Here is a 61762-nt window from a genome sequence, read left to right as displayed (position 1 = left end):
AGCCGGGCCAGGTCCTGTTCCCTGCAACAGCGCACCTTGTCCAGGCCCAGTGCTCCATCAGAGTGCCATCCAGGCAGGCCGTACCCTCCAAAGTTGTGCCACTCAGCCAGGCGCTGCTCTCCGTAGCCACGCCTCTGCGGCAGGCCCTGTCCTCCGCAGCCATGCTACCCAGCAAAGATCGGCTCTTTGCAGCACCCCTTCTCCTTCTGGGCGGGTTGGCCAGAGTCCTCCTCCTCCCCCTGGGTTGGCCTTACAGAGGCTTATCTTCCAGAGCAACTCAAGCTCGCCTGATTCTGAGGTCCTACGCTTTGCCACACAGCCTGATCTTGCTGTCCAGGTGAGTTCCTCCTCACCTTCCTCTCTTGAGGGGTTCTATTCTCTTTTCCCTGAACAACATAGTGTGAGGTGCTCCTCCTCCTCCTCACCACCTGGGTCTCCTGGCCTGAACCCCTACTCCTCCCCCGGTGGATGTTCTGTCCAGAGCTCCTTTCCCCCCTCCCACCGGCCTGGGGGCCTGGGTTCCACCTCCACCCCTAGGCCTGCTAGCGTTAGGTGCCCTTTGCTGTGGGATCTTGGTACCCTGAGCCCTATCTCTTCAGGAAGCATGCCTTCCTCCCCTGCACCTCCTGAGCTGTGACCCTCCATAAGCATCCTCATGAGGCCTGCAAAAGGAATCAACTTCTACCCACTGTGCTGAATGGGCTGCCTGCCCTACAGTTACCTGTGACGTTTCCAAGTGTTCTGTGAGCCACCAGCCAACATCATGAGTTTTGAGGCCACCTCTCCCCAAGACTCCACCACCCAGCACTTACCTGCTGTTAGCCCTTGATTCCAGGCCCTCTTTTCCTTCAAGAGGACCTGCCTTTACCCCTGAGTTTAGACTCCCCTCTTCAAGGTTGCCTCTTATACAGAGGATTTTTGATGAATAAAATTAAAATGTTGGCGTTATTTCTTTTGCTGTGGTTTTTGATTGTGGTAGAATTTTCCTGTGAATTCTTTGGTACACTTGGAAGAAGGGAATCAGTATAGTAGTTGGCTCTTTGGGAGGGAAATTGAGGAAAATCCTCTCCTATCAATCATTATTGCCTCTGTTTGACATGGCATTCTGTCCTGAAAATTCCCACCTAGGCAGTATATACCATCATAGCATATGTGATTTTTTTAATGCGACAAGAAAAGAGGTCACTGTTTAACCCAAGTGGCTGGAGAAAAGGACTGGTGGTGGATATATCCAAGGGCAGGAAAAAGGCAGTGCATGAGCAAGTATGTGGGGAGGAAGATAACCCAGATGGGAGGAAGGAGTGTTGGAAGGCAGACCCATATCAGGAAGAGGGGGGAATAGTAGGAGTCAGGAGCCTAAGGAAGGCAGGTCTTCCCTTCTAGAGAAATTCTGAAGATCATCTACATCTTTCACCTAGAAAATAAACAGCAGGAGTAGGGGCCTCTAGGAATACAGACAAAGACCATTCAAGCACAGTTAGGAGGATGAGTAGGCAGGATCAGAAGAGGCTCCTCTCAGAGGAAGTGATTATGAAGCAGATACTATTATCTTCAATTTTCGGACAAAGAGGCTGAGATTCAGAGAGGTTATCCAATGTGCTCATGGTCACACAGCAAGGCAGAGATCAGGCCAATTTTCAACCCCACGTTTAGCCAGTGAAGTTTGCATACTCTGAGCTCCCTCTTATGGCAATGTTAACTGTTTTTATTCCCAGCTGAAGTTTTCAGGGCTCTGCTTGCTGGAATATTTTTTCAAAAATCTGTAAATACAGTATTCAGACTGGCTACATAAGTTGTGGGTCCTAGTACAAAATGAAGATGTGAGAGCCCATGTTCAAAAATCATTAAGAATTTTAAGACGTTGGCAGCTCATCGTTAAAATAAGCAGGGGCCTTAGCAACTACATAGGTCACAGGCCAGGAAACCAGCCTCGTACGTCGTAGCTGTCGATCCACAGGCAACTTCCAGAGAAAGACTATGGAACGTCTTTCTGGTACTTCCTGTTTTCTCACTACAATAGAAAGTCTGGGGTTATGCTCTGCCCATCTGTGAATGATGCGAGAAAGAGTTTGTGTATTGGGAACAGGGGGTCCTGAAGTGGGAGGTAGGAGGGGGCTGATGGGGTAATTAAAAGTTAATGATTAAAAAAAACAGAACACACACACACACACACACAAACAAAGTTAATGATTGACATGGGAAATGGTCAGATATTGAGTAAAAAATTATGTTAATGGATAATTTCATTATAAAAATAATTGCAAGAAGGTAGTTTGTGAGCAGGTATATGAACTTCATGAGTCTGTGTGTGTGTAGACATACTTGAAGAGAACTGGATGAACATACACCATCTTGTGAACAGGGTATATATTATATATCTCTCCTTGGAGTAACTGATTTTATGGTCTTATTTCTATACTGCACAGTTACTACCTAGGCCATATTACTACTTTTGAGATGGGACTCAGTTGAGCTGCTTTCAAAATGTTAAGTTGTGGAAACATGGGAGGAGATCACATTAAAGTGAATGGAGTAAAAATATATTTATATAAGCCAAATCAGTAAAAGAAACTCCCTCTCCTGCCTTTCCTGTAGTTCTCACAAGACCTTTGCCAGAAGGTCAGTTTTTTGGTCATGTTTTTCCCCTACACATTTCACTTCATAAGCGATCCTTTGTAGTCTCCTGACTTCAAATATTTTCAGCCGATGAATCCCAGATGTACACCTGTCATGTATATCCAGGTAAGTATCAGCTTCACCACTTGAGGTGTCTAATAGGCATCTCAAACTTCAGCAATATGGAGTACTTTCCAGTAAAAATAAAATGCTAGCCACACGTGTAATTTATATGTTTTATTCATTTAGAAATGCATGGAAAGAAAAAAACCTGGGATTACCATTATTGACCATGTCGAATGACAAAACTAAAACAATTTAGTGATGAGTTTGATGTCCTTTATTCAAGGGAAAACAATCATGGATTGAGGGAGCATAGTGCTTCCCAAGCAGTGGAGCACCCTTCCTGATGGGTTTTGGGCAAGAACGAGTTTTATAGAGCATTAGAAGAGGCAAAGTTGGGGGGTGGGTAGGTATAGCTCAGTGGTAGAGTGCATGCTTAGCCTGCATGAGATCCTGGGTTCAATCCCCAGTACCTGTATAAATAAATTAATACATTATTTAATAAAAGGAGAGGGAAAGTGGAAACAGCATGAATGGCTAGGAGGTGGGGGGATTTCCATATAAGGCAAGCAGGTCCTATTTTCTAGGGTAAGGTTAGCTAACTAAGCTGAGTTGAAGGATTGTGATTGGTGTTTGTTAAGTGCAGGTTTGGGTTTAGATATGTGACGTGACCCAGGCCACTAGGGGGAGTCTTTATTTTGTGGGTCCCAACATACAAATAAACTTCATCAACTGCAAGATGCCTTTATGTGTGACATGGCATGCAGATACGATAATGTAAAAAAATTATGGTTTGCTTATATGTATTAAGTACTGTTTTTATGGTTTAGACATACTAAGGTTCTGCAGATTAAATACGTAAGCAGGTGGTCATTTTGTGCCTGTTTAGAGATGAAATTGTGTAAAAGAGGATACATAAAATATAATTAGAAGGAAAACCACATGGAGTTGTGGACTCTTCCACAGTCCTTTGCAGGGTTATGGACCTTTTTACAAAGTAAAACTGCATGATATGCCCCTGCAAAGAGTATTACTGTTCTGCCAAGTGTAAAGGTGATGGTTTGGGCACATTCATCTGCTGTTTCTTATGAGTAAAGGCGTTGTTTTTGTACTGTATAAAACTGCTCTAACCATTCAAACTTTGTATGGAAGATGAAAATTCCAGCTCAACAATATTAACTTAAGGGGACATGTGAAAATGATCCTAGCAAGAGATTGCAACTGATAGTGCAGGAAAGGTTATTCTTCACAGAAAAAGGAGCAGTGTATTTAGAAGGTGACAGCAACATTACAGAGCTCTTCTTGGAAATTTCTGCACCCTCTCTAGTGTGATGGAGAGATATAGCCTCCTTCTATGTCCCTGTGTCCAGGAAGTGTCCAATCCCCAGAAACAGCTATGAACTGGGAAAGGGGAGGACAAAGACCTGTCTCAGAATCTCGTATCATTCTTGCATTTATTCTAAATGATTTTAGAATTTATCCTGCACTATCAGTTGCAATCTCTTGCTAGGATCATTTTCACATGTCCCCTTAAGTTAATATTGTTGAGCTGGAATTTTCATCTTCCATACAAAGTTTGAATGGTTAGAGCAGTTTTATACAGTACAAAAACAACGCCTTTACTCATAAGAAACAGCAGATGAATGTGCCCAAACCATCACCTTTACACTTGGCAGAACAGTAATACTCTTTGCAGGGGCATATCATGCAGTTTTACTTTGTAAAAAGGTCCATAACCCTGCAAAGGACTGTGGAAGAGTCCACAACTCCATGTGGTTTTCCTTCTAATTATATTTTATGTATCCTCTTTTACACAATTTCATCTCTAAACAGGCACAAAATGACCACCTGCTTACGTATTTAATCTGCAGAACCTTAGTATGTCTAAACCATAAAAACAGTACTTAATACATATAAGCAAACCATAATTTTTTTACATTATCGTATCTGCATGCCATGTCACACATAAAGGCATCTTGCAGTTGATGAAGTTTATTTGTATGTTGGGACCCACAAAATAAAGACTCCCCCTAGTGGCCTGGGTCACGTCACATATCTAAACCCAAACCTGCACTTAACAAACACCAATCACAATCCTTCAACTCAGCTTAGTTAGCTAACCTTACCCTAGAAAATAGGACCTGCTTGCCTTATATGGAAATCCCCCCACCTCCTAGCCATTCATGCTGTTTCCACTTTCCCTCTCCTTTTATTAAATAATGTATTAATTTATTTATACAGGTACTGGGGATTGAACCCAGGATCTCATGCAGGCTAAGCATGCACTCTACCACTGAGCTATACCTACCCACCCCCCAACTTTGCCTCTTCTAATGCTCTATAAAACTCGTTCTTGCCCAAAACCCATCAGGAAGGGTGCTCCACTGCTTGGGAAGCACTATGCTCCCTCAATCCATGATTGTTTTCCCTTGAATAAAGGACATCAAACTCATCACTAAATTGTTTTAGTTTTGTCATTCGACATGGTCAATAATGGTAATCCCAGGTTTTTTTCTTTCCATGCATTTCTAAATGAATAAAACATATAAATTACACGTGTGGCTAGCATTTTATTTTTACTGGAAAGTACTCCATATTGCTGAAGTTTGAGATGCCTATTAGACACCTCAAGTGGTGAAGCTGATACTTACCTGGATATACATGACAGGTGTACATCTGGGATTCATCGGCTGAAAATATTTGAAGTCAGGAGACTACAAAGGATCGCTTATGAAGTGAAATGTGTAGGGGAAAAACATGACCAAAAAACTGACCTTCTGGCAAAGGTCTTGTGAGAACTACAGGAAAGGCAGGAGAGGGAGTTTCTTTTACTGATTTGGCTTATATAAATATATTTTTACTCCATTCACTTTAATGTGATCTCCTCCCATGTTTCCACAACTTAACATTTTGAAAGCAGCTCAACTGAGTCCCATCTCAAAAGTAGTAATATGGCCTAGGTAGTAACTGTGCAGTATAGAAATAAGACCATAAAATCAGTTACTCCAAGGAGAGATATATAATATATACCCTGTTCACAAGATGGTGTATGTTCATCCAGTTCTCTTCAAGTATGTCTACACACACACAGACTCATGAAGTTCATATACCTGCTCACAAACTACCTTCTTGCAATTATTTTTATAATGAAATTATCCATTAACATAATTTTTTACTCAATATCTGACCATTTCCCATGTCAATCATTAACTTTGTTTGTGTGTGTGTGTGTGTGTGTTCTGTTTTTTTTAATCATTAACTTTTAATTACCCCATCAGCCCCCTCCTACCTCCCACTTCAGGACCCCCTGTTCCCAATACACAAACTCTTTCTCGCATCATTCACAGATGGGCAGAGCATAACCCCAGACTTTCTATTGTAGTGAGAAAACAGGAAGTACCAGAAAGACGTTCCATAGTCTTTCTCTGGAAGTTGCCTGTGGATCGACAGCTACGACGTACGAGGCTGGTTTCCTGGCCTGTGACCTATGTAGTTGCTAAGGCCCCTGCTTATTTTAACGATGAGCTGCCAACGTCTTAAAATTCTTAATGATTTTTGAACATGGGCTCTCACATCTTCATTTTGTACTAGGACCCACAACTTATGTAGCCAGTCTGAATACTGTATTTACAGATTTTTGAAAAAATATTCCAGCAAGCAGAGCCCTGAAAACTTCAGCTGGGAATAAAAACAGTTAACATTGCCATAAGAGGGAGCTCAGAGTATGCAAACTTCACTGGCTAAACGTGGGGTTGAAAATTGGCCTGATCTCTGCCTTGCTGTGTGACCATGAGCACATTGGATAACCTCTCTGAATCTCAGCCTCTTTGTCCGAAAATTGAAGATAATAGTATCTGCTTCATAATCACTTCCTCTGAGAGGAGCCTCTTCTGATCCTGCCTACTCATCCTCCTAACTGTGCTTGAATGGTCTTTGTCTGTATTCCTAGAGGCCCCTACTCCTGCTGTTTATTTTCTAGGTGAAAGATGTAGATGATCTTCAGAATTTCTCTAGAAGGGAAGACCTGCCTTCCTTAGGCTCCTGACTCCTACTATTCCCCCCTCTTCCTGATATGGGTCTGCCTTCCAACACTCCTTCCTCCCATCTGGGTTATCTTCCTCCCCACATACTTGCTCATGCACTGCCTTTTTCCTGCCCTTGGATATATCCACCACCAGTCCTTTTCTCCAGCCACTTGGGTTAAACAGTGACCTCTTTTCTTGTCGCATTAAAAAAATCACATATGCTATGATGGTATATACTGCCTAGGTGGGAATTTTCAGGACAGAATGCCATGTCAAACAGAGGCAATAATGATTGATAGGAGAGGATTTTCCTCAATTTCCCTCCCAAAGAGCCAACTACTATACTGATTCCCTTCTTCCAAGTGTACCAAAGAATTCACAGGAAAATTCTACCACAATCAAAAACCACAGCAAAAGAAATAACGCCAACATTTTAATTTTATTCATCAAAAATCCTCTGTATAAGAGGCAACCTTGAAGAGGGGAGTCTAAACTCAGGGGTAAAGGCAGGTCCTCTTGAAGGAAAAGAGGGCCTGGAATCAAGGGCTAACAGCAGGTAAGTGCTGGGTGGTGGAGTCTTGGGGAGAGGTGGCCTCAAAACTCATGATGTTGGCTGGTGGCTCACAGAACACTTGGAAACGTCACAGGTAACTGTAGGGCAGGCAGCCCATTCAGCACAGTGGGTAGAAGTTGATTCCTTTTGCAGGCCTCATGAGGATGCTTATGGAGGGTCACAGCTCAGGAGGTGCAGGGGAGGAAGGCATGCTTCCTGAAGAGATAGGGCTCAGGGTACCAAGATCCCACAGCAAAGGGCACCTAACGCTAGCAGGCCTAGGGGTGGAGGTGGAACCCAGGCCCCCAGGCCGGTGGGAGGGGGGAAAGGAGCTCTGGACAGAACATCCACCGGGGGAGGAGTAGGGGTTCAGGCCAGGAGACCCAGGTGGTGAGGAGGAGGAGGAGCACCTCACACTATGTTGTTCAGGGAAAAGAGAATAGAACCCCTCAAGAGAGGAAGGTGAGGAGGAACTCACCTGGACAGCAAGATCAGGCTGTGTGGCAAAGCGTAGGACCTCAGAATCAGGCGAGCTTGAGTTGCTCTGGAAGATAAGCCTCTGTAAGGCCAACCCAGGGGGAGGAGGAGGACTCTGGCCAACCCGCCCAGAAGGAGAAGGGGTGCTGCAAAGAGCCGATCTTTGCTGGGTAGCATGGCTGCGGAGGACAGGGCCTGCCGCAGAGGCGTGGCTACGGAGAGCAGCGCCTGGCTGAGTGGCACAACTTTGGAGGGTACGGCCTGCCTGGATGGCACTCTGATGGAGCACTGGGCCTGGACAAGGTGCGCTGTTGCAGGGAACAGGACCTGGCCCGGCTGCAGGGCACCAGAAGGCAGGGCCTGGAATGGTTGTTTGACTGCAAAGAGTGGGGCTTGACGCAGGTGCACGGCGGCTGCGGAGAGAATAGCCTGACTCAGATGAAGGGCTGTTAAGAGTAGTGCCTGAGCCGGATGTGTGGCTACAGCGAGCAGGGCCTGGTCTGGCTGTTTGGCTGCGGAGAGTAGGGCCTGGTGCTTTGGCCTGGCTTTGGAGGGCAGGACCCGGCATGGCTGTTTGACGGCGAAGAACTAGAGCTGGTGGTGTGGTGCCGCCACAGAGGACAGGGCCTGGCACAGGTGCAGGGCAGCTGCGGTAGCAAGAAGGGCCTGGCTCAGATGCATAGCAACGAAAAACATCATCCGACCTGGATGCGTGGATACAGAGAACAGGGCCTGATGGAGTGATGCTGCCTTCGGGGACAGGACCTGGCCTGGCTGCTTGATTGCCGAGAGCAGGGCCTGGTGCTTGGGTTTGGCTTCGGAGAGCAGGACTTGGCAGGCTGGCACGGTCGTTGTGGGCAGGGCCTGGAGCGGAAGCACGGCGGCGGCCCTGAGCAGGGCCCGGACTGGAAGCACGGCGGCGGCGGCCTTGAGCACGGCCGGGAATGGAAGCACGGCGGCGGCTGTCCTGAGCAGGGCCCGGACTGGAAGCACGGCGGCGGCTGCCTTGAGCAGGGCCGGGAATGGAAGCACGGCGGCGGCGGCCTTGAGCAGGGCCGGGAATGGAAGCACGGCGGCCGCGGCCCTGAGCAGGGCCCGGACTGGAAGCACGGCGGCGGCTGCCTTGAGCAGGGCCGGGACTGGAAGCACGGCAGCGGCGGCCTTGAGCAGGGCCCGGACTGGAAGCACGGCGGCGGCTGCCCTGAGCAGGGCCCGGACTGGAAGCACGGCGGCGGCTGCCCTGAGCAGGGCCCGGACTGGAAGCACGGCGGCGGCTGCCCTGAGCAGGGCCCGGACTGGAAGCACGGCGGCCGCGGCCCTGAGCAGGGCCGGGACTGGAAGCACGGCGGCGGCCTTGAGCAGGGCCCGGACTGGAAGCACGGCAGCGGCGGCCTTGAGCAGGGCCGGGAATGGAAGCACGGCGGCGGCGGCGGCCCTGAGCAGGGCCCGGACTGGAAGCACGGCGGCGGCGGCGGCCCTGAGCAGGGCCCGGACTGGAAGCACGGCGGCGGCCTTGAGCAGGGCCTGGCCAGGGTGCACGGCCGCTGTGGCGAGCCCGGCTCTGATCAGCTGGATGGCTGTGAATAGTAGCGGTGGACTCGGATGCGTGGCTACGGAGACCTGGGCCTTGTGAGGTGGCGCGGCGGAGGGCAGGGCCTGGCCTGGCTGCTTGACTGCGGAGCGTGGGACCCGACGGGGCGGTGCAGCTGCGGAGGGCAGGGCCTGGCTCCAGTGCACGGCGGCGGCTTTGAGCAGGGCCTGGTGCTGATGCGTGACGCCTGCGAGCAGGACCCGGCCTGCGTGCACGGTGGCGGTCAGGGCCTGGCTCAGATGCACGGCTGCGGCGACGAGCAGAGCCCTGCTCAGCTGGACGGCCATGAATAGCAGCGCCGGACGCGGATGCGTGGCTACGGAGACCTGGGCCTGGCGGGGTTGCGCGGCGGAGGGCAGGGCCTGGCCTGGCTGCTTGACTGTGGAGCGCGGGACCCGATGGGGCGGTGCAGCTGCGGAGGGCAGGGCCTGGCTGGGGTGCGTGGCTGCGGCTTTGAGAAGAGCCTGGCGCAGATGCATGGCGCCTGCCAGCACGGCCCGGCCTGGGTTCACGGTGGCGATCAGGGCCTGGCTCGGGTGCACGGCCGCGGCGGCGAGCAGGGCCCGGCTCAGCTGGATGGCCACGAATGGCAGCGCCGGACGCGGATGCGTGGCTACGGAGACCTGGGCCTGGCGGAGTGGCGCGGCTGTGGGCAGGGCCTTGCACCGATGCACGAGTGCGGAAAGCAGGGCCCGGCGAGCTGGCACGGCGGCGGAGGGGAGGGCCTGCTGCTTCGGCCTGGCTTCGGGGGGCAGGACCCGGCGGGGTTGCCTGGCTCCACCGAGAAGCCTGAGAATGGCCGCGGCTGTGGGGCTCGGGCCTCGGAGAAGATGGCAGCGAAGGCAGCGACCCCTGGGGCGCAGCAGCCCCGGGAAACATACTGCGCTGCGGAGGCTTCCAAGCCCGGGCCTCCTCCTCACGTCGGGGCTGCTTCCTCCCACCGCCCTTCCCTGGGCTCGCGGCCTGGGCGGGACGCTGGCCAGCGCCCCCTGGAGCTCGCCCGACGGCGGCGGCCCCACGGCCCACAGGCGCCCTCCGGGCGCCTCCGCCCCGCTCAGGAACCACACCTCTCAGCTCCGCGCGGGGACCCCCGCTTCCCTGGAGGTCGGGGCGCCCCCTCTCCTCCACACAGTCCACGGAGGGCAGCCCCGGGTCCTCCCCAGGGAGTGAAAAGGCGCCGGCGGCAGCCACGTTGCAGGAGGAGGAACCTGCTGGGCCACCTCGTAGGGCGCCACCACCTGACAGAGCCGGGTCGCTCGAGACTGTGGAGACTGAGGCGCCGGGATCAGGGTTGCGGGTCCCACGGGCGTCGCCAGGGACAGAGGCGACCTCGTTCTTCGGCCCTGCGGGCACCTCACCCTGCTGTGGCTTCTGCTTCTCCTCACAGGACGACTGGGTGGCCATCGCGACAGGTTCTCACTCACAGACTGAAGAGCGCGGCTGCAGGCGCTGCCTCAGTGGAGCTTTCATCGCGAGGAGTGAGGTGGAAGGGCGGGAACGCTGGGGTCTTCACTTCTGATTGGTGGGCTGGGTGTCATGTGACCCTCATCTCGTGGGGCTCGGGCCACCCTGGCTCCATCTAGCGCACAGCAGGAGGGTGTGCTCCACACCTCTGGGCCCCGCCCAGCTCGGCGTGGCCCCGTCAATGCTGTGAATTCCGCATCCTTACCCGGGCCCCTACAAGTGTGTGTGTGTTACAAAAGAGGGAGTGGGGGCGGGGAGGCTGTTTTATAATCAATTTGAATCACCACAAAATCAGCTTAGCCTGTCAGCACCACTCTGGGGGCTCGACCCCTACTAGCCAGTGGTCCCTCCTGAAATATGGTCCGGACAGAGTCCGTCTGTGACACCGAAGAGGACAGTCCCGGAATACCCCCTGGGCATCTGGATGAGTCCACTTGGGGGTCTGGTTGGGGAGTGGCTTGAATCAAGGCAAGCAAAGGGATGGAGCCAACATGGGGGTCTTGGCTCCGGATGATGTCATGCGCCAGGAGGGAATTTAGAATTTTCCAGTAAGATGCTTCCCCCTGCCTTGCCCCCTGAACACAGAATGTGGTTGCCTGGGATTGAGGGTGATGCTTAAATATGCATCAACATTTGTATAGGCAGCATAGTAATCCACTGATGAATGTGCATTAATTTGTTTGACCTACCTAGTTTCTGTTAATATAAATTTATGCTGTGATGCAGAGGCTTGAAGTTCAATATTTGGACACATTATTAGGAATGGGCTGCATGTTCAGTACCCAAAAATAGAAAAGCAAATGTAAGAAAGTTAGCACTGGGAATCTTTACTCGTATTTTAGTGGAAGAGCCATTCATATATATTTCACAGTTTATTTTATTTTCTGAAATGGAATCACTTATCCACAGATATTGTTTGGTAACCTGCTTTTTGGGTCTAGAAAACACTCTTTTCCATGTCAATAAATAAACTTCAACAGGGCCATTTTTGAATACCAGATATTCCATTTACAGAAGCAGCTTAAATTTTTAAATGTTCCAATATTGACCAACATTCACATTGTTTCCAACTTTTCACTCTCTAGAACACATCACTGTGAGGCACATACTTCTTAGTAGAACTTTTTCATATTCTCAGTCTTGTCCTTCTTATGGAAAAATTTCCACAAGAGGAAATTCTTGGTATAGGCCATGCACATTTGTAATTCTTAGATTAAAATATTAGCAAGATGTTCTCCTGACAGTCATTTTGGCTGAATGGGATGGGATGTTTACTGGACCGAATGAGCATTTGGAGTGAAACACAATGCAAAATAGAACAGAATGGTATTTGGAGTGTTAAATAATATGGAATGGAAAATGGATTTGAAATAGAATACAGAATGGGATGAAATGGAGACTGACTGCAGTGGAACCTGGAATGAAATGGGGAATGGAATACAGACGTGAACAGGATATGGAATGGAAAACTGAATGGGATGGAAACATAATGGGAAAATGGATGGAAAGGGGAATGGAAATAAATATCTAATGGGATGTGGAATAAAATATATATTTATACACACACACACACACACACACACACATATATATGTATATATATATATGTGTGTGTGTGTGTGTAATGTTATATGATAAAAGGAATAAAATGGAACATACAGTGAAATAAAATATTAAAGAAAATGGGAGGGAATCAAAATTAAATAGAAAGGAGTCATAGAATGGAACAGAACATGCAATGTCATAAAATCAGTGGATTATGGAACTTGCACTATAGATTTAAAAGTACCAGAATGGAATAGAAACAAGTAGAATGAAATTTGGAATGAAATATAGAATACAAGGTTATGAAGGATGAAATAGACAATGAATAAAAATGAAATGTAATGGAATATGGAAAATAAAATACTGATGAAATAGAAGATGTACTTAAAGGAAGAACAAATGAATACAGAGCATTTTGGTCATCCGTCACTCCACAACTTAACTGTCACGGAGCAATGATTATCTGATCATGCTCAGACATTCTGGAAAGGTAGAATTCAGAGAAGGCAGAATGGAGATGGCTTGTCTCCTCTCTGAGGCCTCAGCTGGGAAAACTTGAATGGCTGTGAGGTCATGAAGGAAGGACAACAAACAGTGATGACCCTTAGATTTTGGCCATCGTATCTGGGTGGGTGGTGGGGCCACTTCCTGGTTTAGAGAAGACTTGCAGACTGGGGACACAGTGGGAATGGGCGATTCTCACGGGAAAAAAATTCTGGAAGAATAAGTTTTCTTTGCCTCATACTTTATATTCAGAATGTTTATGATGAACATAGATTACTCTTACATTCAGAAAAACACAGCTATTTGCATTTTGGAAAGCAACTAATTTGTGATGTTTAATTATGATTTAAGCTGTTGTCAGAAACCAGGTTCTCTCATAGGCTACCAGATGGGCTTATACATTCATATCACCCTGTCAGATGGAAATTTGACAAGACATATAAAAAGTCTTGGGCATATATCTGGAGGGAACTCTAATTCAACACACTTCTGATAAAAAATTCTTACCAAAGTGGGTATAGAGGGAACATATTTAAACATAATAAAAGCTATTTATGACAACCCATGGCCAACATAATATTCAAAGGTGAAAAGTTGAAAGGCTTCTTGCTAACATCCGGAAGAAGACAAGGATGCCCACTCTCACCACTTCTATTCAACATGGTATTGGAAGTCCTAGCCGTAGAAATCAGACAAGAAAAAGAAATGAAAAGGATCCAAGTTGGAAGAGAAGAGTTAAAATTGTCACTATATGCAGATGACACGATACTACATGTAGAAAACCCAAAAGGCCCCACACAAAAACTGCTAGAGCTGATAAAAGAATTTGGCAATGTAGGATACAAGATTAACGTACAGAAATCAGTGGCATTTCTTTACACTGACAATGAAATATCAGAAGAAGAAAGTAAAGAAACAGTCTCTTTTAAAATTGTATCCAAAAAAGATAAAATTCTTAGGAATAAATCTGACCAAGGAGGTGAAAGACTTATACACAGAGAACTACGAAACGTTGATTAAGGAACTTAAAGATGATTTAAAGAAATGGAAAGATATCCCCTGCTCTTGGATTAGAATTAATATTGTTAAAATGGCCATACTGCCCAAAGCAACCTACAGATTTAATGCGGTCCCTATCAAATTATCCAGGACATTTTTCACAGAACTAGAATAAATAATCCTAAAATTTACATGGACTCACAAAATACCCAGATTGCCAAAGCAATGCTGAAGAAAAAGAATGAAGCTGGAGGAATAACCCACCCACTTCAGACAATACTACAGAGCCACGGTAATCAGCATGCACGCACGAGGTGCCGGGTTCAATCCCCACTACCTCTATAGTAAATAAATAAATAAACCTAATTGCCTCCCCCTCCAAAAAAAAAAAAAAAAGTTAAAAAAAGAAAAATGCAAATAAAAACTACAACGAGGTATCGCCTCATATGAGTGAGAATGGCCATCATTCAAAAGCCCACAAACGATAAATGCTAGAGAGGCTGTGAAGAAAAGGGAACCCTTCTTACGCTGTCGGTGGGAATGTAGTCTGGTACAACCATTATGGAAACCAGTATTGAGGTTCCTCAAAAACCTAAAATTAGACTTACCGTACGATCCAGCAATCCCACTCCTGGGCATGTATCCGGAGGGAACTCTAATTCAAAAAGATACCTGCACCCTAATGTTCACAGCTGCGCTATTTTTTAGTGGTCAAGACATAGAAACGACCTAAGTGTCTATCAACCGATGATGACTGGATAAAGAAGCTGTGGTATATTTATACAATGGAATACCACTCAGCCATAAAAAAGACTAAAATAATGTCATTTGCAGCAACATGGATGGATCTGGAGATGGTTATTCAGAGTGAAGTAAGCAAGAAAGAGAAAGAAAAATACCATATGATATCACTCATATGTGGAATCTAAAACAAAGAAAAAGGACACTATGAATTCATCTACAAAACAGAAACAGACTCACAGACATTGAAAAACAAACTTATGGTTACCAGGGGGGAAAGAGGGTAGGAAGGGATAAATAGGGATTTCTATATTTGCAGATAGTAACAGCTATATATAAGACAGATAACAAGTTTCTTCTGTATAGCACAGGGAACTATATTCTGTATCTTGTAGTGACCTATAATGTGATAATTTCGAATCTTATAATCACCAGGAGTATATGTGTGAAGTAAATTACTTCATTTTAAGAGTTAATTCTTCCTCCACAATCAACAAATGGTTTTCAAATACTAAACATATTACCCTTTGCTTGAGAAGTGATATACCTTAAGAGTTGTAATTTCAGCTCATTCATATCCCCTGGAGGGATATTCCACCAGTATCAACCCATCATCATCTATCTCCTGATTTTCACCTTTCTGATCAAAGATTTCATTTCCAGGTATTTACATATTTGGGTAAAATTAAGAAAACTGTGGCCCATCACACAATGTATCTGATTATACAGAGTATGGTCGACTAACCAGGTCGTTGCAATCTCCTTACCCTTCCAGTGACTGGTTTACTAATGGGCATTCCCTACCTTAGTTGTAGTCGATGAGCTATGCGTGCCAGTCTGCTTGGAGTTTTGGGGAAAGTCTTCTCTGCTCTTAAATAAATAAAAGAGGGACAACAGATTGTTTACATTAAAATCTAAAACAATGTGTATATCTGATACTATAATTCATAAGTAAGTTTAGGATGCTTGCTAGATATAAGGTCAATATTACAAAATTCAATTGGATTTGCATATACTAGCATTACAATTATAGAGAGAAACAATTTAAATGCCATTTATTATAGCATCAGAAAACAGTAAACACCTAGGAGCAAATCTAATGAAGGAGCCCCAAGACTTCTGCCCATGCATAACATGACATTTCTGAGAGAAGCTAAAGAAGATCCATGTGAATCAGAGATATAGCATGTTTATGTATTAGGAGACAATAATTAAAAAGTGACTTGAAGAGAAATTTCTTGTGAAGATGATCTACGGATTCACTGCAATTCCAATCAAATTCATAGCAGTTTTTTTTTTCTTTTGAAAATGGAAATTGCTTCTAAATTGTATATGGACAACAGAGATCCAGGAACAGCCAAGGCTTTCTAAAGATAGTGTGGTAGGAGCACAAGAAAAGACAAATAGACCAGTGGAACAAAGGGAAGGGTCCACGAACTGATTCACACAAGCATGGTCACCTCATTTACAACAAATGTGCTACTGCAGTGCTCGGGGAGGTGGGGGGGGGGGGAGGACAGCCTTTTAAATAAGTGGATCTGGACTAATTAGATATCTAACAATATGGGGAAAATTAACTTTGGCCCCTACTTACGAAGTACACAAAAATTAATTCTAGAAGTTAAAGCTTATAGAAACGAACAAATGAGCATATCTTTATGATCTTTTGGTAGGCAAAGACACTGAAAATAGGACACTTAAAGCTCTCACAATTAAGAAAAACATCAATAATTTGGTTGTTATCAAAACAGGGACTTGGGTTCATCAAAAGACACGTTTAGAGGATAAACCTCAGAATGGGAAAAAATACTGGCGGCATGTATATCCCACCATTGTTTTATGTACAGGATATAATGCCTCCTAAAATCAAGAAAAAAAGACAATGCAATGAAAAATCAGTTATATATCTATATATGTCTATGTCTTTATCTATATCTGTGTCTCTATCTATCTAATATATATACACATATATATATATAGATAAAAGATCTATCTATCTATCTATAGAACAGGACGTTCACAAAGTAAGACATCCAACTAACTGACCAATGAACAACAACAACAACAACAACAACAACAAAGCTGCTCAACCTCACTCTCTAGGGATAAGCACTTTAAAATCCAGGTGAGATATCACAAAGCATCTACTAGAAAAACCAAGAAAACTAACAATATCAAGTATTGGTGAGGATATGGAGGAACTGTCTAATGCTGGTGAGAGTATAAATTGGTCCCACCACTTTGGAATACTGTTTGGCATGATCTATTAAAGCTGAACATGTGCATTCTCTATAACCCAGCAATTCTCTCTGTATTAGTTGTCTGTATTTATTTATTTGGTGGGGGAGGTAATTAGGTGTACTTATTTATTTATTCTTAGAGGAAGTCCTGGGGATTGAACCCAGGATCTCATGCATGCTACTCATGTGCTCCACCACTTGAGCTATACCCTCCCACCGTATTGACTGTCTATTCATGTATAACAAACTACCAAAAATCTAGCAGCTTAAAAACAATGTGCATTTATTAGCTCACAGTTCTGTAGGACAGAAGTCCAAGGCTTTGTTCTCTGCTCACTGTATCACAGGGTGAAATCAGGTGTTGGCCAGCCTACGATTCTTCGTGGAGGCTTTAAGGAGGAATCCCACTTCCACAATCATTCAGATTACTTGCAGAATTCAGTTCCAGTCTCAGCTCTTAGAGGCTGCCCACAGCTCTTTGACCCATGGAACCCTCCATACAACCTCCTACACTTGAGTTTCTCAGGAGGGGCCTAGGTCATTTTAAGGACTCACTTGATATAGACCTGCCCCACCCAAGATAGCCTCCTTATTTGGAAAGGAAACAGTCACCCGAGCCCTGGGAGCTCAGAGAGTACCACACCGAATCAACCCAAAGAGGAACACACCAAGGCACATAGTCATCAAATTGACAACAATTAAGGGTAAGGAGACAATATTAAGATTAGCAAGAGAAAAGGAACGAATAGCAAACAAGGGAACTCCCACAAGGTTATGAGCTGATTTTTCAGCAAAAACTCTACAGGCCAGAAGGGAGTGGCACGATGTATTTACAGTGATGCAAGGGGGAAACTTACAACCAAGAATACTCTATCCAGCAAGGCTCTCGTTCAGACTTGATGGAGAAATCAAAAGCTTCACAGATAAACAAAAGCTAAAAGATTTCAGCGTCACCAAACCAGCTTTACAACTAATGTTAAAGACCTTCTCTAGTAGTCAAACCATAAGAAAAGACAACAGAAAGAAGACAGAGAAAAAAAGAGAGACCTACAAAAGATTTCTTTGGCTGTTCGGGGTCTTTTGTGGTTCCTTATAAATTCTGAGAGTGTTTGTTCCAGTTCTGTGAGGAATGTCACGAGTATTTTGATAGGGGTTGAGTTGGATCTGTGGATTGCTTTGGGTAGTGTGGCCATTTTGATAGCGTTGATTCTTCCAATCCAAGAGCACAAGAAATCTTTCCATTTCTTTGTGTCATTTCGGTTTTCAGAGTATAAAGGTTACCTCTTTGGTTAACTTTATTTCTAGGTATTTTGTTGTTTTTGATGTAATGGAAATGTCTCTGCCAGTTTTAAAATTCTGGGTTTTGAAGTGGAAAAAAAAGTGAATGAAGGGCCCACAAATGGCAAAATATCCTTCTTTTTTATGGGTGAGTTGTAATCCATTGCATATATGTATGCTGCATCTTCATTATCTATTCAACTGTTGATGTGCACTTGGGATGCTTCCATGTCTTGGCAATTATAAATAATGTTGCTGTTAATAGCAGGGTGTATGTGTCTTTTTGAGTTAATTCTTATTTTGTGGTTGCCTTTATTCTTTTGATATCTATGTAAGTTTGAAAAGCTAAAGCTCTATAAACGTTCTTAGAAACAATAAATAGTACATATATGTAAACTAAAAAGTATATGTGCAGTTAAAAAAAAAAAAGATCTATCAAGCCATGAAAGACATAGAAGAAACTTAAAAGACACACTACTAAATGAAAGAAGCCAGTCTGAAAAGGCTACAAACTGTACGATTCCACCCAAATGACATTCTGGAAAAGACACAGCTACAGAAACAAGAAAAGGATCGTGGTTTCCAGGGGTTTGGGGAGAGGGAGGGAGGGAGGAATGAATAGATGGAGCACAAGGGATTTTTAGGGCAATGAAGTTATTCTGTATGCTACTACAGTGGCTACATGTCATTATGCATTTGTTAAAACCCATAGAATGTAAAACATCAAGAGTGAACCCTAATGTAAACTATGGCCTTTGGTTGATAATAATGTGCCCATGTTGGTTCTTCGATTGTACCAAATATGCCACACTGATAAAGGATGTTGAGGGTAAGGGAGTATGTATGCGTGGGTGGGGAGGGTTACGTGGGAACTCTGCATTTTCTGCTCAATTCTATTCTGAGCCTGAAACTGTTCTAGAAGAATAAAGTCTATTAAATTAAAAAAAAAAAGAAGTCCACAAACAATAAATGCTGGAGAGGGTGTAGAGAAAAGGGAACCCTCCTACACTGTTGGTGGGAATTTAGTTTGGTGCAGCCATTATGGAAAACAGTATGGAGATTCCTCAAAAGACTGAAAATAGACTTGCCATATGATCCAGCAACCCCACTCCTGGGCATATATCCAGAGGGAGCCTTAATTCAAAAAGATACATGCACTTCAATGTTCATAGCAGCACTGTTTACAATGACCAGGATATGGAAACAACTTAAATGTCCACCGACAGATGACTGGATAAAGAAGTTGTGATATATTTATACAACAGAATACTACTCGGCCATAAAAATAAAATAAAATAAACTAATGCCATTTGCAGCAACATGGATGGACCTGGAGATTGTCTTTCTAAGTGAAGTAAGCCAGGAAGAGAAAGAAAAATACCATATGATATCACTTATATGTGGAATCTGAAAAAAAAAAAAAAGATAAAACAAACTTATTTACAAAAGAGAAACAGGCTCACAGCCATAGAAAGCAGACTTATGCTTACCAGGGCGGGAAGGGGGTGTGAAGGGATAAATTGGGAGTTTGAGATTTGCAAGTACTAACTAATATGTATGAAATAGATAAACAACAAGTTCATACTGTATAACACAGGGAACTATATCCAATATCTTGTAGTAACTTATGGTGAAAAAGAGTATGTAAACAAATATATGTGTGTTCAGTATGACTGAAGTATTATGCTGTACATTGGAAATTGATACAACATTGTAAACTGACTATACTTCAATAAAAATTTATTTATACAGAAAAAATTAAAAGAAAAGTTAAGAGAGTAAATGGGTAAAAAAAAAGAAGCCAGGCATTAAAATGTACATGATTCATAATTCTACTTCTATAAAGTTTAAAAACAGGCCACAAAAACCCTTATGGTGACATAAGTCAGAATCCTGGTTAACATTCAGGTGTAATGACAAGATAAGATCGTAATATAGGTTTCTGGGTACCAGTAATGTTCTTTATCTTTGTCTCCGTGGTGGTTACATGCACCTGTTGACTTTGTGAAATGTTATCAAATTGTTGTCATTTATGATTTGTACTCTCTTTTCTTTGTATGTTATACTTCAATAAAAGAAAATCTAACAAACATAAATGGAAAAAAAAAAACCTATGAAATACAAGCAGAATTGATAGAAACATGCTTCACACTCAAAATCCCTTATAAGTCTAAAATGTCAAAGTCTATGAAAACCAATGTTACTTTTCCTGACTCATTTGCCAGCAAAACATGACCCGCACGGACACGAGGCTGTTTCTTGTCTTTATTTATCCTTTTTGGCATGACTATTTATGTTTTGCTGCAGAAATATTGTCTTATTACATTCTGCAGTGCTATTTCAGACCCTGCAATGGCTCTTCTGTAAAGAACAGTATATAAATTCTGAAACATATGGTCCCCAAGTGTTTCAGATAAGGGATTGTGGACGGGTAGTCTTAAAGGGTTTTAACACAGTTCTGTCAATTGAGGATAGATCTGTGGACAAGAAATGAGAGAAACCATAGAGAGAGTTCATCAGAAATAAACTGAATTTCTAGAGGTTTTTCTCCCAGCAGTTCCAACTATATTGCTTTTCTGCTCTGACCCATTGATATGATGGATTATTAAAATGCTAAAGTGTGTCTTATTATTACACCATCTCCTCCTGACTAGAAAAGCTCCCAGGATGTGGTAGGTTTCCTATATACTGCTGAACTTTATACAGTCAAACCGTATGGATAAAAATTAAACGTCTGTTACTGAATGAACTAGATCCATATTTCTGCGTGCATGAGTATTTGTGGGCTTGTGTGCATGTACTATATTTTCCAGATATTGGAATCGGATTTTCTTGATGAAAACTCAATTAACAACCAAGTTAGGGAGAAAAAGGGTTTTTGTATTTTTCCAGATGTACACCCAGGAGTGGAAATGCTGGATCGTATGGGAGTTCAATTTTTATGTTTTCAAGGAACGTCCATACTGTTTTCCATAGTGGCTGCACCAAATCACATTCATACCAACAATAAATGAGAGGTCCCTTTTCTCCACATCCACTCCAGCACTTATTATTTGTAGACATTTGGGTGACAGCCATTCTGGCCAGTGTGAGGTAATAATTCATTGTGGTTTGGACTTGGGTTTCCCTAATAATTAGTGATGTTGAGCAGCTTTTCACACGCCTGCTGGGATTGCTTTTTTACTTGCCTATCCTGATATTTCATTGTTAGTGTAAAGAAATGATACTGATTTCTGTATGTTTGTTTGTTTGTTTTTGTTTCTATTTTTACATTTTTATTGAGTTATATATAGTTATTTTACAGTGCTGTGTCAATTTCCAGTGTAGAGCACAATTCTTCAGTTATACATGAGCATACATATATTCATTGTCACATTCTTTTTCGCTGTGAGCTACCACAAGATCTTGTATATATTTCCCTGTTGCTATAAAGTATAATCTCGTTGATCTATTCTACATATGCCTGTCAGTATCTACAAGTTTCAAACTCCCAGTCTGTCCCTTCCCACCCTCCTCCCCCCTGGCAACCACAAGTTTGTATTCTACGTCTATGAGTCTGTTTCTGTTTTGTATTTATGTTCTTTTTTTTTTTTTTTTTTTTTTTAAGATTCCACATACGAGCGACCTCATATGGTATTTTTCTTTCTCCTTCTGGCTTACTTCACTTAGAATGACATTCTCCAGGGACATCTGTGTTGCTGCAAATGGCAGTTTGTTGTCGTTTTTATGGCTGAATAGTATTCTATTGTATAAATACACCACATCTTCTTTATCCGGTCATCTGTCGATGGACATTTAGGCTGTTTCCATGTCTTGGCTATTGTAAATACTGCTGCTATGAACACTGGGGTGCAGGTATCCTTTTGAAGTAGGGTTCCTTCTGGATATATGCCCAGTAGTGGGATTGCTGGGTCATATGGTAAGTCTATTCCCAGTCTTTTAAGGAATCACCGTACTGTTTTGCACAGTGTTGCATGCCCACTATCTGAAACAGAACTACAGATATGATAAATAATTTCAAGTCATTTAGACATCAGTATTTTAGTTGGAGTTTTGACTCTACATCTAGAGCCACAAGAGACTGTTACTCTATAAATGATACAGAGCACAATCAATATAGCAAACAACAACAACAAAGTCATAAGGTGAGATTTAAGCCACAAATTTCCAGAGCTGAACCATTTACACACAATTTCACCTAGATGAGGAAGGGGATTCTTCAATGCAGAAATTGGATTTTGGTGATACTGGTTTTAGTTAGTCTAATCCAGGTGTTAGAAAGAGGTTTGAAGTCCAGTCAGGTGGAGGGGCATTTTTAAAATGTGAGTGTGAATCCATGAATTTATGTCTTTCAGTTTGACTGTGCATGGATTAGTTAATAATACCTGAGAAGCTCATTTCCATCATAGCTGCGAGGAATCTTTTATTTGGTGTCCTTACAAATAAAATCTCTAGATTGTAATCCGTGATGCTTAAGGTTTTCATCTCCTTGAAGTTCACTGTAAAAGGACTTTGCTACCAATTTTGAAAATGTGCCTCAAGAAGACCCTGACAATAGTGTAATATATTTCCCTTGAACCATCATGGGTGAAATTTTCCAAAAATATTGTTTTCCCCATACAAACATTTTGTTGGGTGTCCTATGAGTTAAGGAATAGACATGCTGGAGTAACCACAATTATGCTCCAACAGATAGTATAGAATTCTCTTTTTAAAAGCAGGTCCAATCTATATTTGTGTGGTGAGGTCAAAATTACCCCTTATGTTTCCCTATCTGTTTCCCTCCTTTAGTGGCGATTTCTTGAGCCTTTAAAAGGAAGTCTTGCAAAGGTTTAGCAGGGTGTATGGAGAGCAGTGGATATTCTTGAGACTGGACAGGATGAGTATTGAAACCTGCCAGTTTGGTTGCAGCGTCAGCAAGCTGATTTCCTTTAGCGCACATGGTGTCAGATTTGGAATGCCCTGGTCTTTTAGTAATTGCAGACTGTTTTCACAGTTGTATAATAGTAACTCTGCAACCTGTTTTTCATGTTATTAATAGGCTGTCTTGAAGAGGTTGAAAACCTCATTGTTTCCACAGCATTCCAAAGTTGTGCACCACTCGAAAAGGATAGTGATTGTCAGTATAAGTATTTATTACCTGTGTGTAAGCTAGTTGACAAGCTCAGGTTAAGGCAATTAATTTGGCTTGATGTGCTGACACTGTTTCTGGTAAATAAGAGCTTCCATTTAAGTCCACAGTGGGCACTATTGCATACCCAGCTTGGCAATTTCCCTGCTCATCCTTTACTTAGGACCCATCTGTAATTAAATTAGACCAACCTTACCAGTAGGAGCTTCCTGGAAATCATTCTTGGGCCCAAGAAGATAATCAGTAAATAATTTGCAGTCATGATTGTTTTCTTCCTGTGGTGCTGGAAGCTAAGTTCCAGGGTTAAGATTATTGAATTGAACCAAGGTAGTATGAAGTGCAGAAAGCGACAATACTTCATAAAAAGTTAGTCAACTTACAGAATAGTGGTGAGTGTGGTGAGAGTTTAGAAGAGACTCAACTGAATGTGGGACATAAACAGTTAAAGGAGACCGCATTACTTTTTCTTCAGCGGCCTTCTATGAGAGAGCCATTGCTGAAATAAACCCCATATAAGGTGAGGTCTTTTTGCTACTGACTCTAATTTAGTTTTGGAGCATAAAGACAAGGCATCTACCAGCATTTCTGTAAAAGCATCAGCGTAAGACAGTAACTGTCTACAAATGACAAAAGACTTAAAAGCATGGTTAATGACCTGATTACAATGCAATTGCCGAGGAAAGTTGGCTATTTCTACGACATACAATATTTTCAGGTAATAACATACCAGGACATACCAAATTTTAGGAGTTCCTTGTAACTTCTAGAACATTTATATTAAAAAAAAACTTCCCCGTACAATTTAACCTAAGAAGATTTATCGTTACTCATTTGGTCATGTTTCCCATGGAATTTAACATACCAAGTAATCTTAATTAATTCAACCTCGCTCTTTTGAGATGCTCAGGGGCCCTCTGAAGCATTCCAAAGTTAGCTAGGGGCCAAAAGAACATCCTTTAGGACTTGATTTGAGCAAGTTTGTCAAAGATATCAGAAGGTTTTAAACACTTGGTCAAGTAGAACCATAAGTCACTGTGAAACAATACTTACTCATTTAATCAAAGTGACAGTGAAAGATTTCAAGGGCAAGTATAGAAAGTTACAACGGGTTACTTAAGTGCTAAAGAAACTTTTCAATCTGTTACCAAAAGTTTACCAATATTTCAGGAAAACTTCGAACCCTTAACAAAGAAGAAACCAAAGTCTAGCTTTGGGCCATTTGACCTTCAGTATTAAAATCCAATCATTTAATTATACTCAATCCAATCTTTGTCAGCTTTCCCTATTCATAGAACTGTTTTCTCAGGTTTTCCTTCTAAAAAGTAATTCTTAGAAAGATATGCCCCTTCATAGTTCAAAATTCCAGTCAAGTACAAAAAAAATATTTATTAATAGTTTCAAACATATTTAATCTCTTTGTAATAAGAGGTCAAAAGAGTAAACATAGACTTCTTTAGCAAGTAAGGTTTCAATATTTTGTCTTATTGAAATGATCTAGACAGTCAATGAATTTCCATCATTTAAATTAATTTAGCAGAACTCTAACATTTCAAGTTACCAGAAATATGGAAAAATTGTGTTTAGGTAGACATACTCAAGAACATAATTATTCTTAAAGAGCCCACCTCAAAATGGTTACCCCATTTAGCTCTACTTCATTACGTACGAAAATATCACCATACTAAGTTAATTTTCTTGTTCACAACTTTTATATCAGAGAGAACATGACCTTATCGACTTTCAAGAAACCTAGGTACACTAAAAGTACTATACTTAATGCTGGTGCCTCTAAAGACATCTCTATTTAATTAAACCATCAACTTAAACTTGTATTCACGCATTAAAAATTAGTCCTAGATCACGTGACCCTTAAAAAAAAAAACAAGAATCTTTTAAGTTACATTTAGAAATATCTGATTTATAATGGCTTACATTTAAGTCTGTTAAATAGAGCTGTTTAAGAAACTAATTTTGATATTATCATCTGGCCTTAGAGACATATCATATTTATAACGTACACACAGACATACATAGATACAGAGAGAAATCTCATAGTTTCCTGGCTTGAGTGTAAAAAAGGCCTCTTTCCTCCTTTTATTTCTCATTCAGTTTTAGGCTTTACTTGACTAGGCCAAGTTATTTACTGTGGTCTCAGGCCATGTGGGCTCTGTTTACATTTTAAGCATATGTTAAGGGTTATAACTTCAAGATTCCTCCCAGGAATACTTTTGTTCTCTCAGGGTCAGGATTTTGAAAAGATGTTTTCTCAAGCCGGCTTGCTCTACAGTTTTGAAATGGTAAGAGAGCTCCATCCTGGCCATTTACATGCTAAGACAAGTTCTTGCAAGTATTGGCTTCGTTTTTATTGTACATGAAGCCAGCCACGTTCCAGTGGGTGGCTGTCCATCAGGGAGCAGTGCAGCCTTTGAGGATGGGTTTCCCATTATTAATTTGGCCGCCTGATTCACATATGATCTGCATAACTTTCTGAGGGCAGAGTGATGGAGCACATGTGTGCTGCTTTGAGTCTAGCTCCCCAAGGAATTACCCTTGAGTTGGTTCCGCTGTCTTTCGTGTTGTGGTTTCTCCCTCCCACAATCTAAAACTGCCACGGATGCTCAGAGCACTAGATGGTATCAGCCTGGTTGTGCATCCCCAGCCTGCAGAATTTACTCACTGATTGTAGTGGGATCCCATGTGGGAGCACTGCACGTCACAAAGATTAATCCTGAGACACTTCTGCTAGGTTGTCAGTCACCTGAGAATGCCTTATGGCTGGAAGGAGCAAGTGTCCCTTATTTCCAGAGCTGAGCAGGCTCAGTCTCTCCCTTCACTAGCAAACAGTTTGTTCAGATCATATATACATAATCATTCCAGGTTAAGCCACATTTTTTAAAAAGTCTAGTCAACCCAGTTCACTCCAAAGTTCCACTTAAGTCCCTGCCTAGGAACTAACCCCCTCCCCCAACCAGGTCGTCACCTAGGAAATGTACTGGTCCCCCCTTAAGACTCCAAGTCCCGAGAAAAACAGCTCGAGTAAAACTCAGGATATCATTTTAATGCAATGATGTCTGGCTATCAAGAGAACTCACCTGAGGAATGCTGAGAAGCTGGTGGGGCTCATAGTGCCTGAGTTGGTACCAAGGGCCAGTGCATGGTAGACTCCAGGTGTCCTCTGCTGGATGTGTCTGATATACAGCTGACCACGCCAAGTAAATGTGGATGACAATTCAATTAACAATCAAGTGAAGAAGACAGGGACTTTTATTTGAGCCTAAGTGATGATTATAACTTGGGAGACAGACTCTCAGAAAGCTCTGAGGACTGTTCCACCTGTTAGAAGTCGAAGGCAAAATGAAATACATTTTCAAGACAAATGATCATATATCAAAATGACCTACTGATATTTTACAGAAAGTTCGCCAAAGATACATAGTCCATAACCATACGAAACAAGCAGCCACTCACCATGACTCCCTACAGACTTGAGAAAGAATACTATCCTTTTTAGAAGTCACATCAGAATGCACACTACACATTAAGGAGAGGGAGGAGGCCCATATGAACATAGAAAGACAATTTGATGTTTAAAGTTTTTTTTTTTTTTGGTCCTGCCTTAAAATATAAATTTTGTTTCATCAATTTAGGCTATCTTCATTAAATAAATTTCGAAGATTTTTATCTTTGTTTCTAGATTCTAAAGCAACTTAAAAAGGCTTGTGATTTCTAAAAAGAACTGGATGAGTGAATTCATCTCTTCTTATACTTGCCTCGGTAAATCTGGTTCACAAACCTAGTTGGAATAAAACCCCACCATTTCCTGATAGAGCTGTGACTCCTCAAGCATGTGCATCCTAGGACAGGCAGAGAAGTATCTGACCGAGCAAGAACATGGATGCTGACATCAGACAGACTTGGGAGAGTGTCCACGATCCACCGCTTACTTAGTGCAGGACTTTCAGCAGGTCACTTAATCTCTTTTAGTCTGCTTCTTCATTCACAAAGTGGGTACGTAGTCCCCTCTCTTTCATTGTTTCCCCAAGATTTAGTGGAGGGCACGAGACTAAATTTCACGTTACTATCCAGCTAATTAGTGTGGCAACCTGTTGTGATCATGAGTGATACAAGCATGCTAGCTAACAAATACTTGAAATTGATATCAATAAGCAACAGATAATAACTGTATTAAGAACTGTACGTATTTGAGGGTATTTATTTAATCTCCTCAAAGTCATGGTTCCAATTTCCATGTAGTCTTCTGTGTAAAATTTTTATATACTATTTATACATAACAAACATCTGCTATTATTTTTCTGACATCATATATATGTCTGTGTGTGTATATATATATATATATATATATATATATATATATATATGCATGATTTGAAATGTTAAATAGGAATACTAGCATTGAATGAAAACAGAAATCATTTGATTCTCAATCCATCCACTCCCCAACCCTGCAACCTGTCACCCTCTGCACCGCATGCGAACACATACACACACACACACACACGCGCGCGTGCGCGCGCACGCGCGCACACAGACACAGACACACACACACACACAGACATAAACCCCTCCTGCTGGCTCCCTGAGACATACTTTCAAATTTTATCTGCTTCCCTCGGTACTCCCCATGATATGTGAAAATCAGAGGCTTACATTATTTGTGGCATATTTTTTTTAAATGGTCATAAATAAGGTGTCTGATTTCAAGTCCAACATGTGAAGAACAGAGGAAACCCCAACCCTTCTAAAAATACAAATGCTGGAAAAAACTGAATCAACCTATTTTTGGACTCATCAGAGAAGTGAGTGAGGTTGCAAGACAAACCATCATGTAAAATCTCGAGAGAGCATTCGACCCAGAGTCTCAACACTGAGATCTACTTTCCGAGGATCAGAGTCCTCTCCAGTCATAAATCGATAACACTTAATTGATAAATGAGATTAGTTGCATGAGGCTGAATGTGACTAGCAGGAATGTGAGGCTCTGCTTTCCCTACCAACCCCTATCTGCTGCAGTCTTAGGGGGCATCCACATGTTTGTGGTCTTTGGTCCCGGAAAAAGGTTCTCATGCTGAAGATATGGGAAATATGCCCCCGTTTTTGAGGCTGGAAGAGAGAACGGGTAATCATTGTTAAAATACCCCCAGAGCCTTTCCCATGACAAGGTCTACTCTCCATGGAAAAAATTTGCTAGAGCCTGATCGTAGGTGCAGGAAGGGTATTCCTTTCACCCTAGTGCCCTCCAGCTTTCCTGTCTCAGCTAAGGGAAACAATATAGTCAGTAGGGGTCAAGGCTTCCAAGAAATGATTTGGGAATACTGTGTGGAACCAGGGAAAGGATAGGGGGCATGGGGAGAGGGTAACGCCACTGGAGAAACACTTGTGAAGGTTGCAGCCCAAGGAAAGTCCCTCTAATACACAGATATTTCAATCATGAAGCTAAGAATTCTCTCCCTCCTCCACCCCTTGCCACAACATTAATGGAGTTGCAGAGAAGTAAAAGTGGTTTACAGCCGAAACCAATGCATAAACACCATTTCTCTCTGAGCAGGAGAGCTTTGGGAAGTCCAAGTTCAAGAGTGGGAACCAAAGTAAGGACACTAGAGGAAATGGAAGCCTCTGACATTTTTACTGCAGCAAACAGAAAACCCAGCCCAGCCCCTGGACAGATTAACATAAATATTAACACCTAAATTCCTATTTACAGCAGGTCCTAATACCCAAAATAAATTGTCTGGCTTTCAACCAAAGCATTACAAAGTATGCCAAAAAATCAAGAGAATTAAGAGACAAAGCAAGTGTTAGAATCAATCTCTGATACGATGATACACATGTTGGAATTGTCCAACGGGGGATTTAAAATAACTGTGATTAATATATTAAGGGCTCTAATGGAAAAAATAAACAACATGCAAAAGCAGATGGATAATGTAAACAGAGATATGGAAATTCTAAGAACGACTTGAAAAGAAATACTAGGAAATAAAATTACAGTAACAGAAATGAGGGGCTCATCAGTAGACTCAGCATCATCAAAGAAGGAATCCCTTAGCTTGAAAATAGGTCAAAGGGCAATGAAACTTTTGAAATGGAAATGCAAAGAGGAGAAAAACAGAAAAAGAAAAAAAAAAAAAGAAACTGAACACACTGCCATGTGATATTGGAAAAACTTCAACGTATTATTTCAAATTAAAAAAGAGAATGAAGGTAGAGATAATAGAGAAGGAATCTTGGAAGCAATAAGGGCTGAGAACAGCAAAAATAAATGACAGACACCAAGCCACAGATTGAGGGATCTCAGTGAATACCAGGCAGTAAATATACTAAACACACACACACACACACACACACACTCCTAGACATGTTATATTCAAACTGCGTAAAGCTAAAGACTAAGAAAAATGTTGAAAGTATGAGCTAAAGGAAAACCTCACTTCACCTATAGAGGAATCCGGATAAGAACGACAGCCAACTTCTCATCAGAAATTGTGCAAAGGAGAAAACTAGAGTGAATTATTTCAAGTGTTGATCGAAACGGAAAACCACCTACCTAGCATTCTGTTTCCAGCAAAATCATCATTCAAAAGTGAACGAGAAATAAAGACTTCTCAGACAGAAGGTATTGAGCAAATTAATCTCCAGGAAACCTGCTTTGTAAGAAATGTTAAGAAACGTTCTTCAGGCAGAAGGGAAATAATATCAGTCAGTAACTTGGATCTATCTAAAGAAAAGAAGAGAGTCAGGGAAGTAAAGCAGAGGTGTGGTAAGTTGAGAACTTTTATGTTTCTTATTCTCGTGTCATCTAAAATTCCTTCCCCACCCCCACCCCCAAATATGATTGTAACAATGTACTGGGTGATTATAGCATATGCGTGAGTGAAATGATGGACAAATTTTTCCAAGTGATAGGAGGGATGAATTGGGAATACTCTGTTATAAGCTACCTGAACTACACATGAAGCTGTACGGTGTTATTTGAAGGTGGACTTCGATTAGCAAGAGTGCCTACTGTAACATTAGGGTACCCACAAAAACAAGTTAAAAAGCAGTATAAGCAATATGCTAAGAGAGGGGATAAGAGGATCGTGTAAAAAGCACAGTTAAATCCACCGAGGGCAGAAAAAGAAGGGCCAAAAGGGAACAAAGGATAAACGCCATGAACAGAAAACAGCTGCAATTAGAGTTGAGAGTAATGCAGTTATATCAAAACCACTTTAAATGAGAACGGTCTCAGCACACCCATTATAGACAGACCAATTTTCAGAGTGGACAAAGGAATAACCCGACTATGTGTAACCTACAAGAACCCCACGTTCAGTATAAAGACTCAGATAATTTAAAAGTACAGAGTTGGAGGAAAGCTTAGCAGGCTAACACTCATGCAAAGAAAGATGCAGGAGCTGTATCAATTAGCTTAATTTGGACAAAGCAGACATGAGAACCAGGAAAATCGCCAGGGATAGAGAAGGGTATTACACAATAATTAAGGGGTCAATTCTCCAAGAGGCCAGAACGATCCTAAATATGTAAGCTCCTAACAGCACAACATCAAAACCTATCAGGCAAAATCTGATAGAAGTTCAAAGAGAAATACATAAATCTTTGGTTGTAGTGGGAGATTCCAATGCCCCTCTTTCAGTAATTGGTCGATCAAGCAGGCAGACAATCAGAAAAGATATCAGTAATTGAAAAGCATTATCCTTTAACTTGATCTACTTGACTTCGATAGAATACTCCATCCAATAACAGCAGGACCCACAGCCTCTCAAACTGACAGGGAACATTCACAAAGATGGACCATATTTGGGGACAGAAAACACACCTTTACAAATATTAAGGAACCAGAGTCATTAAAACTGTGTTCTCACACCGCAATCATATTAAGGTGGAAATCAACAACAGAGGAATAGATGGGTAATCCACACATGGTTGGAAATTAAACAAAACCTTTCATTCAACACATGGATGAAATCAGAAGGCCCCAGAGAAACTTAAAGACATTTTGAACTAAATGACAATGAAAACAAAACTTATCAAAGGGTTTTGATGGAGCGATAGCATTGCGAGAGGGAAATGAAACATACAGCATAAACTCATGTATTGGAGAAAAAAGATCTAAAATCAATAACTTGAACCTTCACCTTAGGAAAGTAGGACTGGAGGCCAATTTAAACCTAAAGTAAGTTGAAGAAAATAAATCATAACATTTAGAGCAGAATTAATGAAATTGAAAGCAGGAAAATCACAGCAAGATGTAATGACGCCAAAAGCTGGTTCTTTGAAAGGCACAGTGAAAAAGGTAAACCTCTAGCTCCCGAAGAAAAGAGAGAGCAAAGATGCAAGTTACCAACATCTGAACTGAAAGAAAGGCTATCACTACTGATCTCATGGGCACTAAAATGGTAATCAAGGCATACCATTAACAACTCTATGCCTGCAAATTTGGTACAGTAGACCAAATGGCCAGATTCTCTGAAAGACACCGACTACCAACACACTTAGAGAAAGATAGATAACCTGAATAGTTCTGTATGTATTAGCCGGGCCCGTACTTTTTCCCTAATGAACTCTAAACAAACACTTAGGGAAGAAGTGTTGCCAAGAGTTCACCAATGCTTCCACATAACAGAAGCAGAAGAACGCTTCTTAATGCATTCTTTGAGATCTGCATTCCCCTAAGAGCAAGACAGACAAAACATTGCAAGTAAGGAAAACTACACACCAGTATCTCTCACAAACATTGACACAAAATTCCTCAGCAAAATATTAGCTAATTGAATCCAACCATGTATAAAAATCAGTATATACCATAACCAAATGCGATATCTTTCAGGCATACAAGACCCCTTCAACACTTGAAAATTAGTCGGTGTAGTTCACCACATCAACAGGCTAAAGCAGAAAAGTCATAAATCATACCAACTGGTGCAGAATGCTTTTGATAGCATTCAACAGCATCCACCTTAAAAACTCTCAGTAAACTTAGCAAGACAGGGGAACTTTCTCAGCCTGGCAAAAAAGATCCATGAAAACTTGCATGTGACTTAATACTTAAGGGTGACAGACTGGGCGCTTTCCCCCAAGACATGTCTGCTGTCATCGCTCCTGTTCAACACGCAATGGAATCCCAGCTTGTTTGATAAGAAAAGAAAAAGAAACGAAAAGGGGAGAGATTGGAAATATTGTAATAAAAGGATCTCTTTTTCCTGCAAAAGACACGCTTATCTGGGTAGAAAACTTTTTAAAAATCACAAAAATAGTGTTGAATTAACAAGAGAGTCTAGCAGGGCCACAGGATACAAGGTCAACCCACACACAAAGACTGGTTACCCATACATGAGCAGTAATCCAATCAGAATTTGATTTTTTAAAACGGTCTTTTACAGTAGCAATCTACATATGACGCATTTAGTTATAAATGTAAGGACTATGCCAAGGAATTGTTTGTGGGAAACCACAAGAAGTGATGAAAGAAATAAAAGAAGATCTAACTGAAAGGAGAGAGATTTCATATACATGGACTGGAAGACTCATAACTGTTAAGATTTCAGTTCGTCCCAGATTTATCTATAGACACGAGAAAATACCATTCAAAATGGCAGCAAGCTCTTTGCAGATACTGACATACTGACTCTAAAATCTATATTGAAAACCAAAGACTCTATCATAAACAAAACAATTCTGAGAAAGAAAAGCAAAGTTGTAGGACTCATCCGATTTCAAGGCTTACAATAGAGCTGTAATAATCAAGACAGTGATTAAAGGAGAGATGCAGCGTTCAGTGCAACGGAATAGCAGGCCCTCTCACAGACCTGCACCAAAATTACTCAGTTTTACTTGACAAAGGCACAAGCACAATTTGATGAAGAAAAACAGTCTTTTCCATAAATAGTGATGAAACAGTTCAGAGTATAAAGTCAAAAAAATTTAACCTATACCCAGACCTTATACTTTTATAAATACTGACTCTAACTGGACCAAAGTCCTAGATGTAAAATATAAAGCTTCTAGAAGAAAACACAGGAGAAAATCAACATGACTTTGTGATTTTGATGAGTTTCCAGGCAGGACACCAGAAGAAGAATCTACGTCGGAAAAAAAGATTAGTTGGACTATATTAAAACTAAAACTTGTACCTTGCAAAAGAGATTGTTGAGAAATGAAAGACAAGGCAGAGACTGAAAGAACACTTTTGCAAAACTCATGTCTGATAATGGGGTTGCATCCAAATATTCCAACAACTGATAAAATTCAACAGTTAATCAGTAACTCAATAATAATTGGGTGAAAGGTCCGAGCAGACATTTCAACTAAGATATACTAGTAACAAACGAGCATATGAAAGGATGTTCAATATCATTTGGCATTTGGGAAATGCAAGTTAAAGTCATAATGAGGTAACACAACACATTATTACACAGGTTAGTATCTGAAACCCTGACAAAACCAACTGCTGGTGAGCATGCAGAGCAACACAGTCATTCATTTAACACTGGAATTCGAAACTGCGCACCAACTTCAGAGGATAGTTTGACAGGTTCTTACCAACCTTGCCCAGAGTCTTACAGTGATACCACCCAGTAATTGTGCTGTTAAGTATTTGCCGAACTGAGTTTAAAATGTATATCCTGTCAAATAAAGCACGAATCCCAAATTGGCAAGGAGAAACTTTATTCAATCGAGTATTGTGAGGTAAAGGGAGGGGAGAACGGGCTACTATAACAGGGAGAACACTAGAACCTTAAGATCAGCAAACACCTCAAGAGCTAGGCAAAAAAGGCACTTTTTTTTTATTGGAGTATAGTTGGTTTACAATGCGTTAATTTCTGGTGTACAGCATAGTGATTCAGTTTTATATATATATATATGTGTGTGTGTGTGTATATATGTGTGTGTGTGTATATATATATTTTCCTTTTCAGATTCTTTTCCGTTATAGGTTTTTACAAGATATTGAATATAGCTCCCTGTGCCATACAGTAGGACTCTGCTGTTTATCTATTTTATATATAGTAGTTAGTATCTGCAAATCTTGAACTCCCAGTTGATCCCTTCCCACCCCCTTTCCCACCTGGAAACCATAGTTACTTTTCTATGTCTGTGTCTTTCTCTGTTTTCTAAACAATTTTGTTTGTGTCATTTTTAAGATTCCACATACAAGCGATGTGATATGATATTTTCTTTCTCTTTCTGGCTCACTTCCCTTAGTATGCTGATCTCCAGGTCCTTTCGTGTTGCTACAAATGGCATTATTTTATTCTTTTTAATGGCTGAGTAGTATTCCATTGTGTGGAATACTTATTTACCAGTCGTCTGTTGATGGATATTTTGGTTGCTTCCATGTGTTGACTATTGTAAATAGGCACTTTCTTTTATATGGAGGATTAAAGGAACCCGTGTTGGGGGAGTGGAATGAAAGGGTGATGTGAACAGCCGATGACTCAAAGAATGTTTAACTCCTCAGGCGGGGGGGTTCTATGATGCCTCAGGCTGAGGGTGGGTCAAACTAGAAACCTAGAGGAAGGAGAGGACCTTAAGCAGAGTCTGACTAACAAGTAATTCACTCCTGTTGTTCCATGGACACAAGCAGCTCTGCTGATTATGTATGATCTGAGGAAGAGGAATTTGGAGGGATTGTGTCTGATGCTGTCACAGGTAAGCAAGGAGGGGCGCTCCTGAGTCTTATTTGAGTCACATAGAAAAGAAGGTTTCTTGCAATAAGCAGTTTCTTGAAATAAAAATTGGGGGGGAAAGCTCTTGACCTTCAGTGTCAACTTTGGAAATAAAAGAAGGAAAGAACATGTTAAAGTGATTAAATGACAAACTACATCGTTAGAGAAAATACTTTCAAACCACTTATCTTACAAAGTATTAGTAGTGGAATATATAAAAAAAACTCTAAACTCAACAATAGCAATAACATCAAAAGAATAGAATACTTAGGGATAAACTCCACCAAGGAGATGAAAGTTTTATACACTGAAATCCACCCCAAAAAATGCTGAATGAAATTTAAAAAGACATAAATAACTGGCAAGACACGCCGTATTCATGGATTGGAAAACTTAATCGTGTTAAGATGTCAATAGTACTCAAAGCATTCGATAGGTTTGATACATGACTTTGAACATCCCAATGTTATTTTTGCAGATATAGAAAAATCCACTGTAAGATTCACATGGACTTTAAAGGTACCCCAAATGCCCAACATAGCCTTGAAAAGGATGAACAAAGCTGGAGGCTTCACACTTCTTGATTTCAAAGGTTACTACAAAAGTACATTACTCAAAACAGTGTGGTTCTGGCATAAAGACAGACATGTAGACCAACGGAGTAGAAAAGAGAGTCAGAAATAACCCCTCATGTATATCGTCAGTTCATTTTTAACAAAGGTGCCAAGGTTATGCAATGCAGAAAGCACAGAATCATGATGGCTACCAGGGACTGGGGGAGGGGGAAACAGGAAATTATTGATCAACAAGGAGAAAGTTTCATCCATGTAAGATGAATAAGCTGCAGAGATTGCTCCACAACATTGGACCTGAAGCCAACAATAATGTACATTTAAAGAAGGAGGATAGCGCTCATGTTACGTTTTCTTGTCACGATAGAATTCTAAAAACACGGTTGCGCTTCTCTAAGCAGTCTCACCTGTACTGGCAATAAGTGCTGAATAAGCATTTCCTCAGAACCGACCACGTGCTAGGCACTGTGAATTTCATAACTTTCAAAATCAGCTCTTCTCAAGGAGCTCAGCGAGATGGAGGAGACAGTTGAGTAAGGAGATTATTCCAAAGGAACACGAGAAGAACTGAGTTTGAGCTCTAATCCAGCCAGTCCACCAGGAGACTAGAGAAGGCTTCCTGAGCAGACGGCAGCTGAACTGTATGGAAAGATAAACGGAAGTTAGTACAGTGAAGACCACCTCAGGTGTAGGGAAGAACATTTAACGTACCCAGAAATGAGAGAACGTATGATGCTTTCCGATAACTGGGATGTTCCTCATGATTCACGGAACAGAAGGCGTAAGGTTTGGGGTGAGGTGTAGGGGTTGGAGACAGAAAGGGCTGAATCTGTAGGAAAGGAATGTATCGTAAAAGACTTCAAATTCCACACAAAGGAGTTTGGGCCACCCTGACAGCAACGGGAATCGTGGCCTACTAGGGAGCAAAGGAGTGTTTGCTCCAGTTCTGTGATGGCAAAAATTTATTTAGTATTCATTTAGTCCATTTTCAGATGTTCCCATAATGTGAATTTGGGTGGTCGTGGGATGAGGGAATTTGGTGGTTGTGGAATGAGGAACTTTGTCCTACTTGAACATCTACTACGTGCCACACGTTATATCAGGAGTTTTTCATGTACAGGACCCTTTCTAATCTTCCCAATGTTGGTAGGTGTTGTTCTTCCCATTTTACAGATCATGAATCTGACGCTCAGAGAAGTCAGCAGACGTGTCCACGTTTTCAGAGGAGGTAGGTGAAAGATGTGTGATGGAGGCCATGCTGCCCCCAATTAAGAGACAATCAAAATGGCTTGGATTTCATAACAAATATACAAGTCAGCACGTTAGAATTTTACAGTTGATTGGGTTACCCAGAACTTAACAGACCTGTATATGACACTTGAGTTTTGCCTCCATTTTTCTGTACTTGAACATTGAATAACAATGACTATTTATAGGCTTTTCTTCATCATGAATAGTGTTAGTTAAGTACTGCTTTTCTTCTGCATTTGTCCAGTTCCACCCACACCAAAATACTTCTACAAACTCCTAATTGCCTAACCCACAAAACTTGGGTTTTGACTAGGACCTATTCCATGACACAATCAAAGCATTTTTTCCAGTATGGATTTTCTGATGTCAAACAAGATGAGATTGCCAGTAGAAGGCCCTTGCACACTCACTGCATTCACAGGGGTTTCTCCACGGTGAATTCGATGATGGGGAATAAGATAAGATCTCCTCACAAAGGCTTTCCCACATGTTGCATTCATAGGACCTTTCCCAGTGATGCAAATGCTACTGGTCTTTAAGAGCAGAACTCCACCTGCAATTTGTTCCACCTGAGCTACACAAATAGGTCTTCTCACCACTGTGAATTCTCTGATGTCCAAAAAAATGCACGACCTCCAACCAAAAGCTTTTCCACATTCATGACACCCATCTGGTATTTCTCCACCATGACTTTTTTGATGCTGAAAAGTTGTGAACTCCAAATAAACGCTGTTCCACAGCTATCACACTTAATAAGGCTTCCCGCACTATGAATTTTCTGATGCCCAATAGGAGATGAGCTCTGACTGAAGCCTAGCCCACATTCGTTACATTTATGAGCTTTTCCCCCTAGGATGAATGGTGAGCTAGCCAAGACACAGGATTCTGCCCCTGCCATCACCTCTTGACACACACACACACACACACACACACACACACACACACACACACACACAAATAGGTATGTTGCTTTAACATTTCCCATATACTAGCATATATTTTAAAGTGGGCAGGGAAGGAATAGTCCAGTTAGTAAATCAGGAAACAGAGACTAAGACAAGATAAATGCTATGTACTCACATTGCCTAGTGTTGACAAATCTCGGAATAGATTCCATATCTGAGAACTGTTGTTTTTTCACAACAGACAGACAAAATTTGTATTCAGACTTGAATAAAATTTCCTACTATATCTATATACTTTGAAAACTACATCCGAAATTTGAAACTTGTGAGGGAAGTTTAAAGAGAGACAGAGAGAGAGAGGACAATAAAGCGGGAGTATTTGTTTTTCGCAGTGCAGCAAGAATAAGGAAGCAAAGTCGAATCCTCCTCAGCCTTGAGAACGCATTCCAGGCTGTTAGACAGGAGGGAGTGAGTACTGTGGCTGAAGGAAATGGTGGAGCCTGGGCACAGTGTCCTGTATGGTTTAGACAATCGAATTTTCCTGGGTAGAGTTACAGCTTTATAGTCTTGGTTTGCAAGGAAGCTTTCGACAAACATCTCACCATGCACCATGTACTCCTTCTTAGACATCCCAAACTGTGCTCATTTAAGGTAACCCAGATGCCGCTACCATCATGTCACTGAGTCTCCAGAGTCTGACTGTACTAGGAAGAAGAAGGAAATAACCATTGGAATCACGAGTGTGTACTACTCTGGGTCACAGCAGGAAACAGAGGACACTCAGATTGTGTAATCTGAGGAGAGTCCAGTAGAGGAACTAATGCCAAAGGTGAGGCAGGGGTATAGGGATGACAACAAAGATAGCATAGCGCCTGACTGGAAGCTGAAGGGTCACTCAGCAATTCTGGGCCTGAAGGGATGAGGCAAAAGAACTTTTTGTATCTCCTGAGATCGAAAGGGCTGTGTGTAGAGGACCACGGTACAGAAGCTGAGACCTTGATTTGAGGGATGTAGGCAGTCAGTGATGGGCCCGCAAGAGGGAGCAGACAGGCAGAACATCACAGCATCACTCTCCTACCCTCTGATCTCCCGCCAGGGTTGCACATTGAACAAGCTCAATCACAAGCCGGAGGACAAAGTCCCCTCCCCTCTCCTGCGGGGCCCAGAGCAGGGCGGGAGGGGCGGGTGGATCTTGGGTGGGAGGTAAATATGAAACTCAAACCCCAGAGGATGTTCCGTTAGTTTGGATACATTTACCTAGTTTACTCAGGGCAGGGATTGCACTATACGACCCAGTGACTTAACCTTTTTGATCAATAATCTGTGAATCTTTGACAACATTTAAAACAAGACTCTCAGAGGAGGCTAAAATACAAACAGTGAAGTTAACGTGAACGGAGATTGGAAGGGGGAAAACATTCCATTTTTTATAGTGAAACAAAATGAAATTTTAAGAGAAATCTAACAAGAAAAACAGAGCTATATGAAGAAAACCATAAAGTCTTTTTGAAAGACAGAAGACTAAATCCAAGCTACTAGAAAGATAAACCATATTCTTTGATGGGAAGATTTAACCAATATCACAAAGGATCAAGCCTCCCTGAATTGAAATGTAACTAATTCAATAGTAACCAGAATACACACGATGTATTACGTTGGACTGTTACAAAATAATCCAAAGTTTATTTGTAAAAGTAAATGACTAAGAATAGGCAGGGATATTATGAAAAAGAACAACAGTGAGAGGCCTGGCCTTAGTGGATATCATTATACGATAATTCTCATAAATGTGTGTGTGTGTGTGTGTGTGTGTGTGTGTGTGTGTGTGTGTATGTGTGTGTGTGTATATATATATCTATATCTATATATGTATGTATATGTATGTCATAACAATATAAAATAAAGGTGATACTTCAATTCATGGTATAAATGACTATTCATAAAACTGAACTTCCATCTTATAGCATGTACAACACAGTACATCAAATACTTCAGGTGAACTTAAGTGTTAAGTATAGGAAATAAACAGAGTGAATGTTGCAAGAGGATCTAGAAAGTTATATGCACAATACAGGAGCCAGAGAAATCTACACTGGAATCTCTGCGGTTTAAAAAAATTAAAGACTGACACTTTTGCCTACACACAATTTTAAAATTTTGAATGACAAAGGATATCATCAATATACAAACAAAAACAAAGCAGGAAATAGAATTCAATAAAGTTGACAAAGTGTTAATATTCAAACTACGTAGAAAGTACTCTTACAAACGGACTAAAAAAAAGACAAGTTTTTAAAAGAATGGGAGTAGGATAAGAATCAGGAATTCTTTCTCAAAATTGCTTTGGTGACTTGGGGTGTTTACCTGAGGAAAGTGAAAATGCTAATTTGAAAAGATATATGCACCCCATGTTCACTGCAATATTACTGACAATAGCAAAGAGAATGGAAACAACCTAAGTGTCTATTGCTAGATGAGTGGATAAAGAAGATGTCAGATATATGTATATAGTAATATCACAGAGCCTTAAAGAGTGAAATCTTGCCATTTGTGACAACATGGATGAACCCTGAGGGCATTTGCTAAGTGCAGTAAGTCAGGCAGAGAAAGATAAATACCATATGATTTCACTTATATGTGGAGTCTAACAAAACAAACAAAGTCAAAACAAAACAAAACAGAATCAAGCTCATCGATACAGAGAATGATTGGTGGTTGCCAGAGAGGAGGGTTGTAGGAGTGGGCAGAATTGGTGAAGGGGTCAAAAGGTACCCAGTTATAAAATAAGTAAGTCAAGGTGGTATGTTGTATACCCTGGTGACTATAGTTAATAATACTGTATTGCATGTTTGAAAGTTGCCGAGAGATTAGATCTTAAAAGTGCTCATCACAAGAAAAAACATTTTTGCAACTATATATGGCGACAGATTGTGACTAGACATACTGCAGACACTTTGCCATACAGACAAATATTGAATCCTTATGTTGTACTCCTGAAACTAGTATGATGTGTGTCAATTATATCTCGATAAAAATAGAAAATTAAAAGTGTGATTGTGCACATTAGAAACTCAATTGATGGAGCAGAGGGAACACGTCCTAACTCATTCTATGAGGCCGGCATTACTTTAATACCAATCCAGACAAAGACGTTACCAGAATGGAAAGTTACGGAACAGTAAATCTCATGATATAGGTGCAAAAATCCTCAGCAATGTTTTACCAAATCAAACCTAAAGGTGTGTAATAAGAATTATACACCACAAGCAAGCGGGATTTATTCCAGTTACGTAAGTCTGGTTCAACATAGAAAATTCAGTTGATGTAACTCAACCCATCAACATAGGATCAAATAATCGTATCATTAAACGCTTAAAAACATTTGACAAAAATACAACAGCCATTCACAATAAAATTCTCATTGAAGTAGGAATATAGGGGAAATTCCTCAGCTTAATAAAGAACATCTCCCCCCAAAGTCTACGCATAACATCATATTTAATAGTGAGAAACTAGATGCTTTTCCTCTAAGATCAGGAACAAGGAAAGGATGCCCCTTCTCACCACTCCTGTTCAACCAGAAAGTCTTAGCTAATGCAATGAGAGAAGACAAGACAAGGAAAGGTATATAGATTGGAAAGGAAGAAATGAAAGTGTCATTTTTGGTGGATGACATGATTGTTCATGTAGAAAACTGCAAAGAATCAACTAAGTAAATATAGAAATAAACTCATGGAACTAATCAGCAATTATAACAAGGTCGTAGGATACAAGATTAACACACATAAGTCAATGTATTTCTTTTAGCCTGCGAAGAACACATGGAATTTGGAATTTAAAACAATAACATTTATATTAGCCCTCTCCCCCAAAGGAAAGAAATACTTAAGTACAAACCTAACGAAATATGTATAGAATATAGGGGGGAACTTTAAAAGAAAATGACAAAGAAAAATGAAATGAAGACAACCTACATTAATTGAGAGGTATTCCATGCCCATGGATTGGAAGACTCAGTGGTGTTAAGGTAACAGTTTTCCCTAACTTGATCTATAGATTCAATGCAATCCCAATCAAAATGTCAGAAAATGATCTTGTGAATCTTGACAACCTGTTTCTAAAATTTACAAGGAAAGGCAAAAGATCAAGAATAGCCAACGAAAGTCAGAGGACTGATACCACCTGGTCTTGCTATGAAGCTACACTGATCAAGAAAGTTTGGTTCTACAAAGGAAGAAACAAGTAGATGAACGGAACAGAACAGAGAGCCCAGAAAGGGACCCACACAAATAAAATCAAACGATCATTAGCAAAGACACAGAGACAGTTCAATGGAGAAAGAACAGTCTTGCCAACAAATGGTGCTGTAGTAAGCGGATATCCATAGGCAAAAAAAAAAAAAAAAAAAAAAGAAAAAAAGAAAAGAAAAGAAAAGAAAAGAAAAGAAAAGTGGACCTAGACACAGACCTGATATCTTTGAAAAAAATTAACTCAAAGTGGGCCATAGATGTAAATGTTTGAAAAAAAGCCTGTAAAACTTGTAAAAGATAGCACAGGGTGAAATCTAGGTAACCATGGGTCTGGTGATGACATTTTAGATATAACAGTATGAAGGAAAAATCTGAGAAGTTGCAATTTATTAAAATCAAAAATTCTGCTTTGTGAAGGACCCCGTTAAGACAATGGAAGACAAGGCACATAGTGGAGAGAAAATATTTACAAAACGTATCTGACAAAGGACTTGCTTCCAAATGTATTTCAAGGGAATTGAAAATTAAAACAACAGTGATACCCTTATGTATCTACCACAGTGGCTAAAACCCCAAAAAATTGATATTCCCAAGTCCTGGCAGGGATGTGGAGTAACAGGGACCCTCATCTATTGCTGAAGGGAATGCAAACTAGTACAGCCATTGTGGAAGATATTTTGACAATTCCTTAACAAGTTAAACACAATTTTACCATATGATCTAGAAATCACACTTTTAGGTATATACCAAACAGATTTGGAAACCTGCACACAAATGTGCAGCTTTGAATTTATTTGCCCAAACTGGCAAGTGGTTAAGATGCCCTTCAGTAGGTGAATGGATAAACAAACAGCGGTACATCCATACAGTGAAATACTATTCAGTGATAAAAATAAACGAGCCATCAAGCCGTGAAAAGACACGAAGGAACCGTTAATGCACATTGTAAGGTAAAGAAGCTAGTCTGAAAAGGCTCCAACTGCATGATTCCAACCATACGATATTCTGAAAAGGGCAAAGCTATCAGGGGATACCAGATTTTCAGCATAGAGGTGGGTGGTGGCTGAGGGATGAATAGGTGAAGCACAGGGGATTTTTAGGATAATGAGACTATTCTTTTGGAAACCGTGCTGATGGATACCCGACTTGATGCATTTTCAAAATCCATCAAACTGTACAACACAAAGATCAAACATCAATGCAAACTATGGACCTTAGTTAATAACAAGGTGTTCGGATCGGCCTATTCAGTGTAATGAATGTATCACATTAAGGTAGGATCTTACTAATAAGGGAACCTGTGGGGGAGGCGCTATGAGACCTGTGCTCTCTGCTCAATATTTCTGTAAATCTCAAAGTATTCTAGAAAGTATTCAAAAATAGGCTATTAATTTGAAGAAATACTGAGCTGTGTGTCACATTGACATGACCCTCACTTCCATTCCGGAGTGTGCCTTGCTTCTCATGCCCCACAGGAAAGTAAGCCCAAACACAAAAAGGCTTTGAAAAAGAAAGAAAATGGAGGAGGAATGGGAATTGTCAGCTAATAATTCCCAGAAATCCCTCCATGTTGGCAACACCTTTGACATATCAGCCCCCAAATTCCTATAATTCATCCTGGAGCAGCTTTCCCAGCCGTCCATCTAGTTAAGACTGCAGATCTCCCCGTGGCCCAGACACCTGACGTCCCCATGCCTCACTGTCTTGTCACGGGACCATATTGCGTGCTGTCTCTGTGTCGTGGAATCCCCCTCCTCTCCCATCCCCATCCGCTGAAATCCTACACGTTCTCAAGACCCAGTTAAAGCACCATCTTCCCTAAGGCTTCAAATCATGTATTCATACAGCACCTGCCACCTTCCTCGGCCCTTCCCTGACATTCCAAGCCTTGGTGACAGCATTTGGCACATCAGCTGGTGTGCAGCACATACCCTATGTCCATCTCTCCCTCCTCCCATTGTCATCCATCCTCTCCCCACACCCTCAGGGAGGAAACAGAACCCTCAATAGATGAAATGGACAGCAGGCAGGAAATAGCTGAAGATCTGGATGTTGGATCAAAGAGTCTCACCACTTGTCACTGAAGAAGAAAGTAAAATGAGAAACATAGAAGACAAGAAGTTTGAAGATAGTTCAGAAGGACAGAAGAGAAAACAATGGAGAGGAGACATTTTTGATACAAGCAGTATTTCCAGAGCTGAAGAAATACTTCAGCTTTGGTATAAAAGGAGCCCACCAGGTAGGCACCAGGGTTCCTAAAAAAGGATCCACCCCAAAACATAGCCTGGAAAATGTACTAGCTTATCATTTCTTCACTCACTTGGCCAAGTGCTTTGGTCTTCCTCATCCTGGATTTCCCTTAAGTCTGGACCCATGCCATCTCTCCTTGTTCTTGCAGGCAAATCAGCTGAGGTGTAGGAATGCGAAACCCTGCTCAAGGAGAAAGGAAACATATGACTGGTGAGGCTGGGAACAGAGAACTGCCAGACATCAGTCCCAACTAATGGGTGAGCAGAAACCAGATGGTAAGGAGAAGAAATATTCAAGGAGACAGCCCAAAGGAAAGGCAAAGAGAGACCACGTGAGGATGTTAGGTTCCTACTGTATCTCCAGGCAAGGAGCTTATTAGAACCCTGGAACTACAAAATAGTAAACAGGTAAGTGCAATCAAGGGTTTTCAGCGCTATAATGTGAGCCAGAGACAAAATACAGAGATGCAAAAAGGAGAACAAAGTCCAGTGGTTCTCAAACGCTGCCCTTGGGCGTGCTGCATTTAGGAGCCACGTGGAGCTTCTAAAACCTGTTTTCTGGGCCCATCACTAGAAATGCTATTTGACAGTGAAGAAGGGGGCAAGGAGTCTTTATTTTTGTGTGTTCGCTGGTACATGTGGGGCACAGCCAATCTGGGATCCGGTAGCAGTCACGAGGGGAAGGATCTGGGGGCAACGCTGGGTAGGGAAATACTGGTTGTAACAAGGCTTCAGGGAGAAGAGGACCCCCCCCCCAGCTGTTTATTGAAAGTCGAGTACATGTTTGCACGCGTGATGAAGCAGAGAGGAATGTGACCTTGGAGACAAGAGAATGCCTGCAGGGTCAATGAACTGCACACCAGTCTTGTAGGGCTAAAAGGGCAGATAAGAAGGGTAGAGGTGAGAGGTGAGAGGTGAGACCAAGGCAAGGGGCAGTCAGTACCTCCAGGGCTTTGAAACTTAAGCTAAAGACCATGGACTTTGCCTGGTTGAAAAAAAAAAAAAAAAAGAGTGATCAATGAAGGAATGTGAGGAGAAGATTAATAGGGTGAGATGTGCATTTTGGAAATACAAAACATGAGTAGCAGTCTAAAGGACAGAATGGACAGGCCCAGACGAGGGGCGGAGAGACCAGTGTGGACAGTGATCAACAAAAATCAGACATAAGAAACTGCTCGGGAAGGATAAAATTGAATGTTGAACATGTTAAAAAGTTCAATAAAACGATCCCTTTTTAACATCAGAAAATCCTGTTTCTCTCACTGTGATTAAGCCATTTAAAAATCAATTCCCAATCATCAATGTGTTTCACTTGGCTGGGGGAGGGGCCCAACTGTGTCCATCTGATTAATGAATGAAACATGAGGTGTTTTCCCATAAGAGCTTATTTTATTTCTTTAAAGAATATTTGTAGTTTTCAGTGTACATTCTTATACTTGTTTTGTTAGATTTATTCCTAAATCTTTTATAACCTTGATGATGTAATAAGTGAGATTGTTCTCTTCATTTCATTTTCAAATGCTCATCGCTAGTGTATAGAAAAGCAACTTTTTGCCTATTGAGCTTGTACCCTGCAATGATGCTGAGCAGATGTATTAGTCACTCTATACTTTATTGGATTGCTTCCATTTTCATATACACCATACCACGTGCAAGTATACTTTTCCTTCTTCCTCTGCAATGTGTATCCTTCATTTCTGTTACTTACTCCTGGTTTGTTGAGACTTGCTATCATGAAAGTGTCAGATAATGCCAAATGTCTTTCTGTTTCCATTGGGATGATGGTGCATTTTTTTGTCTTCTATTCGATTCATACTGTATATTAAATTAGTAGATTTTCAGATGTTAAACCAACCATGTATTCTGGAGAAAACCTGATCATCGTGTATTTTAGTGTTTATGTGCTGCTGGATTCAGTTTGCTCACCTTTTGCTGAGAATATTTGCACTGGAATTCAGAAGACATGCTGTTCTGTAGTTTTCTTGTGATGTCTGTGGTTGTAATATCATGGTAAAACTGGTCTCATAGAATGTGGAGAAAAGTGTTCCCTCGTCCTCTAACTTTCAGAAGAGTCTTTGAAGAATTAGTACTAATTCTTAAGTTAATGTTTCAGGATTTTGGATTTTTCTTGTGTCCATTTCGGTAGTTTGTATCTTTCTAGAAATTTGTCAGTTTTACACTGGCTAATTTGTTGGCATCCACTTTTTCATAGGCACCTTATAATCCATTTTACTTTTATAAGATTAGTAGTGATATCCTCTCATTCTGACTTTTGGTATATGGAGTCTTGTCTCCTTTACTCTTACTCAGTACAGCTAAAGGACTGTCAATTTTGTTGCTATTTTCATAGAATCAGTATTTGGTGTGAGTGATTTTCATTATGTTTTTCCATTTCAAATGGTCTTGAGATTTTTTTATTTTGATACAATTTTTAAAAGTTATTTTCCATTTACAATTATTAACACAATATTGGCTCTAAGTCTGAGAAATTGTCACAACCAAGAGAGCCTAAACTGACCTGACAAATAAATGTAATATGGTACACTGGATGAGATCTTGGAACAGAAAAGGCACATTATATAAAGATTAACAAAATCTGAATAAAGTATGGACTTAAGCTTTTTCTGCCCCTCAGATACCACCAGCAAGGAGCAGTTGGGGCCACAGGGGCACCATATAATCCAAGCAGAGAAAATTAGCACCTCAAAGATTCTGAAAACTACATTTTCTTAGGAACCAGAGCTTCAGAAAGGAGGCAAATATCTACATGCTAAGCGTAAACAAGGTGGCTGTCTTCTAAAACAAAATATTTAAATAGGCTCCAGAGACTTCTATCATAATGGCCAAAGTATCCAAGTTACAATACAAAAAAAACATGTAGGCCCCCGACTGTGGGAACAAAGGAATGAGCCTTGGACCGGCATGTTAAACCAGTTATAAAAAGCTGCAGACTCAGAGGTGAGAAGGCTGGTTAGCCAAGGACGGGTAAGATCCCCAGAGCAGGGAAACCTAAGACAGGCACAGCCGCCTGAGTCCAAGAAGAATGTTGTGAAGCAGCCATTTCTCATACGTTCCGCCCTGATAAGCTGCAAGGCTCGCTGGTGCCAACCCGAACATGATATACCAAAACATAAAGGGCCTTCTGACCTTGAGTCAGACGCTGCCTGTTAACCATTTCCCTTGTCATTCTTCTTTGCTATATAAGACTGTGCAACTTAACAAAGCTTCAGAGTAGCCATCAGCTCTCTCCGCATACGGTGTGTATGTGTACATGGTATCGCGACACCAACAGCCCATAGTAGCAAGAACAAGGAAAATCACAAATTGAATGAGGAAAGATAGAGATAAATCAGATGTTGCAATTACCTGATAAATATTTTAGAGTAATCTTAATAAAAATGCTCTACTAAGCAATTATAAGCTGTCTTGAACCAGATGAAAAATATAAATATCAGAGGTAAACAGAAGTTTTAAAAAATAAAAAGAAACTCTGAAATTGAAAAAAAGAACAGCAACAAATTTTGAAACATTGCTGGATAGGCTCAAAATTAGATTGGAAACGATAGAACTTAGCATTAATGTACTCAAGTACTGATCAATAGAAGTTATACATTCTGAGCAATAGGTAAGTAATACACTAGAAAAAAAATGAACAGATCCTTCCTCAGGGAATTTTAGGACAATAACAAAAGTTCCAAAATTCCACAGGTCAGAGTCCCAGGAAAAAGAGAGTGGAGCTAAAAAGTCTAATATAAAATGATAGCTTAAAATGTCAAAAATTTAGTGAAAAATATAAGCCTAAAGAGTCTAGAAAATGAGTGAACCACATACATGACAAACCTAAATAAATCTATATCAAGACACATCATACTTAATTTTTTAAAACTGAAGACAAAAACATTGAAGCCATGAGACCAAAATGATACATTGCTTATGAGGGAACACCAATTTTAGTGACAGTTAATTTCTCATCCAACTAATGGAGATCATTAGAAAGTGTCATGACATTTCTTTGAAAATTTTTTATTGAGGTATAGTTGACTTACAATGTTTTCTTACTTTCTGGTGTAAAGCAAAGTGATTCAGTTTTACATATATATTTTTAGATTATTTTCCATTATGGTTTATCATAAGATATTGACTATATTTCCTTGTGCTATACAATAAGACCTTGTTGTTTACTATTTTATATATATTAGTTAGTATCTGCAAATCCTGAACTCCCAATTTATCCCTTTACCCCTCCTTTTCCCCCCCGGTAACCGTAAGTTTGTTTTCCATGTCTGTGAGTCTGTTTCTGTTTTGTAAATAAATTCATGTGTATCATATTTTAGATTTCACATATAAGTGATATCAAATGATATTTGTCTTTCTCTTTCTGACTTACTTCACTTAGTATAATAATCTCTAGGCCCATCTATGTTGCTGCAAATGGCGTTATTTCATTCTTTTTTATGGCCGAGTAATACTCCTCTGTATTTATATACTACATCTTTATCCAGTCATCTGTTGATGGACACTTGGGTTGTTTCCATGTCTTGGCTATTATAAATAGTGCTGCTATGAACATTGGGGTGCATGTATCTTTTCGAATTAGTTTTCTCTGAATATATGCCCAGGAGAGGGATCACTGGATCATATGGCAATGCTATTTTTAGTTTTTTAAGGAATCTCCATACTGTTTTCCATAGTGGCTGCACCAATTTACATTCCCACCAACAGTGTAGGAGGGTTTCCCTTTTTCTCCACATCCTCTTCAGCATTTGTCATTTGTAGACATTTAAATGATGGCCATTATGACAGGTGTGGTGATACCTCGTTATAGCTTTGATCTGCATTTCTCTGATAATTAGTCATATTGAGTATTTTTTCTCATGCCTATCGGCCATTTGTATGTCCTCTTTGGAGAAAACCCATTTAGGTCTTCTATCCATTTTGTGATTATGTTGTCTGTTTTGTTGTTGTTGTTGTTGTTGTTGTTGTTATTGAGTTGTATGAGCTGTTTGTATGTTCTGAAAATTAAGCCCTGCTCTGTGGTTATCAGAGCCTTGTCAGGGGCCAGGTCTGCTCCCCTGTTGTTGGAATAGAGGCCCATGGGTATGTTTCTGAGCTGCGATGTGTGGTAGGCGGGACTGGACCACTTCCACTGGGAGAGGAGCTGCTGAGTATTCCTCCACAGAAGATGTCCACTGGAAAGTACCCTCTGGTGTCGCCTTTCACTTGTTATGTGAGCTTACAAAGTACACTTTGTTGATGCTGCCCTTGTCCCTGCCTCAGTCGTGGGAAGGCTGGCAACCTGCCCTGGTGTACGCCAGCTCCACACCCACAAAGCTACCAGTGCAGATCCGCTGATGTCAGGCATCAGGACCTGGCATAGTGTACATGCAGTCACAGACCTGGATACACAGCCCACGGGGTCAACCAAGACCCTAGCCCCTCCCCCCCATACCAAGTCTGCTGTTAATGCCAGACCCACCCCTGCCACACACCAGTACTCTGCTCAGATGTCCCAGAGGCGCACAAAGACCCAGAGTTCACAAAGCAATCAGCAGAGCAAATCTGCCACAGCCGCCTCGGGCTCAAATTAAATCTCAGTCCCACCTGCATACTCATGTGACTCCTATGGAGTGGGTTCGGGTTTCAGCCCTGCCTCTGCCCAGGAGCCTCTCACCAGCTACTGTGTCCCTCCACAGCAAGCCAAGAAGACTGCTACATCTGGATCTCTCCCCCCCCCCCCCCCATTAATGCACACATCAACGATGGTGCTGGGCAATGCTCTTTGGGCTAGCAGCAAAGGCTGCTATGGCTGGGCTGCATTGTGCCCCTCCTTCTGCATATATCAGCAGTGGAGATTTCTATGGTGGACCCAGGCTTTCTTTCACACACTCCCAGCCTCAGCCTTCACCACACTCCAGCCTCCTGAAGCTGCCTGTGTGAAGTCAACTCCAATTGTCTCCCTGGGTCCATCCTCCAAAGTCCAAGCTCCAGCACCCAGTCCTGGCTCAGCCCAGTGGCTCGCGTCTTGGGCTAGGGATGGCATGGACCCCCTGTGCTGGTTTCTCTCCACTGTGTCTGCCAAGGGGCTGCTGCTTTCTCCTCTTAGCTTCTGAAACTGCCTTTCTGTCCCAGTTGACCTTCCTGCTGGAGAGAGGACTTCCCAAGGTGAGGGAAACTCCTTTGCCACTCTCCCCCCAGGGTACAGGTCCCACCCTGGTTCCCTTTTTCTTTTTTTATCCCCTACCTGATTCCATGAAGATTCTCCCTGTACTTCTAATTGTACAAAATCTTCTGTCAAAGTTCAATAGAACTGTTCCACATGTAGATGTATTTTTGATGTATTTGTGGGAGAGGGTGAGGTCCGCATCTTTCTAGTCCACCATCTTGAAGCCTGACAATCAAATCATGTTCCCCCATTGTTTAAACCTTCCAATGATTTCCCAGTGCACTGAAAATAAAGTTTAAATGCCTTCACACAATTATGTGAACTGGCCACTCATTACCTTTCCAATTTCATCTCCTACAACTCTTCCTCTCTTCCAACTTTCTCCAGCTATCCTGAAACTCTTTTAGTTTCTAAAATACACCAATAAATCACTACAGGACCATTGCACCTGCTGAAATACAGAGCTCCCAGATTTCCACACAGCTAGATCTTTATCATTCAGTGTCACTTCCTTGGTCAGGTCTTTCAAAAACATCTTATCTCAAGTAATGCCTTCCAAGCCTTCTCACACTCCATCCTATTATCTGGCTTCACTTTCTGCATAACTTATCAATCCCTGAAATATTTATTTGCTGTGCCATGTCACTTGCCATGCCCCTTTAGAATGTATGCTGTATGAGTGCAGAGGCCTGATTTTTCTTGTTTTCTGTTGTATCTCAAGTGCACAGAACATTACCTTGTGCATAAATGGTACTTGAAAGATATTCTTAAAAGAATCAATAAGTATTGTAAATGTGTACATATTGTGTCAAAATCACAAAAAGACTCTGTGAGATCTGTGGCATCCCAGTATACAGGTGACAGAACAAATTCAAAGAGGTTGAATGACTTTGACAGTTCAGGGTGAAGAAAAATGAAAAAAGAATGTATTATATTGCTTATTGTAAAGGAGAATGATATCTACATGTAATCACATCAGGCATATTGGAAATGGACAACGACATCAGGGGCCCATACACAGGGATGCATTGTTCTGCGTCAAGAGCTGCAGCTGTCCTTTCTGTCCCTGCACACTAAATGGTGTACAAGGTTAAAAGAGTTCTCCAAAAACAGTCACCTGAGAAAGAGGGGAAGCCCACCTCAGACTTTCCACCTCTGAGGTTCTCCATGAAATACCAAAGAGCCTTGTGGCTGTGTTTTCCTGGAAACTGTTTCTTGATCTATATACTATACTATATTGAGCATCTGTTAATAACCTATGGGGTAGGCAGAGCTGGAGGACAAGCATGGCTTCTCTTGGAAGACAGGAGTTTTGAGACCTTGCCATGGCCAAGTTTAGAGCCCTGGTTGGGAGACTAATCTAAGAAAACACTGCTACAATGTATGTCAGAGAATTTTTTGCCTATTTTCTCTTCTAGGAATTTTATGGTGCCATGTCTTATATTTAAGTCTTTAAGCCATTTTGAGTTTCTTTCTGTGTATGGTGTAAGGGTGTGTTTTAACTTCAATGATTTACATGCCGCTGTCTAGTCCAAGCCTACTCTTCATGCTTCCCCTACGAAGGAATATGTGGAGATCGAAGCAGACCGGCTGCAGTTTGGCAGAACCTTTAACACTGTCCTTTGTATAAGCCATCATCACTATGGAGAAAAAGCCAGGACCCCTGGGAAGAAAAAGCAAGTGTGCCATGTTTATCATTTTCTTTTTATCCTCTCATCCAAGACAAAAATATGGTTCCTATCTTAGCTGATCTTTGCTAAGAAAGCTTATAAAAATAAGCTATAAATTATTCAAGTTAGCCTTAACGGTTCTTTTTGTAGTAGCTGGTAACCGCGGTGAGATTGCGCCCTCCGGTGGAATTTGTAGGAACAGGCACATCTCTGTGTAAGGATCTTAGGCAGACGTGAAAATGCACTGAGAGAGAATTCTGGGCGCATCATCAGAAGTCAGCAGGCAGCTGATTCTTGTTTTCATGTGTTACAGGAAGGAAATCCTTGGCATCTGGTTAATATTTCAGTTACAATACTTTCATCTATATTAACAGTTTTGGGCACTACATCCAGGCAAAGCAGAGTACAACAGAAAAAAAAAAAAAGAGGTTTTTTCCCCCCTTTGAATGTAGTTTTATAAGAATGAGGAAACATACCCTAAAACATTTGCCCCCAAATTCAGGTTCCACTTACCCCTCCCTAATCCTGAATGTGATATTGATTCATTCACGATAATAAATCTTATCCTCTATCATTTTCCATTCCAGTAAATCTTTTCACTATACCTTTACATCCATGATTTAACTGGACCTAGATGAATAGGAAAAGGATGTTGATGACTTCCTCCTAAATATCCTAGTACTCCCATCGTAACTACCTGATCTCACCTCTCGGAACTCTGGACCTCACGCTCCTGTGCAGTGGATATTTGGGATTTCATGGCTAAGACAGACACGGACCCTACTTTTAGGGAATTCACAGTCGGCTAGGGAAGGCAGACAACAAATAAATAATCTTCAGCTGTGATGAGTGTACCAGGTAATGGGCAGAATTCTCTCTCACTCTGGAACAGTGGGCACTGGCAGCATATGGCAGGGGACTATAAACCTCGTTGAGGACGTGTAGTTTCGCTGAATGACCAGTTAAGTTCAGATGTCAATGATATGTAGGAGTTAGCCCAAGGGGAAATGGATAGAGTTGTCAAAGTGAGGAACAGCATGCATGAGTTCCCAAGGATCAAAAAGATAGTGGAGTATTCAAGGAACAGACTTCATTCTTGGCCCCAGTTAGCGGATCATAGAAAATACTGGTTTGCCTAACTCATTCCCCTTCAAAACTATGAGGGTCCCATCTAATTAATGTGAATAAGTTAAAGAGCACTGGCACAGAGCCAGACCACCTAGGCTCAAGTCCCCACCCCACTTCTTACTAACAGTGTAACCTTCAGCACGTAACCTGAGATGTCTCAGCAAGTGCTTCTTCTTCTACTGTGGAATTAGGAAAACTGTATCACCTATGTCATGTCAGAGAATCATTCATATGAGGATTAAATTAACCTAGGCATTTAAAACAGTACACTGTAAGGACTCAAAAATGGTGGTGTTATTAATATCTATGTGTAATTTGGTTGGAGCTAATTGATTTGAAAGCTTTGTTCAAAAGCCTTAGACATCACTATTTGACATAAACCTCCAAATTGGAACAGATAATTCCAGCATTAACAGCATGTAAAACCTTGAAAGAGAGAGGAGAAGGGTGTACAATATGCTCCCATCCAGGCAGCCTGTGACATAGGATTAGAGGTACACCTAATTTTTGGAACACTTTTATATTGAGTTAATTTCAAACTTATAGAAATATTGCAAGAATAGTACAAAGAATTCCCACTTACCCTTTACCCCTTCACTCAAATTTCTCAGTTGTTAACATTTTACCACCTTTGGTGCATCATTCTCTCTCTCTTTCTCTTGTCAACACAAATATACATAACTATTGTTTTCTGAATCATTTGAGAATAAGTTGCAGCCTTCATGTCCTTTTATGCCTAAATATTCATCATGGTTCTTAAGAACAAGTATAATTATCAAAATAAGGAAATTTGCATTCATGAAAATATTATTAATATACAGATTTTATACAAACTTCACCAATTTTCCCAATAATACCTTTTATAGCATTTTTTTCTCCTGATCAAAGATCCATTTCACGGTCATGCATTGTATTTAATTGTCATGTCACTTTAGACACTTTCACTCTGCAACAGTTTGTCAGGTTTTCTTCGTCTTCCATGCCTTGACAATATTCAAAACTTTAGGTTAATTATTTTGTAGAGTGTCCCTCATTGGGGGATTATCTGATTGTTTTCTCGTGATTCGTCTAAGGTTAGGTATATCTGACAGGAACATCACAAAAATGACAGTGTGTATTTCTCATTACATCATAAAGGCATGTGTATGGTATGGGTTTGTCCCAATGTTGATTCTGATCACTTTGTTAAAGCAGTGTCCAATAGGTTACTCCAATGTAAATTCATTACTTTCCTTTGTAAGTATTCTGTGGGGAAATACTTTGGGAATATGTAAATATTCAATTGATCATAAAACTTCCATGTGCTAATTTTAGTGTCCATTGATGATTCTTGTCTTTGACAATTACTCTATAACTGATGCAAAATGGTGCTTTTCTAACTTCATCATTTCTTCTACATTTATCAGATGGCGTTCTACTGTAAGGAGGAGCTTTTCTTTTCCTATATTTATTTACTTATAGTACAGATACATGGATTCTTATTTTATTCAATTAGTTATAACACATTATTATTTATTCTTTACTTTGTCATTGCTTTCCCCGTTTTTTATTTTTTCCAGCTTTGAGATATAATTGACACATTGTGTACGTTTAACGTGCACAATGTAATAATTTGCTACACATGTATATTTCAAAATGATTACAACTATAAGGTTAATTAACACATCTGTCATCTCACGTAATTGCATTGTGTGTGTCTGTGGTAAGAACATTTAAGATCTACTCTTAGCAACTTTCAAGTATATAATGCAATATCTATAGTTAACTATAGTCACCATGAATATTAGATCCCCAGACTTATTCATCTTATAATTGGAAATTTGTAACCTTTGACCAATATCTCCCTGTTTACCCCATCCCTTAGCCCTTTCTACACTGTTTCTCAGTTTGACTTTTTAAAGATTCTACATTTAAAGTATAAGTACATGGCTTTCTATGTCTGACTTAATTAATTTAGCATAATGCTCTCAAGGTCCTTCCATGTTGTCACAGATGGCAGGATTTCCTTCTTTTTATGGCTGAATAATATCCCATTGTGTGTGTGTCTGTGTGTGTGCAACACATTTTCTTTATCCTTTCATCTGTGGTTGGACACTTAGGTTGTTTCCATGTCTTGGCTATTGTGCCTAATGCTGAAGGTGAACAGATGGGTGCAGATATCTCTTTGATTTCAATTCCTTTTGATATATACCAGAAGTGGGATTGCTGGACCATATGGTAGTTCTATTTTCAATTTTGTGAGGAACCTCCATACCATTTTCCATAGTGGTTGTTCAAATTTACATGTCTACCAGCAGCACACTAGGGTTCCCCTTTCCCACACCCTTGACAACAGTTGTTATCTATTGCCTATTTTAATAATAGCCATTCTAAAAAATATGAAATGACATCTCATTTTGGCTTTGATTTGCATTTCCCTTATGATTAGTGATACTGAGTATCTTTTCATGTACCTGTTTGCCATTATTTGTCTTCTTTGGAAAAATGTCTACTCAGTTCCTCTGCACATTTTCAAATTTAATTATTTGCTGGGGTTTGGTGTATTTTTTGTTTTTGTTCTGTTTTATTTTGTTTGTTTTGCTATTGAGTTATATGAGTTCCTTATATATTTTGGGCATTAATCCCTTATATGATATATGGTTTCAAAAAATTTCCTTCCATTCTGTAGTTTGTTTGACTTCCTGTTTTGTTGATTGCTCCTTTAATTGTGTAGAAGCTTTTTAGTTTGATGTAGTTTCCACTTGTTTATTTTTGCTTCTGTTGCTTGTGCTTTTGGTGTCATTTTCAAAATCTCACTGACAAGACCAGTGTCAAAGAGCTTTCTCCCTATGTTTTCTTCCAGGAGTTTTATGATTTCAGGTCTTACATTTAAGTCTTTAATACATTCCAAGTTAATTTTTGTGAATGGTGTAAGATAGGAGTGCAATTTCATTCTTTCGTGTGTGAATAACAGTTTTCCCAATACCATTTATTGAAAAGACTATCTTTTCTGCATTGTATATTCTTAGATCCCTTATCAAATATTAGTTTACAATATATGCATGGGTTTATTTCTGGGGGTCTTAATTCTATTCCATTGGTCTATCTGTCTGTTTCTATGCCAGTACTATACTGTTTTGCTTACTATAGCATTGTAGTATTCTTTGAAAGTGTGATGCTTTTGACTTTGTTCTTTCTCAAGATTGCTTTGGTTATTCATAAGGATCATTTATAGTTCCATGGAAATTCATTTGCATATGTTGAACCATCTTTCCATCCCAAGGATAAATACCGCTTGGTCATGGTGCATGATCCTTTTAATGTGCTGTTGAATTTGGTTTGCTAGAATTTTGTTGAGAATTTTTTTCATTTAAAAGACTATTTTTTATTGAAGCACAGTTAATGTACAATATTATATAAGCTACAGGTATACAATATAGTGATTCACAATTTTTAAAGTTTATGCTCCATTCATAGTTATTATAAAATATTGGCTATATTCCCTGTGTTGTACAATATATCCTAGTATTTTGTACCTATATTAATCAGGGATATTAGCCTTTTGTTTTCTTTCCTTGCAGTGTTCTTATCTGGCTTCGGTATCAAGGTAGTGCTGGCCTCATAAAATAACTTTGTGAGTGTTCTCTCTTCTTCAGTGTTTTGGAACTGTTTGAATAGGATTGGCATTAATTATTTTTTACATATTTGGGAGAATTCACCAGTGAAACCATCTGCTCCAGGGCTTTTATTTGTCGGGAGGGTTTTGATTATCGCTTCAATATCCTTAGTCATTATTGGTTCAGGTTTTTTACATCTTCATGATTCAATCTTGGTAATTTGTATGTTTCTAGGAATTTATTTATTTCTTCTAGGTTATCCAATTGTTGGTGTATAATTATTCATAGTAGCCTCTTACGAGCCTTTCTAATTCTGTGGTGCCAGTTATAATGTCTCCTCTTTCATTTATAATTTTGTTAAATAAATCCTCTCTCTTTTTTCTTGGTTAGTGTAGGTAAAGTTTTCTCAATTTCATTTCTTTCCAAAAACGAGCTGTTAGTTTCATTGATTTTTATCTATTGTCTTTCTAGTCTCTGGTTCATTTATTTCTGCTCTACTTCTTATTTCCCTACTTCTGCTAACTTTGGGCTTAATGTAGTCTTCTTTTTCTAATTTCTTGAGTTATAAAGTTAGGTTGTTTATTTGAGATCTTTCTTTTTTCCTTATGTAGGCATTTATTGCTATAAATGCCCTTAGAATTGCTTTTGCTGCATCCCATGTTTTGATATGTTGTATTTCCATTTTAATTTGTCTCAAGACACTTTTTTATTTCCCTTTTTATTTATTCTTTGACACATGGTTGTTCAGGAGTATGTTGTGTAGTTTCCATGTATTTGTCGATTTTTCAGTTTTCCTCCCGTTTCTAATTTCATACCATTTTGGATACTAGATATGACTTCAATCTCCTTTAAATTTGTTAAGGCTTTCTTTGTGGCCCAACGTATGATCTATCCTAGGAAATGTTCTAAGTCATTATTTATTCTAATTCTCAAATTGTGCAGGTTTAGGTGGTGTGAGCCACATTCAACCTGGTTCTTGTGTTCTTTTGACAAGTCCATATCACTTTTTGGAGCACTTCCTTATTTTCTGTTCCATTAAGAAGCTCTATGCTAATCTTATAATTTCCATATATCTTCACTGGAATCAATGATTTGTCCAAGGAGCTCTGATTTCTTTTGTTAGGAAATGGCATTTAGAAACAATGATCTGGGTGTAGATGTTCTCACTGCAACTGGGATAGAACCATTTTTATTAAATTCTGTGTTTCCTGCCTTACTGTGTCCTGGAGCTCCAAGTGTTTCAATAAAAATATGTTAGTGCCAGTGTAATACTTACAGAACTAGTTGAATCTTGGGTTTCCATTTTTTGCTGGAGTACAGTAGATCCTAGAGAATTAAACTGAAATGTTTTTAGGTATTTCTTATATGACTTACCACTGATTTCCACTTGCATTCCAGGAATAATTTTCCTTTGGGACTGAGAGTTTTTTTGTCTAAAAAGCAAAACCCTTCTTGGCTGGAGCCAAGAGAGTAGAAAACAATGATATTTAGATTATGTCAAAATTAGTTGTTAGTCTGGTTCTGGGACAATGGCATGGGCTCAGTTTCCTCTGAACCTCTCTAAATACAACTAAAGATCCTGGAACTAATTCAAGAGACTCTAAAAGATGGAATAAGTGGACTGAATAGGGACCTTAGGACTTGAAGAATGACACCACAATGAGTTCCCTGGGTTTTCTTTATATTGCCCACATACCCCAGAGTGGGTACCTGAGCAGTATACAATGCTTAAACTGCCAACAGGTATGGACCCAAAAAATCTCTCAAGAAAAGGAAAATAAAAGCTTTCTCTCTCTGAAAAAAAAAGATCTGGGAAAGGGAAAGCTTGGCGGGGAGATCCATGCCCAATGGCAGCAACTGGCTGATCTGCCTGCAGTAGCTGAGCTGAGAAAGAGAAAATCCCCTATCTCCCACGTTTCACACCAGCCAGCAGCAGCAGCAGAATCCGATCCACCCTAAGCAGTAACAGCATAACTAGGGAAAGCCAACACATGTGCTGATCCACATCAGGAGGCAGCAGATGAACCCTTCCACCCGCAGTGGGAATGCCAGTTGACTTAGTGTCTCCCAGTCCTCTACTGAAATGCAGAAGGCAGCCCAACGTCAATGTTTCCTGATCTCCCACTCACTGGCAGACAGCCACCTAGGTCAAATGGATCCTAGTCCTCCACCCAATGGCTGAAAGCAGCCCAGGCCTGGTGCCTCCTGGGTCTATACTTAGTTGCAGAAGGTGAACAGGGTCAGGGCCTCTTGACCCTCCATCCAGACCTATGACTCCTGGCCCACCACACAATGGCAAAAGGCAGCCCATCCCTGGCTGCACTATCAGAGATAGAGTGGGAAGCCCCTGGCAGTGAATGGCTGGAAAACAGGTCAGGGAAAATACAGAAAGTCCCATGGGTATGGATTCCCCACAACTCATTTTAACTACACTGGGAAATGAAGGAAGCACCTCCCTTCCCTGCATGTGGTACCAAAAGAAGCTCAAGCAAAGCCAGAAGAATAAAGCAGATTAAAATAGCATTGCAAAATCTCAGGAAACTAAATTGTCATTGGAACTACAGTCCACCATAGTAAGCCAGAACCTATACACTAAACCTAAGCAGAGTGGTTGCATGATAAAATAGAAGATATAGGCAAGATGACAAGTCTCTTAATCTAATGTTAAAAATGTTCAGAAAACACTTGAAAAATCAAATGTTACACCAAAAATCTGGAAGATAAAAACTTGAATAAAAAAAGACAATCAAGTGACACCAAATACTGAGATGAATTAGATGTTGGAATTATCTCATAAATATTTTAAAGCAGCCACTATAAAGCTGCTTCAAAAAGCAATTACAGTAACCTACTGAATGGGAGAAAATATTTTCAAATAATATATCTAATAAGGCATTATCATCCAAAATATATAAAGAACTCCTACAATTCAATAGCAAAAAAAAAATAGCATTCTGATTAAAAAATGGGCAGAAGACATGAATAGACATTTTCCCAAAAAGACATATGGATGGCCAATAAGTACATGGAAAGATGCCCAAAATCACTAATCATCAGGGAAATGTAAAAGAAAACCACAGCGCGATACCCCACACCTGTTAGAATGGCTATTATCAAAAAGACAAGAAATAACAAGCGTTGGTGAGGATATGGAGAAAAGAGAACACTAGTGCACTATTGGTAGGAATGTAAATTGGTGCAGCTACTATGGGAAACACTGTGGAAATATTTTAAAAATTAAAAATAGAGCTACCATATGATCCAGCAATTCTGCTTCTGGGTACACAGCTAAAAAGAAAAAAAAAAAATCACACTAACTTGAAAAGATATCTGTACCCCCATGTTTATGGCAGCATTATTTACAATAGCCAATACATGAAAACAACCTACGTGTCTATCAATGGATGAATGAATAAAGAAGATGTGGTAGATATATACAATGGAATACTACTCAGCCATAAAAAGAATGAAATATTGCCATTTGCAACAACATGGATGAACCCTGAGGGCATTATGCTAAGTGAAGTAAATCAGAGAAAGACAAATACTGTATGATTACACTAATATGTGGAATCTAAAAAACAAAACAAAACAGCAAGCTCATGCATATAGAGAACAGGAGAACAGGTTGGTGATTGCCAGGGAGGTGGAGGGTGGGAGGTGAGTGAATTGGGTGAAAGGAATCAAGATACAAACTTCGTTATAAAATAAGTCCTGGGGATGTAACGGACAGCATGGTGACTATAGTTAATAATACTGTATTACATATTTTAAACTTGCTAAGAGAGTAAATCTTAAAAGTTCTCATCACAAGAAAGAATATTCTATAACTATTTGAGGTGACAGTGACAGATATTGACTTATTGTGGTGATGATTTCTCAGTATATACAAATATCATATCACTGTTGTACTCCTGAAACTAATTGAAAGTTGTATGTCAATTACAACTCAATAAAAATTAATTTATAAGATAATTACAAATTTGCTTAAAATAAAAAGGAAACAAAAAATCTTCAGCAAGGAAATACAAGTTATATAAAAGAATCAAACAGAAAGTATAGAACTGAAAAACATAATAACAACAAAAAGTTCACTAAATGGGTTCAATAGTAGTGTAGAGATGAAAGAAAATAGAATCAGTGAGCTTGTGGGAAGACCAATAAAATTTGCTCAATCTAATGAACAGAAAGTACATGACTGAAAAAAGGAAGAGTATCAAAGAATTGTGGGAGTCTAACAAAAGATCTAATATTCATATCACTGATGTCCCAGAAGAAGAGGAGAAAGAATGTGGGCCTGAAGAAGTATTTATATTATATATTAGTCAGGGTTTTCCAGAGAAACAGAATGAATAGCATGTCTGTGTGTGTGGTGTGTGTGTGTGTGTGTGTGTGTGTGTGTGTGTGTGTGTGTGTGTGTGTGTGTACTTATTATAAAGAATTGCCTCACATGATTAGAGGCTGACAAATACAAAAAATGTAGGCTGACAGGCTAGAAACACAGGTGAGCCGATGGTGTAATTTTAGCCTGAAAACCAGCACATGGAGACCCAGGAAAACCAACAGTGCAGAAGAGGTCCAAAGGCAATCTGCTGAAGAATTCCCTCTTGCTCTGGGAGGCCAGTCTTTTTGTTTTATTCAGGCCTTCAACTGACGAGGTGAGTCTCACCCACATTATGGAGGACAATTTCCTTACTTAAGAGTTTACTGATTTCAATGGTATCTCATCTGGAAATACTCTCCAACTTGACACATAAAATTAAGCTTTAGAGGTTCACCCCTTGTCACCTTGGCACCTGTATGCATCTCCATAAACCATACTTAATCTTCAAATAAAAACAATAACAAGGTTGTCTTTCCACCTAACACAATATGGCTATCTTGCATAGAACTGAAAAATGCACTGACCTTTTCCTCAGAAAAAGATGCAAACACCTTGGGTGATGGTTATTCTTCTTGGTTACCCATACCTAAATACCATGATATAAAATTAAAAACATTTAAATGCTATCGTATAAAGTCAATATATCTTATGTTATATAAGGAGGTAAGAAAAGAAAGAAA

At 40.6% G+C, this 61762-nt stretch overlaps 1 long non-coding RNA gene across 1 annotated transcript; it reads right to left on the bottom strand.

The window, feature by feature from the left end:
- Positions 1-20384: 20384 nt before the first annotated feature.
- On the bottom strand, positions 20385-45490 carry LOC141576368 (uncharacterized). The gene is made up of 3 exons (XR_012504729.1): positions 44213-45490; positions 26320-26426; positions 20385-22092 (listed from the first exon to the last, which is right to left on the bottom strand). It is a non-coding gene; the product is annotated as an uncharacterized LOC141576368 (long non-coding RNA).
- Positions 45491-61762: the final 16272 nt, after the last annotated feature.

This window comes from Camelus bactrianus, chromosome X, assembly GCF_048773025.1.
Source record: "Camelus bactrianus isolate YW-2024 breed Bactrian camel chromosome X, ASM4877302v1, whole genome shotgun sequence".
NCBI classification, from domain to species: domain Eukaryota; kingdom Metazoa; phylum Chordata; class Mammalia; order Artiodactyla; family Camelidae; genus Camelus; species Camelus bactrianus.
Note: the sequence above shows the minus strand (reverse complement) of the source record. Positions and strands in the feature narration are given on the sequence as shown.